Genomic DNA, 71580 nt, shown 5'->3' with positions numbered 1-71580 from the left:
CTCTCTTTTTTTTAAGCCATAAAAAGCGCATTGTTTGTCTTTGATAACTTGCATAATAGTTACGGGCACTAAAAAAAAAGAAGAAAAAAAACCAACTCCAGTTGGACAATGAAAACTACGGTTAGCGAAAGCATACCTCACAATAAAGCTCGCTCCTTATTTCTTCCAGGTAATGACGTGTTTTATCCTGCTGGTGGTGTGAAACGCTGTGGTTCTCTGTGTGGTCTTCACACACTTCAGACATTTACCCCCACAGATGTATATGTTTGATAACGGCTGGGATAACGTGGAGGTGTGTAACTGCTTTAGGCGCTAAATTGTTAGGTTCGGTTTGATCGTCGCTGGGATTGTATGACCAGATGCTCATGGAAAGGTCATGCAGAGCGGTGTTCTTCAAAAACAACAATTTCTGAGCATTAAAAAACATTTAACAAGCATGTGGAAAAAAGCGCCAGATTTTAAAATCGATGGACTATTGCTTCACAATGAAAATAATCCTTTATTAAGTAATTAAATAATATATCCCACAACTTTTGTCTGCAGAGTGCTGGTGCATATGTATGTATGTGTGTGTGTGTGTGTGTGTGTATATATATATATATATATATATACACACACACACATACATATGTATGTATGTATAGTTTTTTTCTTTTTTAATTACTGATTGGCTTGGTGAGGGATTTAAATTCAGAAATGTCTTTACTTTTTCTGTTTCTTTCTTTGCTTGTGTTTACTATACAATATTTGGCCACCTCTAAGGATAATGCATTTGCTCAATGAAAATTATGCTGGTTTCAGAAGGCAACAATGAAATGAAGTAGATCGCTGTCAGTCATTTAAGCATCCACATAAAATTTCTACAACAATTATAAAAATCATAAAACATACATACAATGCAGCATTTTATACAAATCAAAATATACAGAACGTTTCTTTTAATAATTTTTCAGTGTTTTTATGTAACCATGAGGTGAAATACTGTTACAGCAGCTTAAATTTGCATAAAAATGTAGGTTTCATTGGGGTTTAAAATGGTTTCCAGTAAGGTAAGGTAAAATAGGTCATTTTTAGTGGGTCGTGAATTCTGCCATAGAAAATAGACACAAACTCTCATTCTCCTCTGGCCGCTGCATAGTGACGGATGTCGAAATCTGTTTCTGTGGCCAACAGCACTGCAAACATGCTCTAAAAGTGCAGACATGCTTAAAAAAACCCAAAAAACGCTTTGCTCCAAGACATCATTACAATTACGATGGACTCTCAGGAAATTCAATCATTCAGCTCAATGCAGGGACAGTTTTCTCTCCACACAACACGCAAGATACTCCTCCAATCCACAGTACGCTAGTCAGGGGCTGTGGTGCAATTAAGAAAAGGTTGTTTTTGTTTGGCTTTATTTCTTTCTTTAAGTTCAGAGGTTGATTCCTGTTCGACGACTGAGCTTGTTTGGCGGAAATCAGTGCTCTGGCCGTCATCACATTTCAGGTTGCCCTTGGTGAACCGGAACCTGAACCTGTTCTCCGTCGACCTGATGGTCTTCACCCTGCTCTGGGTTCTGATGTTCCTGAGCCTGTTCTAGGTTCTGATGTTCTTGAGCTGATTCCGGTATTTCATTCTGCGACGCCTGAGCTTGTTCTTCTTCCGCCTGCTCCTCTGCTGGCTGATCCCGGTTCCCCTCCGGTTCCGTCTTGCCCTCTGACTCCAGGCGCTCCTCTGGGTCGGTGTCTGAGGCCTCCGCTCCACCATCCTGCTGGGTGGACTCCGCCTCCTGCTGCCCTCGCTCCTTCTCCTCCTGTTGCATGGGAGGAGAGAGCAGCTCAGAGGGGTCTAGCATTCCATCCTGATTCAGATCCTGAGTCTGAAGCAAATAATCCACCAAAGAGACCACCTGAAAAGAGAATCGGTTTAGTTTCACAGAACGCGGCGGTCGTACAATTTGTCGTTTTGCTCGCTGTGTGAGGATTAGGGAAGTGCTCACGGATTCTGCTGACTTCGGCGCGGTCGACTGATGGGAGAGGAAATCCGTGAGGAGCTGCATGGCTTCCAGCCCGTCCATCTGCCCGCTTTTGTCGTAGTCGTGCAACGAAAACACGAAGAAAACCTCTGCGTTTCAAAGAAAGAGAGCAACACAGTCAGCACAGTTTGAGTCTTTTGTCCCCCAAACCCCCCCCCCCCCCCCCCCCCCCCACATATCTTCACAGAGTGTTCGCCGTCTAAAATAGCAAACGGTTCTTTGGGAAGTTCCTGTTCTGTTGTTCTTCAGACATGCGAGCTGGTACGGTCTTACTGTAACACTGACTGGTGGTGATGGTGATGGTGATGTTGAGGGGTGGGGTGGGGGGGTGTAACGCTCACCTTGCTCCCATGTGTTTAGGTCTGGACTCGCTTGTCCTTTATTCAAGTTGTCTTTGATGTAACTCTGCAGTAGTCTGAGACAGGGGAGAGATATCAACACATAATCAGAAGAGAGTCTGACACAGCCATGACTGACAATTCTTTGTAAAACTTTAGGTATGCTTTTAAGGGAAAAAAAAAAATGGAAACATGATTTTGGAAATTCAACAAATTTATCTTACACAGCATATGAAGGATGTGTGTGTGTGTGTGTATGTGGAAGGATCAGTTAATTTAGGATGAGTAAGAAATATCGGAAAATAGCAAAGTGATATCTTACAAAGAGGTGAGGAAAGCTGTGTGTAGCAAGGTTAGTCAATGGGAAAAAACACAATTGTGCAAATTTTTTTGAGTTTTTTTTTCCCCACTAAGCAGCATGTGTGTCCTTGCGTTCAGCTGTTGAAATCACACCGCAGTCTCTGATGTGTCAGAGGACTTCGTACTCATAATCAGTAATAGCCAGAGGGCTGATAGCCAAAGAGAACTCAGGAGGGGTATGGGTGTTACAGTGAATAAACAGACACTCCAGGACATAAAATGTTGCAGGACCTGCAAGGACGTTTTGTCAGATTTTGTGTGTTTTGTTCTAATTACTTGCGGTTTTCTTCGCTCGACCCAAACGGATTAGCTGGCGTAAGAACTGGACTCCCCGCCATACGCTCCGCCCTGTGGGAAACACCGTGTATTGCAACTGTCAAATGTTACTATAATCCCTAACAACAGTGAGACAGAAGAGTTACATAACCTAATACCGACAGATATGTTTGTCTCTCTTGTTGAGAGATCATGTGTGTCTTCATGAAAAGTAAATAATCCAAGTCCACCGCTCCCTGATTCACGACCGTTTGAGTTCGGTCAGTATTTGTTCACTAGCGACATGTGAGAACATACATTAAACTCTTACTACAGGCAATATTCTCCTCATTGGAAGAGAAAGAGAGAGAGAGAGTGAGAGAGAGAGAGGGAGAGAGAGAGAGAGGGAGAGAGAGAGAGAAAGAGATATCTATGTGTAAACAGCACAGAACTGCTTCATGTTAACGTCTATCTATAGCTATGATACACCAAATGACATTAAACTTGGGTAATATTTAAAATGTTTAAATTCACTGAGCGTAAATTTCACACGACATTTCAATGATTACTTCACTGAGGTCTAAGATACCACAGTTTGCGCAAGCATACCATCAGTCCTCGCCCGTCCAAAGGTAAACAATTCTAACAACTATCAACTAGCCTGCACAATCATGTCATGTCATGTTTTGTTTAACGAACATAGGCGTTAAACAAAAGTGACCATAAAAAAACTAATAATTACAGTAGCCATCATGTAAGTTTCAAATGATAATGTAGGACAAGAGTTTGGCCTCATATAATGATATCCCAGCTTGTAAAATAATCCAGTAAATGGTTCTAGTTTAAAATACTGTAAATAACTCTAGTAGGAGAATACAAAACCAGCGGCGGGCTGTGACTTAGGTTATGTTCAGAGGTTTCTTTGAAATGTGAGGACTGATCCCGCCCTACTTCTCGTAGAACGGTAACGCGGCCTACCCCTCTGACTCCGGAATCTGCGGAGCACAGTGACCCCGCGGAGAAAGGACGAGTAGCAGCAGCAAACCCGCCACCATTACGTCAACGGCTTCACGGCACCGTACCAAGACACCTGGAAAACATAGGACGGGTTCATAATTGAGTATTCTAAGATTACGTGCAGATCTTTTGTCTCTGTGGAATTAACGGAGAAACGGAACTCGTTTAGTAATCGCGCTCAAGCACAGACACACACACGCACACGCACACAGCGAGGCAGTGTAATAGCATATATCTGTGTCGGTTTCTTAGAATGAAACCGAATGCTTAATACTAAGAGTCTATCGATAGATTAATCACTCAGTAGCCTCAAGGTTGGTTAGCGGAATGGTCACTAGTGATGAATGTAAGTGATACCTCATTTTTCAAGAATGCGGAAAACAGCGACCCATTTTCCAAGAAGGAACATAATGTTACAGTCCTACTGATGCTGCAATAGGGTAATCCTGAAAAGAAGCAGCGAACCCCTGGACCAAATTTTAATTTGCACAGTTAACGAGTAAAGAGTATGACGTATATTCAGCCGCTACAAAAGTGTGAAAAGGGAAAGTAACCGAACCTCGCTCGGAGGCAGCGCGCACCCGCTCCATGATGAGAATGTGGCAACTTCTGCAGTCCCACCCACGCTGCTCAACACTGCATAACGCGCTTTGTTTTCATCAATGCGAGAGTACACGTGGATTCCGCGGACGTGTCTTGTCCTATGGTCTTAATGTACTATACGATACGCTCCTCCTAGGCAAATCCAAGGTCCGCCTTGATTTCAGTGTCAACGCCACGTAGCTGACGCTGACAAAGCAACTAACGAAAAATTTGGGAGACGGTCTTCGACGTCTTGTCCTGATCTTAACCCGCCCCGGACAGTACCACTACAGTTTTTTCCGGTAGTACTGAAAAGAACTACACATAACGGTATCAGAACAGAGGCTCCCAGCCAGGTGAGAGTGAATAAGCTGTCGTCAGAATCAGCTGACAAAAAAACCCGGGATATTCAAGAGCAAATACGCATGGCTTGTAACTGTCACCTAACTGTTTCAAGGCTGCAGAAACATGCAGAATCCGTTGAAATGAGTAGAACAAGACAGTGCGCGCGAGTAGAGCTAGTGTGGCGCTGTGTTCTGCAGAAAAAAGTGTTCTGTACTACTCCAATGTTTTGCGATTGTCAACGATATATCGTCGGTTATATAACGGAGCAACGCTTAAGACTATGATTTGCTCTTACCTGAAGCCATATTTGCTGGGAGCGTACTGGAATGACTCATCTAAAAGGGTGCGACGTATATGAGATGTTGTCACTGAGTTTGGTTCAGCCCACTTTAACCACTAGGTGGCAGGCGAAGTACATTTATTGTTGCATCCGTCGATGTTGAAGGTTTCTGTTACTTGTACAATGTATTATCAGTATGCTCCACTATAAATACATGATACGGAATAATGATAGGCTACTTTTGAAACTACGAAACCAACGCTGCCCGTGCAATTTCAGGTGTCAAATTCACACATCCGTGTACCTTATTTATTGTGCCAGCAAGACCTCTATCATATTGAAAATTGATGGAAATTGTAATAAAATGAAAACTCTCAAAAGAAATCTGAGATTTCCACATTACCTGTTGCCCTGGTGTGTTCCAGAGAGATAGTGAGCGAGAGAGAGAGAGAGTGTGTTGCCAGGTTAATGTATTGATTGCACTCCCATCTGTTTTCTCTCTCAGCCAGTTAAAAGGGTCACGCAGAATGCCACTGAGCTATGTATCTGTATACAGCAGGGCTGCCAACTGACAGCTCTTTCTACGGAAACGGAATTGCAAGGAGAAACACCAGAGACATTAGTATCATAAGATTACCCTTTTCATGCAGTAAAGGACCCATGCGGTTTCTCAGTGTATTTTAATTAATTAATTAATTACTTAAATAGATAGATAGATAGATAGATAGATAGATAGATAGATAGATAGATAGATCATATTTTTTAAACAATAGCTTATGTTTTATTGTGTTTTTTTTTTTTTTTTTTTACAAAACTGCTGTTCGAAAGCAGAGCACAGGTGGTGTGATCCGAGGCACATCTCAGTCAACTCTTCGTATCATTTTCATTTTCGTATCATGTCAAGTTTCGTATCATTTTCTTATGTTTTTTAAAATGTCAAACTGCCGTGTGATAGGAACCGTTCAGTTTTTCTCCCCATACGGTTTATAGAACCTCATAAACAGCAGAGAGAACCGGCCAAAACTGTCAGCATCTCCGTGCATTAAAAATTGGCGCAAACATGGACTGTTTCCCACTTTGTTTAGATAAAAACCTGTTATCAGCATAAGCTAGATCTTTGCGTATTACAGTGCAATTACATTTTTTCCCGTTTCAAACCACTGGAGGGAAGATCATTCAAACCAGGTTAATACGGTGACTAAATTATTAACGTCATTCAGAAAGGAGAGAATTACAGTTATCCCTTATCAGAGGGCTCGAGCGGATACATTCCCCCGCGTGACGACTTTCCCGTTGTCTTCCCTCCTCAGACTCAGCAGAAAAAAAAAACAACGGCAGCCAATGACAACTGGAGCATGACAAAAGCCATAGGCAGGATGTGATGCGCTGGCAGGGCCACGTTCTCTCTGTTATGACTGGTGTGAGAACCGCGAGCTCTCGTTCTATGCCAGGGATCATCCTTTCTCTCCACCGCTACTGTCTAAGCAACGTTCGCCCGGCAGACCCGGCCCGGATATGAGCCGGATTTGGACGTGGAGGTTGAACGGGGTTCTCTACCCCGCTGTGATGTCACGGTGTCGTTTGGGGCCAGTTGATTTGGTGGCAAGAAAGATCAGGCAGGCGTAAGCCGGGCTCATTTCCGCAGATGTACCAAGCGGACGTGAGAATCCGTTCCCCAAATCTTTGTAACTGTGCGCCGTCAACACCGTTCCTCTTAAACGGTTTCTATGGAGAGCGTAATTAAATATTTAGGCTGCATTTTATCAACACTGAGGTTTATCAAACCTTATCTGACGCACACAGCACTGTTTATTGTGGATGCTACAACAGTTCTGCGTTTCATTACCATGCAAGTCCAATTCAAATTCGGAAGACTCACGTTTATGTAATCACAGGGACTGTTATTCTAAATGACAATTTCTAACCAACAGTAGAAAGAGGTGGAAACATCACATACAGCTGTTTGAGGCTGTTTTAAAGAGAGAAAAAAACACCAAGTGGAAAAGATAGAAGCCCTCACATTGAAATATTCTGCAAACATCTTTTAATGTAATAAACAAACAAGCAGAGGATGCTTCAGTCATTCTGGGTCCAGTCAAGTGTACAGCCCTCTAACCATATCACTCAAGTTGGTAACCCCTTTGCCAGCAGCGGGCCCAGTGGAATCTGTGTATGATTACCTCTGTGTCCAAAACAAAAACATCCCCCAAATCAGTGGAGTTCTCATGTGATGCAAAGATTTTAAGGCCACTGAAGCGAGTCGTGTATCTAACTGGATGATTACACTGTAGAGGTCAGTGTCAGATCAGATGTTGGATTTGCCACATGTGTCAGCTGTAACAAGGCATCCTAAGGAATGTCGTTTTTATTCTCTTTCCCACCGAATGGAACATGCCGGAGTGCATTGCCTTGTGGCCTGGCACTGCCTCTGAAGTTGCCAGGGATGCATCAGCTAAAGGGCTACCCACACACACACACACACACACACACACACACACAGGAGCAGACACGTGATAGCCTTGTCCCTCCCCAGGCCCAGAGGGAGGAGATGTCGATGTTACGTGGAGGAAATGTTTGAGGATGAGTAATTAAATTGGACTAAAGATCAGAAGCTGAGTGTTTTTCCAGCGTATAACCGCATTTTAGCTAGTCAGGCCCAGAAGCAATTACGCATCTAAAGAGCAAACCACTGGGTTCAACCCCCACCCCCCTGGCCCCCTCCAGCCCCCTTCCCCAGTCACATTTAGCCCCCTCAATGGAAGCAGCAGCGGGGTTTGTAAGCAGGGCAGTGGGGCATATCTGCCGCGGCTTCCCTCGTGTGCCCTGTAGCGTGTAAGAGCCGGTGTGTGAAAGTTTTCTTTTTCGCCAGACAGCACCTTTGGGAAAACGAGCCGCGCGCCTGCTGGCTGCCACCCAGACTGTCCCCGACAATGGAAGATTGTATTAGCATGTTAAAGCTACTGTACGGCTGTGTGTCATCATCTGCCAAACTGGCCCTGGGCCCAGCAGATCAGCCAGATCTGGCCACAGCCTCATCTCCCGTCGTGGCTCCAGTCACACCATCAGAGCCTAAGGAACTTGGGGCATAGAATATTCTGGAAGAGCTGTGGATGGTGGGGTGAGGATGGGGAGGAGGGGTTATGGGGGGGGGTACAAAATGTCCAGTCCAAACTGACTCAACTGCAAGGAGCCGTGTGGCATTGGCTGATCTCTGAAATATCAAAGATGGAGAGAGAGAAATGGAGAGAGGAGTCTCGGGCTGAAGACTTAATCTGATTTTCTACTGGAAAAAATGTTTTAAGGTGTTAAATTTCACAATTAGTGCTTATTACCAGCTCTCTATGGGCTAGGCCTTTGTAGCATGTCACTCAACAGATGTACACTCTTACAGCCATGCTTGCTCAGGCAAACACACACACACACACGCGCGCGCACACACGCACGCGCACACATGCACACGCACATGCATACACACACACACAAAAGGAGCATTACTGTGTACTGGATGATTACAGTGTCATGAGAGAGCGTCTTCCACTTGTGAAGAGCACAATGGAGATGCCTCCATTAACGTTTCTGTGAATTTTGCCTATTCAGGGTTAGTGAGAACATCCTTTGCGTTCCTCTACTGTAAAGGCTGAATGGCCATTCAGTGCTAATCCCTCCCTCCCGTTGCCCCTCTCTCTGGCCCGGGGCTCGCGGCTCAGCCGTGACCTGTAAAAGCCTGTACGTGCCTCTGTCTGTTCCCCCGGCGTGGAGCTGACTTCATCCAGCTTCGCCGGTGGCTCTTCCCTTACTGTCGGCGAGTGGACCGCCACACAAAGATCTATGAATAGAGCGACACAGCACCAGCTGAATGCTCTACTTAATGCAACTGTACCAGGGAAGGAGGGAGGGAGCGAGAGAGGGAAGGAGAGAGAGACACGATTCTCCAGAGATTCCTTCTTTGGGAGGGAATTGACGGGAATGTGAAGCACTGTCATGGGGTGCCTTAGCATGAGATGGAGGGACATCTTTCAGTCAATGTGCCCTCAGCCCCAGTATAACGGGAAAAACAGTTTTCATATCCTTGTCGTTTTGTTCCGTGTTGGACACATTCACTCACACACACACACACACACACACACACACACACACACACACACACACACACACACACACACACACAGTAAAATGTGTGTGTTTACAGTAAAATGTAAATTTTGAATTCAGACATTTAAATCCTTCATCGTGTTTAAACCCTTCATCCTCAACTTCTGGCTGTTCTGTGTACTAAACGTATTTTATGTATATTTTAATACATTCGGAGAGATATTGAAGTTCTGGAACGTCTGCAGAACACCCTAATGATTTCTGATGTTGTGTTTTTTCTTCCAGACACTTGAATTGTGTGAGTCTCCCGTACATAGGTCAGAGTCAGCGTGTGTAGACTCAGACTATGTAGAGCAGAACGTAAAGAAAACGTTTTTTTTTTTTTTTTGAATAATACATCTCGACATTCAGCGCCTCCCACTCCACTGAATTATAAATGACACGAACATGTAACCTTCAGTAGGAAATCAAAACACAAAAATGTCCCTTCAAGTCACATTCTCTTAAAAGTGAAGTATGGTGATACACACACACACACACACACGGCGACCCCCATGATGTTGTGAAACCTGAGAGATGGGTTTGGGGAAAATATACGATCATCTCCCCCGTCTTCATAGCCAGATTTGTGGATGTTAAGGGTTCATAGCCATGATGTCCACAAGCACTTTCATTTTCCGTGAACTCTTAAAAAGGTCTTATTTCCTTCCGCAAATGCAGTCACTTCAAATGTTCCCTTTAAAGTCTGTGATCATGTGAATCTCATGGATGCGTGGAGACTGATCTGTCCATCTACCTGTCTGTCTGTCTGTCTGTCTGTCTATCTGCGTGTCTATCTGTCCGATCACCCTGATGTGAAGCAGTGGGTCTACCTCCTTTTTTAATGAGCTCCCATCCATGTTAAGTGGAGTACACAGGGAGAAATGTTACAGGATGTGAGATTAGATTAAATTAGATTTGAAAAGAAAATATTAACAAAAATAGGGATATGTTTGACAATTGTTTTGTTCCCATGTGTTTATATTTATAGTTTTACAGGTAACTAATGGACAATGTTAATCTACAGCATATATTTATGGGGTCAAAATGCCATTGTACTAGTTCACCTCAACACTTAGAGAGAAAGAGCAACTATGTGACAGCTATGTTATTAGACTGTCAGAATAAACCAATATTTCTACCACACTCTCAAAACATTGAATTTATGAATGTCTGTGAAACATCTGCTGATTCACACAGATCTTGTTTATGGGTTTGAGTCCAGTTTTGGTTCTGAAAAGCACATATGCTATGGGACCCGGGAAACAGGGGGCGTGGATGAGAAGGGTGCCATGATTTGGGGATTTAATGTGTGCCTGTTTGCCTTTCACACTGTTCTCCTTGTTTACTTTGGTCACCTAGACATGCTTACATAACATCTCTTCATGCTTGAGGTGCCCAGTTCTGATTGGCTGATGGTGATGGTTAGATTCACTGTCAGATAGTGACTATAACAGAGGCCTGGTAGGAGAGCAACACATTCCCACCCAGTTCTGCAACAACTTTCAGCCTAAAACCAAGCTTTGTCCACAACCCTCTATCTCTAACTGTTGTTTACAACTTTATCTAGAAAGTCTACGACAAATTAAGTTTGTGCTTTATTTCAAGCTAATGAAAACAAACGAAATCAACTTAACTAAATCGGCTAAATGGACTAAAATCAAATTTCCTCTAATGTACATTTTGAGTTTGTGGTAATATGTAAAAATGAGGCTCACTGTTGTTTGACTGTTTTGATTTTCGATTTGATATTTAGAGCATTTTGAAAAAAACCTGAGAAAATTCTAAAATCTGCTGTCAAACCTAATGGAAAAGTGCCAGTGATATTTTGCTAATAACCAAGCTAAGGAAAAAAATGTTAATAAAAGAAGCCATTAAATTCAGGTTCCTAGATTTGTATGAATCTTTTTTTTTTGTGTGTGTTTATTTTATTTGCTGCAATCCCCAGCACTGGCTTGTACAACAGTGTAAAAACATCACAAACCAAACATTAAAAAAAAAAAAAAAAAAAAAGGAGATCTCTGTAAAAAGATTACAGGTTATTAGCATCACATAAGGGAAGCATTTCAGTTAAGCAGTTCATTTTTAGCACAGCTAAACGGAATGTTAGTTCAAATCAGTATAAAACCCCATGCTAAGAAAAAACCTCACAATGCTGTAGCTACAAAAAAAAAAAAAAAAAAAAAAAAAAAAAAAAAAAAGAAAAAAAAGGCAAAGATTCAGGAGATTTACAATGGCACTGCTGATTAGATGATCAAGTAAAACCTCGAGTTCTGACACACCCAGTGACTAATGCCCTACTGTCCTTTATACGCCTGTGATCATGTTCGCGCGCTTGCCCTCTGGAACTTCAGAATATCGCCTCTAATCTCCAGATTATTCAAAACAATATTGTTTTAATAGCTTCAATTACACTGAATATTCCTTTCACGAAAGAGATGTTAACTTTCAGTTCGACACATGAATACTTTGTACTCATAATCTGCTCTTGTACTGTGTTCTCATTTGGATAACACTGTGGTCAAAGTTATCAAAATAATCCAGATTATGTTGAATTCTCTATGTGCATTAATAGGGCAAGCAAGACTGAAGATACTTTGGGGGGGGGGGGGTTGGCAAACATACTATAAGTCATCCTGATGAAACTTTTCTTTGTGTAGGCAATAGCATTTTGTTAAGAAGAAACAAAGGCTGTTAAATAAAAGTGCATTTTATGGCAGGTGTGAAGGCATCGCTGCTGTTTCTGTCAGTTGTGTATCGGTTAGCATTGGTTATCTAACACATTTATCCTGTGTCCGTAAGTCTGTCAGTTTTGTAACTTTTAACGCTACCGCAACGTTCAAGTAACATTCAAAGTCACTGCTCCTTCGCCTCTCGCTGCACTTTACATTACTTGTTAAAAGGCTCCTCTTATCTATAAGATAAGTGGAAAAACCACAAGTGTCTTTTGGAGATTACAAAGGTTTGATATGCAATAATTTCATGAGACTGCATAAATATGAAAAAAGAAAGAAAAAAAAAACAGGTGCATACGATTAAAAAATAGAAAGGCTGTCTGAGAGGCTGTAACAAATGCATACCACATTTGTCATTCTATATGATATCACTCCACCATACCATATGACACTTCTCTACGATACCATATGATATCGCTCCACCATACCATATGATACTTCTCCACAATACCATATGATATCGCTCCACCATACCATATGACTCTTCTCCACAATACCATATGACATCGCTCCACCATACCATATGACACTTCTCCACAATACCATATGATATTACTCCACCATACCATGTGACGCTTCTCTACAATACCATATGACATCGCTCCACCATACCATATGATATCACTCCACCATACCATATGACACTTCTGTACAATACCATACGACATGGCTCTGACAATCATCCGTCCTGCCAAACTCAAACAATAACGCACAAGTTTACCAGCCCTGGACAACACTGATGTCATAACAATCCCTGCCAGGGGGCTGAAAACAAACAAAGTTAAAAACATTAGGCTCTGATCAAACATACATTGCTGTTGTCATATTGCTAAAAAGGAAAACGGTGTCCACCCGTCTTTATTCAGACAAAGCTCGTATCAGCACACAGACATGCTGATGTCGCAGTATAAAACCCTGTGTGCTGCGAGATGACACAGAACACACTTAGAGATGCTGGCATAACATCCTGGGAAAAAAAAAAAACAAAAAAAAAAACAAATCTCCACCAGCACAGAGATGTGTCAGGTCCACTGGACTCCATCCAACGGCTAAACAAGACAGATTGGACACGTGCAACCGCTCTGTACTCTTTCAACAGCCATAACCAAGCAAATACACGTTTTCTGTCATGATGTATCGACATGCAGTAAAAAAAAACAAACCATTCGCAGAAACGATTCCTCTTGATGTTTTAAGGCACACACATGATTGGCTGGATAAGAAGAACCGCGGTGTCTGCATCCTGGTGCGAGACTAAACCACGCTGAAATTCTCCGTCAGGATGCAGACTGTGTCATTTGGCTAATACAAGGCAGAACGCGACCCATCAGTTCTTCTGATTTAGTGGTAATCAAAACAATACGTCTATTCATGTCTGTGATTCTTCAAAAGTGTCAATCAATACGGTAACAGTTTTTGTCTCTTTTTTTTTTTTTTTTAAATTTTTTTTTTATTGAGGTTTCCTTTGAAACTCGCGCAAGTGGCTGTTCCAGGGAGAGAGCTCTGTCGCATCTTTCGGGAGAGTTTAAAAAGTGACGTCCGCAGGTTGTCGGATCTGACCCTCTGACCCTCACTTGAAGTGCTCGATGATGGCGATCTCCCCACGCTCGGGGCAGTCCGCGTTAAGGCCGTTCAGGTACAGGCTGCCGTTTTTGGTCAGCGTGGGAACGGGTTCTTTGTCCCGTTCGTCGGAGAAGTTGACGGACAGGGTCCGTTTCCCCGGGGTCATCTCCTGTCCCGGGCTGAGGCCCAGGTCCGACGACAGCTTGCGCTTGATGGAGGCCGCTCGCTGGAACTTGTCGTAAATCTCCACGCTCAGGCGCCGCCGTGTCTCTTTGAACTCCGCCGACACGTTGGCCGTCCACTCGGCCGCGTGAGCCCGAAACTCCCCCACCTGGAAAACGAGCAGGAGAGAACGAGACATGTTTACCGGATCGAAAATGAACAAACAGAACTGTATCCTCACGGAAAGGTCCGGTCTTTAGACTAGACAACTCAGCGCATCCTCAGCAGCGCTCACATTCCTTCTTGTCTTTGTCTTGTCGTTCCTGGTATCGTCAGTTGTGGCCTGTTTTTGTTATTGTAAGTTACTTCTCGTCATCTACTTACCACTGACTTCTTTTAAGCGCAGACATTTAAAGCACTTACGTATGTGGGCATAAGAATTTAACACAAAGACACTGAAATCTCTTTTCATCATTAACGATTTAGTCATTCCATCCCTTTAATCAATCTTTAAATTATTTTTGAAAAATGTGCACCACAGACTTCTGAATGTAAGCTTCCAAATGTGCCCAACTCAGCTTCATCCGCTGTAAAGGTGATGAGGTTTTTTTTTTTTTTTTTTGCTCTGATACAGAATTACTGAACTAATAAATATTTGCGATTCTAAAGGTGAGGTCTTCAGATAGGCGTCGTTTTTTACGCCAGCCTGGATATCTAGCACGGCTCCGGCTTTCCCGGCGACATTTACTTTTCGCCGCCTGAATCCTGTTTCCAGGAACTCATTTGAGGCGCACGCGTGCACTTGCAAGGAGACCACGTGTTCGCCTAAATTTATCCGTGTTGGAAAAATCTTATCTATCAGCCCAAAAGAACTCAGTGCTGTTTACGCTTAGTCACCGAAATGAGATGGGGGGGGGGGGGGGGGAGGGGTGAAAATTTCCGTGGAACGTGATGTATCATACACGAGATGGATATTTTAAGAACTGCTGATTGTATAAACAGCCTGGAGCAGCTGATAATGTAATAACTGCCGGATAATGTAACAGATATGTGTTTGATTTGGCTCCTTAATCTTTTTCTGACACTACCGCTTTATTGTTAATGAGTTCACAAGGCAGATAAGACCTTACAAATGAGAGAAGAAGAGGAAAACAAAGGTAAAAGGTATTAATGTCCAAATCTTGAGATATCTGGCTTCTTCCTCAGCACTGTAATGACTATGATCTTTAGTGTGTTCCACTCTGTTTGAAAGGAGATTGATATAAGTAGACAAAATCTAATTGTGGTTTAGTGCAAACAAGCAAGTCATGAAAACACACACACACATGGACACACAGACACAGACACGCATAGAGACTGTGGTATGTAGTTCAATGCCTTTGCTACATTAAACCCACCCTGCAGAGGATCCATAATGAATGAACATCACAACTGGGTCACCTGGGCCTTCCACTTCCATAAACCCTACACTTTCTTCTCCCTGCTTCCTTTAATGGGTCAGAGAGAGAAACTCACTTCAGTAGGAACTCTTTTTCTTTTTTTTTTTCCCATGCTGCATTTATACACAAGCTCTGATCTCAGAGGGGGAAGTCAATTAAAATAGTTAGGAGAGAGAAAAAGTTCACTGTCTAATTGAGAGAAAAAGATTACTATCTAATTGCAGTGTGTGGGCAAAAAGTGACGTCAGATCGCTCTTTAGGGAGAGACTGGGTGTGGCAATTACATCTTTTCCCTGTCTTAACAACAAAGCCAGATGCACTGCTCAGCGGCACTGATCTTTGATCGTTACATAATAGCCACCTCAACAGGCATCAGTGCAATTTTGAATGTATTTCTCTTGTGCTCTCGATGGAAAACACGAAAACTGGACCAGCTCTGCTGTCTCACATGAAACCAGTTATTGACATGTAGCTGATGAAACAGAGAGGAAGTGCAGGAGAGTAAGACCTCGGAGGCTGTGACTCTTTTGTGGTCAGCACATTACTTCAGCTTTCCTGACAGAGCCGTTGGGATGGATAGAGAGTTCTCTGGATGACCGTGAATAAGCCTGTGACCGCAAGTGGTCAAACACACCACGTTTCCGATTTTGCTTTGGCAACGTTTACGTAATACTCGTTAAATTCATACTTCAATGTCGCAGCATTGTACAAAGCACACTGTGACGCTAAAACCGAACTTTACTCAAACATGTAACGACCGAACCTTTTTTGATATGAGGCCAAACTCTGCGGCTACGTCACATCTTAGACGTTTCCTGTGCGAACGTGAGCTGTGGAGGTGTGATCCCTCATTAAGTACAGGGCCAGCGATTCCAAAGACTTTTAATGGGTTTCGTGACAGTTTGAAACCCATTAACCTTTTAATGCAATTACCTTTTACAAGCAGGGGATCTTTTTTTCCCCCTTGTATTCTGGTGTAACGTTTTTTTTCACCAGATCAAATGAGAGGAGGATAAAAACAGACAAATGTTGTAACTGAGTTCTGCTCGGCTAAAGAAGACCATTAGGCAGTGTGTAATAAGTGTTACTGCCCAGATGATGTCATAAACTGTTTGGGAATTCTATTTCAGTGCTTGAGCCTCACTTATGCTAAATTAAGATTCTATGATAGATTAGGATTAAATTAAGATTTTATCTTAATCACCGCAAGTGCTGCTCTCCTCTCCTTGCTATTAAAACAACAACAACCCTGGTGTGATGTTAACTCTACTCCTCAATTATAAGATATCACATTTAGTGCAGTTGAATTGAGCTGAAGAGTTTAAGTCTTTGTACTGTCTATTTATTTATTTGATTCAAATCTCTTTCTTCTCGAATGATCTGTAGCCAGTAGCCAGGCTGAATTTTTCGGATACCAGATTTTTCTTCTGTGGCAGATATCAGGGTCAAATGGCAAACTTGTGTAAACAGGACCATGTAAACCAAGTGGGCTTTTGTGAGAAAAGGAGGTAACAAGAGTCCAGAATGTTCTGACCAAAAAACAGAAAAACAAAGAAAATGAAAACTATTCTGGTCCAAATCCTTGTCCAGAGGGAGCTCTCTGAAGGAGAAACATGAATGAAATCATAGAGCTATCAAAGCCTTAACCCAGAACTGAGAACAAGAGAAATTTCTGCATGAACTCAGAGAGCAGAGGCCGATATGGCGTTAGAGAGAGTGGCCACACAGTTGCAAACCCGGTTCTTTATGTACCAACATTTAGAGATTTGGCCTACATCAGCCTTTTTTCCCCTCTCAGATTTACTGCCGCAGATTCAAGATCAAACCAAAGCACTTCTTAAAAGACTGACTACACTTCAGGTGTGTGTTCTTGTCCATAGCAGAAAATTCACAGCAAACACTTTCAAAAGAAAAAAGAGAGAGAGAGAGAGGGAGAGAGAATACGTTGGAATACACACTGCATTGTCTCAGGGGACAGCCTTGTGACTGTGATACTTGCCACTGGAGCAGGAAACTGATGACAGCTGATTATATGAGAGATTAGAGCTGGGCACCACACTGCTTTTCATCATAAAGATGAGGAGACTCTCATTTTCCTCAATCAAAGTTCTTCTTTTTCCCTCTTTTACCAAAGAAAGCAGGATCCAGATAGCAAGTTATTTTAGCAAATGCTAATTGTCTGTCTAGTGCGGTCAGTGATGGGTCAAAGAGCTATGAATAAAGGTGAGAGAATGAGACAGGAAAATCTTTGGGAACGTAGATGCCACGTGCACACACGTTGTTTTAAAACGTGCACTACTTCAGATAAGTAACGATGGGAATGGGATCATTTGCAAGTTTTTTTCACTTCTCATTTCATGCTAATCAGCTCATCCACAACAAGGTGACACACGGCAGCGTTCAAGCAAAGCAGCTTCTGCTAGGCTTCTGTTCTCATTTAGATCAAGCTCGTATTGTGTAAACAGAAGTAACTGCTATGAGGTACCCCAAGGAACAGGGGGCAGCAGAGAGGGGTTCTCACAGTGGACACCAAAGAAGAAGTTTGCCCCACACCTGAGCCTCATTTCGGAACTTCATATCTAGAGTATTCAGAATTTTACTTGGTCTTGAACTTTCATAAATAGTTAGTCATTTTCAGATGCTGTTGAACCTTGTGTGTTGGGAGATTAATTGTTTTATAAGCACTGGTTCTGTTTTTTTTGTGTTGTTGCTGTTGTTCTTCTAAGTATAACCTGAGTTCTGCTGACTCTGGTTGTCGGACTCTTTGGTTTTTGGTCCAGTCTCACTTTAAACAGTATGCCCTACGCGTGGTCCTCTCCAGGTGGGTCCCGAAAAGATCTTTGTCTCGTTTGGGTGCAACATCACAGTAACGTTGTCAAGAACTTTATGTCAAATGACAAGCAGTAATCAAAGACGAGCGCCTACGAACGATCGAGTCGATGCCGCGGCCATCGTGCTGTGCTATTCTAACGCGGTTCCTCTGAGCAGATAAGACGCGGCATCGAGGACATCCCAACGGAGCGGAGCTCTTACTCATTATGATCACGGCCAGATAAAGCCAGAGTTAATGAAAAGTAAATAGAGAGATGAAAACAAGACCAAAGGCAGAGGCTGTTTTTATAACAGTTTTATGTTTTCTCTGTCAATACTGCCGCGTGGCCGACTGCCGACGATGCAGAGTTTCCATTATCAACACCTATAAATGTTCTTCACAGCTAGACAGTCGTTAAAAAAAAAACCCACACACACACGCACACACAAGAGTAGCTTTCGCAGAAACTACCTCCCTTTGGTTAATTCATAAGGGTGTGGAGGTTGAATCTGTATGATAAATCAGCCAAAGACAAAACCCAACTCTGTTTCATCCGACAGGACAAACAACTCCCCCAGCAGTCCTGACAATGGGTTTGTCCAGTCCTAGGGTCTTACAAAAAGGACATCTTAATTAAAAAAAAAACAAAAACAACAAAAAAAAAAACAGGCAGTAGCTGTAATGGTACCTTGCATTGGAACATTTCATTCTACTGAAAATGATGGAAGTTTTTGTTCCAAGTGAAGTGGTTTCCTCTCTTTGGGATGTTCATCAGGTATCCTCCCTATCTGTGGTTTGGCTCTGAGCTTATACAGTGGAACAATGTGTTCTAGAACACTCTGACATGTATGTAATGGAACATTCTGCTCCACTGTTCCGTGCTGTCGGGAAACGGTGTTCTGTCACAGGTGAGTACAGTGAATAGATTTTCACATCTTAAAGCAATGGACCCCAGGAAAAGACAAGACATCTAATTCAGAGTCATGTTAAAGAATACAGCTGACGTGGGTTTAAAGGAGCTAACATGTCTCTGTTTCACTTGTGGTGTACCATGAGCAAGAGCGTTTTTTGTCAGCCTGTTGTTTCTATGCTGATAATGATGCATCACTCTTAAGCGTCTAAAAGAACTCATCTGTGTAGCAATACCTGTGAGTTTTGTTTAACACATGTCAAAAGTCCTGTCCATTCAAATACCATGTGTCAGTAGTTTGATGATCTGATTTAGTGGAGATCGAACATACGCCTGTTTCCCAGGTCAGACACAGGATGTGTGTCATGAACCCCAACTCTAAGCCCAAGCCAAGAGGGAGCAGTGCCTACCTCTTCTTTTGTCTTCTTGGATATGACTCTTAGCCAGTCTCCGATCATGCTGAGGACCGCAGCGAAGTAGGCCAGACCGACCAGGATCCAGAACCACACCACTGGCTTATAGTAGTCCAGATATTCGATCTCAGAACCGCCTGCAATGTCACGGGAGCTTTTATTTCCATTTAGTCCGACACAACACAGGGCATCAGCGCGAAGAGTTTAAAAAAAACGTTTTGTTTATATCGCGCGAGAGTTTACAGTCTGCGTAGCTAGCAGTCTGATCATTTAGCCTCTAAATGATATATATATATATATATATATATATATGTGTGTGTGTGTGTGTGTGTGTGTGTGTGTGTGTGTATATATATGTGTGTGTGTATGTATACATATATATATGTGTGTGTGTGTGTATGTATGTATATATGTATGTATGTATATATGTGTGTGTGTGTGTGTGTGTGTGTATGCACTTTTACTATATTTACTATATACTTTTCCCATGACTTTCGTAATGAGAAAAATCCAAAATCCTTACCTGCGACAAAGTCCCCAAATCCGATGGTGGTTAAGGTGATGACGACAAAGTAGACGGACTCGAGGGCGCTCCAGCCTTCGATGTGCTTGAATATGCTGGCGGGCAGGGCCACAAAGAGGAGACAGCCGAACAGGATAAAAGAGCACGGTGGACGTCACTCTGATTTTAGTCTGGCTCACGTTCCACCTCTAAAAAAACACAGAAACACGCAAATGAAGAAATCGACCCGCCAGTGAAAACTTTACGTGGAATCGATTGATAAAAGACAAACGCAACCCAATCTTCGGAGGCCTGGCAGTTAAAGTGTTGAAAAAAAAAAAAAAAACAAGAAAAGATTTGGCCAGTGTTGAGACCTTATTCAATCTTTCCGCTGAGGTCTTAGTGGAAATTGCATTGGTTTGGCTGGGTGACAAGAACACCAGCACATTGCTCCCTCAGTGTATTTCCACAGTATTACACTGGTGTTTCAGACAGAATGACAAATGTTCTTCAGACGATCCTGGTGCAGGGTGGAACCATGAGTACGATATTCCTGCCTCTAGGACGGGGGCTCCCTACTCACCTATGCAATCATTACCATATGTACTATTATAAATATATTAACGACAGGTAAAATAATATCACGGCTCCACGGCTAGCAGACTAAGGCTCTGACAGACCAGGACCAAATAAGTATCTAAAGTATTTGAATGACCAGGCCGTGTTCCAATAGCGTTCAGTGCTCCGTTCCCTTGTGTCCTTGCCCTCTTGATTAAGCAGATTACTGGCAGTTATGATGCAGACTCAGTAAGGCATTCGTGTGACGTCTGTTTAAGGTTTGGTTCAGCACACTCCATTCTGTCTCAGTGTTACTAACTTTAGAGGAAAAGGAGGCAAGGTACTGAGGACACGTAAGAGAACTGGGACAGGGCCTCGTCACTCAAAAATTTCAGGTTTTTTTTTGCCCAGGTCTGCAGTCTAGTATGGATCGTTCTGTGTCCTGGTGAATACAAACATTCTCAAATACACTACAGGGAGCCGGAATAAATTCAGAGCAGTTTGGTGCAGATCCTTCTGTAACATTCAGTTCCTTCTCGTTTGTTTGGGGGTTTTTTTTTCGCGCTTTGTTTTAATGAGTTTGTTTATCTTCTTTCTTCTTCTTCATCTCCTTTTTTTTTTTTTTTGGTGGTGGTGGTGGCTGCTGATACCTGAGAGCTGTATTCGTTGGAGTCTAATTAGAACAGACGTCCAGACAACTCCCAGAGGACGCGGAAAACAATTAAGCATTGACATTCATTCACTGCAACTGCTTCCTCGAACACACAGTCAAACAATCACACTATCACCAGCTCTCAGAACTGTGATTACAACCTGACAAGTCTCGATTGGTGTATATATAGATATATATTTATAGCTTTGAGTGTATTTACATAATCTGTCATGGTATAATGCTATTCGCTCATTACTGCAAGGTAAGCTATTCTAGCGATGAGGTGTTTCAAGGTCATTTAAGGATGTATTGGATCTTCTTCTTCAAATTTGTTTAAAAGACTTAAAGATTGTGATGTTTAGGATTGGACGTATTAATAAATGATTCAGCAGCCTCCTGAGAGACAGACTGTGTATTCAGCATTCCACAGTCAAACACATGCTGTTTTCCTCACTTTCTGCATTTTGTAATGCGTATAATCTTTTTTTTTTTTTTTTTTTTTATGACAATTCATCAAAACTGTGAATACGCTGGTGCAGACTGAGCGATAAGTATCTTTCAGAAAGAGACATTCCTAAAACAGTCACGGATCATTCAGCTCCTCTCTCCAGTCAGACCTCAGGAGAAGACTGAGGCTGGAACTCTTACATAACAACTCTTTACGGTTAGGCCAGGGTCTGAAGATTTAAATAATCGTTATAGTAATAATAATAATAATCGTATCCTCACAACCAAGTTTGTCAGGTGCACTCATGAGAACCGCAATGTGCACTTACGACAAACATCTTCTCCACTTTGGCGATTGCTTTGCCAAAGATGGTTCCCAGCTGGTCCCCGACTCCGGCCAGCAGGAAGCCAAAAAGGGGGATTCCCAAGAGGGCGTAGATGATGCAGAAGATCCTGCCCCCCTCTGTGTGTGGAGAGATATTCCCAAAACCTGAGGAGGAGAGAGAGTGATCTGTGAGAAACCCCATGTGAGCTGTGCGGCAGAGGTCAAAGGGCCAGAGGACAACGATCGGTCAGATAATGATATGTGTAACACAGTCCCAGTGACGGACAGAGAACATTATGTCTGAATGAAGGTCTGGCTTGTCAACACATTGTCTGTGACAATCTTGCTTGTTCAGATCTCATATCAGTCAGGGACACTGAAGGTTTTCCCCATTATCAGACGTCTGAATGCCAAAAAAAGACCGTTAAACACAATAACAAAACAGAATATTCTGGATAAGAACTGACTTTACGAGGGTTAAGAGAATTACTGTGACGAAAGCTTTCAAACTATTTCATAAACAGGGAAAAAGGCTCATACGATAATGATGTTGTTGCTTGTTGCTTGTGCATCTCTTGTTTTCAAATCTGTAGTTTACTATGATAATGTTACTACGCCTGTAAATATTACGATACTAGATGTAGTTATGCAGAGCTATTTTCAGTGATCATGGTGTCATTGTTCAGCTTTGACAGAAAACAGTGTTTTCATACAACACACACACACACACACACACACACACCAATCCAAGGACAGAGGCTGCACTGAGGACTTTCAAATGAGAGTTTATGTTTGGATTCCTAATTTATTTGCTCAGTGCTGTCTCAAGGCTTTCAAAGGGGGACTGCGCTGTCTATCTCGCACATTCCCCTGGGTCCACTCAGGACCGCTGAGACATCTCAGCATCTCCATGTGACAAGTCACCGAGGACACTGGAGCAGAGAAAACTGTTTACCATATGCAAACGACACAGGAGTTTAGCGGAGTGGAAATATACTTTTTTTTTTGGATTCTTTTCCCTTCCAAATTAGAATTGGAAAAAAAGTTCATGTGTTTTGCCTGACGGAGGTGGAAGTTTGCATAGACAAAAGAGTGACACCACATGACACTGCAGAAGACTGCTAGGTCATACAGTATTACTCCTCTACAATGACACCGAACGCATTGCTGAAGGCTGTTACGTCATGTTCTTTGAGACGGATGCCGCAAGACATTCCGGAAGGCTGCTTTGTCATGTGGTATCATTCTAGAATGCTATCCAGTGATCCTGCTGAAGACTGCTATGTCATTTGGTGTCATTATAGAGGAAGTTCAGGAAGGCAACGCTTCTGGGCAAGAATCTTCATCTAATTAGCCGGAGTCCTTATCCAGCTCATTAACGATGCCAATTGCTCTTCAAGAAATCTGTTGCCTTCGAGGGCCAATTAAATCAAAAGGCCTTGAAAGAGTCGTAAAAATTGATTTTGCGGCGACACGACTTGAACAGTGAAGGCCCACGGAATGAAGGGGCTGGAATACATTTACACTCTTCCCGTGACAAAGAGTGTTCTCTGGGCACGGCTCAGGCACGAGAGCGATCTGTAACGATGATCTCCCGTTCGCGCTGCACCTGGACAACGGCATATGAGAAAACCTGGATGACATTTATACGGTTCCATACAGGTCCCTGACCTTTTGAGTATGGAGTGACCGCCTCGTTTACAAAGATTTTCGATAACAAGGCTTCTTTCACTTCATTCTTGATTAAATTACAATGCTGTGTTTTTTCCAGCGTGAATGTGGTTCTCCCCATGTGCTTGCCATATGAGTTAAGCACCCCCTGTGGGGACAAATCGTTTCATCACACATCTGGGCTTCATCGCTAAAAATCAAGGCACATGTAACAACAAAATTCAAAATTGTTTTGAGCCGGAGATCAATTCGCTCGCTTGCTGAAGAGCTTGGCAATTCCCGGGAATGCTGGGTAAAACATTAAAAACTGGTCTGCGTTGAACGCTGGCTGTGTGAGATGAGCTGTTTGGCCCTATTGTGATTGCTCAGTGGAGCGTGAATGAACACAGAGCAAGTCTTTCTCAATCAGCATATCTCCATCTAATAGTTCTGATCCCACAGAACAAATACAGTTGAACGTTTCAAGTGCAGAGAAGGTGCATTAAAACCGGAGGGGGCACGACTGCAGAGACTACTGCTGCTGCAAGAGGTGGTATGTAAATGTACATCTTCAAGACACGCTTTTTTTCCCCCCTGTGTGCGTTATGGTCGTGTGAGAAGACACAAAGGGTTTATTTGCAATCGCCTGCCTTGCCCAGCACTGCTCCAGACCCTCACATGCAGCCTCGTACGGAGCAGCGGCGTGAGGGCTCTTTGGGGCATGGGGACCACATGGGGCCTGCTCAAGCACACCTGACAGTCCAGAGAGGAGAGCCGAGGGAACGGATACTGGATTGGGCTGGGTTGGGGTGGGATAAAGTGGGATGGGATGTGTGGTGTGTGTGTGTGTCCTGGGGGGGGGGGTTTAGCTCTTCTGTCGCCATGGCAGGCTTGCCATTGGCGTTGACAGTGATTTATCCAGTAAGCAGTGCATTGGGATCATTACGTGTTTTATTAATGAGATGATGAGTATTTATTAAGAGATGATGAGTATTTATTAAGAGATGTGAGTATTTATTAAGAGATGACTGTCAGACGTGTGGGAGGTCACTGGGCTGAATGAAGTACACGTGTGACCTCAGTATGGTTTGTGTTTAATTAAGGCTGTCTTAGCTCATTGCATGACTGTGTCTGATGAATGTGGTTAGACGGACATGGGGAACAGAGCTGAACGGCCCTGTGGGAATTCTTGACACCGCTGGTTTTTTTTTTTTTTTGTGAGGACAGATGGTAATCTAAGCCATCGTTTGGTTTGAATTTAGGCATTCTGCTGAAAGCCAACTCAAGCATATTTTTTCTCATCAACTGCGTGCACAGTATTGATTAAATGAGGTATGTGTCCTGAAATGAAAATCATGTTGAACACACCATGCCCTCTCTGAGTCGATGGGGTAGACTGGTAACTGAAGATGATACAAATGTGTAACAGAAGCTAAGACATGATGCTACAGCACCTAAGAGAAAGGTCCTGTAAAACCACATGTTTGTTTGTTTGTGTGTTTGTTTGTGTGTTTGTTTGTTTTGTAAACAGCCTTTGCGCGTACAGATGCTGTCCATGTGATAACATTAGACCTGAGAACTCAAAACACACACACTTTGGATCATCTCCCTGTCTGTCCTCCGCAAAGAAAAATGGCATCTGATGCGTTGAAAGGAAATGCAGAATAAAAGACCTTTTTTTTTCCGAGGGCTAAACAGAAAAGGAAAAAGAAAAAGAAAAAAAGACAGTAGTGCGCACGGAGGCGGGGAGGGCTTACCTATGGTGGTGATGACGGTCCCAGCGAAGAAGAAGGAGCTGCTTAAGTCCCACAGGCTGGTGTCGTTAGAGGGACTGCCCGAGGGGTTGACCCCTGCTCTGACCGCCGACACCACTCGCTGTGGAGGAGAGCGTGTGAGACCGTTAGCCGACAGTCGCTTTCACGGGGCGTAGCCGGGTTTTTGTGAACGGTTCAGTGTTTCAGCCACGACGTGGCGACACGTGAAGACTGAAGTTAGGTTGACGTAAAAGAAAGCATGCGGTAAGTCACTGTGTGTAACGGCAGTCTAACTTCATATACTCTCTGTGGCTTTTGGTAGACATATTCTCTGTCTCTCTCCCCCTCTTTCTCTCTCTCTCTCTGTCTCTCTAACATACACACATTTATTTTTCTGTCTTAGGACCAAAGATAAATCACCTACTCCAACGTAGTTTTTCCAAAGCGGGGACCAGTAAATGTCCCCACAAGGACACTGAAGATGTTTATGTCCTCATGGGAATATTCCATCCACAAAATGCCATAAACACCCACAACACACACACACACACAGATACAGGTAGCAGATGAGTGCTGTCTCTCACACTCAATTCTCTTTGAGACCCTTTACTGATGAAAACCAAAGAGGATCAGAGATGGCATCTTGAAACCAAACCAAACTAACAATTTTTACATTAATACATGTGGAAGATACAGTTAAACAGCACAACTGTAGCAATAATAATAATAACAGTGATGATAAAATGTTTGGCTTTTGCCCTCGTTTCCTTATAATGGAGGAAACCTGGGGGAAACATCAGGCTTTGTGGTGGAGAATGGTAAATGTCTCCACATTCAGAAAAAGCCATGGTGAAGTCTCCACATTCAGAAAAAGCCATGGTGAAGTCTCCACATTCAGAAAAAGCCATGGTGAAGTCTCCACATTCAGAAAAAGCCATGGTGAAGTCTCCACACGTAATTTCTAACATTCAGTTTGTCCTCTGGTTTTAGATGCGGTCAGAAAAAAATTTCTCTGCCAGCGTTGTTCTTTCTTTTAACAAGAATGATTTTAAAGAAAAAAAAGGTTTCAACACAAACAATATGTCATGCTGAGCTGCTAACATATGAGGAATTAACCAGTCCCACAGACTGACATAACTGCCAACACATACTCCGCAAACTTTTAAAACTTTCAAGTATTTAGCCTTCAGTTTAGGCAGCTGCGTTTTCCACTGACAGGGCAGAGCTGACCTCAGGTGCTAAACGGCGTCACTCCTGAGTCATGATTTCCCGAGCTAACGCTCAGACAGAAGACCCTGCGACACGTACTGTCCTTCACAGAATTTCGATTTCGACGGACACGGCGGCAGAGGCTGGAGGCAGAGGCAGTGTTCCAGGAAAGTCGCTAGCCTTAATTTCATTCATTCCTTAAATCACTCAGGATTAACTGGTCCTCGCCTTTTCCACACCCCGCTCTCCTCTTAATGAGGTGGACAGAATCAAGAGTGTTTAACAGATCAATGGTCCAATGACCAAGCTCCACACAAGGTGCCAAATGTGAGTCTCAGGATGTTCAGCTCTCGTAAAGGTGAGCTGGAAATCCTCCTTTCCCTGAGAGATGTTATGTAACTCATTTCAATCCCGCGTGATGAGAACGTTTGATGCGCGATGCCTTTCGTCGGTTTCAGCCTTTGTCTCAGATGAAGTTGACCTCTTTTCTAAACACGTGTCAGTGACTAGTCCTCACTCTTTTCACTCAGACTGATACGGGTTCTAAGACGGCAGACGGAACCGGTCCGAGAAGTCAACAATCATTCCTTTTCGTTTTTCTCCGTCCCAGATTTGTGATGTCCGACAACTCGTGAACTCTCGCCAGCCTCCCCCTCAGCCAGCTTTGATCATGATGCATGAGGCTAACACACACTTCCTCTGACATGTGCGAAGACAAGCTCTGCAGGAAGCTTCACGTCAGCGTCAGAACACATTAAAGCAGATACGGAAACATGCTATTCACGTAACGAGACCAGAAACTGTGCGACCTTTGACCATCGGTGACGACTGACGAGCACTGAGCAGAGAGAGCAACTCTGATAGACAGAAACGCTCAACTCGGGCACCGGCCAATTGCATTCCCCCTGGAACCCTGCGTACAGCTGTCAAGTATGGTGCCGCCGCGAGTCACAGAAGTTCTGAATTTTTGTCGATTTCCAATTTAAACCTCTCAGCGTTTCATCAAAAATATAGTGGAATGAGATCCAGTCAGTGCAATCATGCGTACTGTCCTTGAGCTGAGGCAGAGAGTTCACGGTGCTGTCCGTGGTGCTGAAAGTCAAGTCATCTTCAGGTGAGTAAGCCCAAGTCCTGTGCTTCAGTATGTACAAAATAAACCTTGCCCATTCCTTACACAGCGCTGTGTGTCAAGCAGAAATGACCAGCATCAGGTTTTAATGGGACAGCGGAAAATGGGCTAGTGGTCACGACTGCAGTTCCATCACCTGACCTCTAGTGGGCACTGTGGTGCTTGTTTACATCACCATAAAATACGAGCACATGACAAGGCACTTGGGTACAATGTGCTTGCCTGGGCTGTCCTGACCTACATTGGACTGCTGGAAGACTCCCCAACCTTTTTTTTTTTTCACAGCTGCACAAAGGCACCAGCACACAGCTGCAGGGAGTCCCAGCCAGGAAGGGGAAAATCATTAAGCATTGTTTCAACAACAAACGCCTCGAACTCAACTCACACCTTCACCGTGTCCAAACTCAGCCACCCAAAACCTGTTCTGGTGGAAGATTCCAGAGCGGAACCCTCAACATCACCTCTGCTTGAATAACGTACTTGTTTCCTGCAAGCGCTCTTAGCTTCATAAAATGCAAGCAGGAAAAGAATAAAATCTGGAAAGTGATATTCATTTTATGTGCCAACTTTTACTTATCTAGGTCTATGACAGGATTGATTTGCAAAACCTCCTGGGAAGCAGGTATTAACTGAAGTGCAACATTTAGATCGGTTACCCCTTGTGTTTGAAAGGATGATTCAGAACAATGCAACTACTACACATTGAAACATTCAGCGTTATGATATAGAAACGCATCCAATCTCCCACTGCTGGTCTGAAGAGAGTATTACAAAAATGGGATTCTACGGTTATCACATCAATTTTTGTTTCATCCCAGGGTTCTTCATGCATGAAGGTGGCTCCCTTTTTAACTGAGTACCACTGCCCTGTTCTGGGATCAGCACAGTACAGTAGTAAGGATTCCTTGAGGGCTGTGATCGTGTTATTCATTTCAATCCAGTAATGCAAAAGGCATGACAAACAACATGTACAATATTGGTTATTTAACCATAACGCGATTTTCACGTAATAACATTTACTCCGCAGTCCACAACACTCATGTGATTTTGGCCAGGAATTGCCAAAGACCTAAGGAGAAGAAACCGTACGTTCGAACTAAGGCGTTCCAAAGCTGAGTGTCTGCACCGTAACGATAATAACATCCCTTTAGTAAAAGGCAGTAACCTCTGTTTTGTGTGAATGAAAAAAAGGAATTATGATAAACGCTTGAAAGCTCCTGGTGTCACTGTTTAAGCTCTGGGGCTGTGTGGCAGGCAGTGGGGGGGGGGGGGGGGGGGGGGGGGGGGGGGGGGGGGGGGGGGGGGGGGGGGGGGGGGGGGGGGGGGGGGGGTGAGTGAGTGATGTAAAGTCAGAGACTCCTCTAATTAAACCCAACACGCAGCTCTGTCCCTCCTCTGCCTGCATCAAGGGCCAGAGAGAGAGAGAGAGACAAAAAGAGAGAAAAAGAGAAAGAGAGAGAGAGGGGGACAGAGAGAGAGGGAGAGAGAGAGAGAGAGAGAGGGAGAGAAAGAGATAGAGAGAGGAGTCTTCCTTTCCGTACCCTGTATATTCATTTTAATACACTGAAAAGTCCTTGTACATACTCAGCCCAGGACTAGTACCAAGGCAAGAGAGGGATGTTCTGCACATTCTCTACACGCTGAGTGCAAAGCAAGCAGATTCTCTCCGGCTCTCACATCTGAGAGTTCGTAAGTCGCAGGTCTCATCTGGATTTGTCACATAAGAACAAGTAGTGTTGTTCTATTCATTATATTATATTCATAGTGTTGTGATGTTCTCTTGCTGTTTTATCCCTTTCCTTTTTTTCTTTCATTTTCAAGTTTCAAGTTTATTTAGAGCCCAATATCACTGTTTACAGTCTCAAAGGGCTTTACAGGCCACAACAGTCAAAATCAAAACAGGACGGCACCCCCTGACTTAATCCTCATTTTCAACTGTTTTATTCTGAGATCACCCCTGGTCATCCCATCAAAAGCCCATTCCTGCACTGTGAGTTATCTCTTGTTCTTTTTCTCCTTCATTTTTCAAAGCCCAGCGGCAAACACTGTTCCTTTCACATGCACCATCCACCCGTGTAACACCAACTGACGACAAGTCCCTGAGACAGATCTGTTTTGATTTACAACATTTAAGATTAATGAGAAGGATACGCCAACTGATGGTGGCTGTTAGAATGAATTTGCAGCTCAGTTTGAAACCCCGCAAAGATAAGCATTTTGTTGGTTTTGGATGTTCTTACTTTAAAAAGGAAAAAAGGAAGTATATTCTGGACCATGCCATAATTTGTCTAAAAAATGCATCTTTAAAATGTGTGTTGGATTTTTCCACATTTCAGTTGAGGTGACCAGCATTTTTTTTAATGTTTCCAAACTCTCATCTTTCAAAGTTTTTAAATCAACGTTTTAAGTGATGTAACACACACACAAAAAAAAAATACACAAGGAGACCTCGTGCATGTTACTACCTTTACCAGGTCTTCCAGTTCGGAGGAGTTGACACAGGTGTGTCGCAGGAGAAACTCCAGCTTCTCTCTGACAATGATATACTTCTGGGCGCTCTCTTGTGGCTGCTCCAGAACCTTGAACACCGTGGCTCCGATGACCAGGTACAGCACCACCAGCAGAAAGAGAGCACACACAGTCTTCCACTTCATCACCGTGGTGATGGGGTCACAGTCATCGCTAGAGTTCAGCACAATGGGCTTGGTGGAGAAGGACAGGCGGGGCTTGGAGTTGTGTGTAGCTGATTTAGGATCCAAGAGATCAGGTGCAGCCACTGCGCACAGAGAGAGAGAGAGAGAGAGAGAGAGAGAGAGAGAGAGAGAGAGAGAGGAGGGAGAAAGCAAGAGTAATGAAGAACTAAGACAAGGCTGGGGAATCAAACACCTTGTCAAAGCACTGGTTTGGTTGAAACTGTGCACTTTTTCTTTTTTATTTTTTTTTAAATGCTACACTGAGTGTTTTCCTGATGAAAAGTGTCGGGGCAAGCACAAATTTGTTGGACCTTGTGTCTGTAATAAAGAAAAACACATTTGTAGTTAAATTTAGATCTCTATCAATAAATAATGGTTGCTAAGAAAAGACTGAATGGCTTTGGGAGCTTTTAAAACTGTGACACAGAGAGAAGATAAACCGAACAATCTTAGTGTTAATTTTCAGAGTGTTTAGCTAATTACCATAAAATTCTGTTGCGGTGCATTTTGTTAATCGGTGCATCATTCTTTTGAGATGGTGGAAGTCAGCGTCACTCTTCAACCAGACTAACGGTCATTTACTTTCTGACAAAGACTGCAACGTTATTCAGTTTACCAATTATATGTACTTCTGAGGTAGTATGTTAGAACAGTACTTCGCTATCGGTTATTGTGGTTGCATTCACTCAGTTAATTCGAGTCTCTGCTGACATCTGGCTCTGGACGTGGGTTATTTAATTAGCTATTTATTTACCGGGAATTCAAGAATACGCTCCTTGTCAAAATGTGAACCGTCATGTCAGTGAGACAAAATGTCCTATTAAGTAATAACAACGACGAACATTCCTCAGAACTTTTAAGCTACCAATGAAAGAGTCGCTTCACTTCCAAATGATTTAAAATTATTTCTGTGACAAAAACACAGTTAAGGACACTTCAGTCTCACAAACAATACATTTTCAAAACATTCGAACAACATAAACTGGTATGACCGGAGCATATACGAACGTCTTTCACGAGTCGCTGACAAATAACTGACTGCAAGTAACATATGAGCGACTATTCGAACTCAATCACTTATCACGAAGCCACTCAAATCAGTTTGTGTAGTGCATTGCCAACTATCATCACACTGTTAAACTGTTTCATAATGGCGATGAAATGATCGTTCTCCTTCAAACATTTGAAATGCATTGTAATATCGATCTAACTCTACTACTTAGTTGTATTATTAAGACAATTAAGATCGGAATGAGAACGGTGATAACAGTCAAATGTAATAACCAGCTGACTGCGTTATCTTTTTTTCTGAAGCGAATCAAGTTAGAACTCCTTTCTTCACACATCGCGCGATCAGTTATGATTAATCACGAACCAAAACATGTTGAGAAACCAAAGAATTTTATAGCTTACTTACTTCTCTGTCAGATGCCTCTTCTGATTTGCTCCTCATCAGCAATTTTGTTCAGTTTACCTCATGTCTTTTTTTTTTTCTTCTCATGAACAGTTGAGCTTCGCTGGATAGCTACGCAGGGTATTTAGTGACCTTCAGCCTCAGTCAGTGACCACCACTGTCCGCACATGCCGCTTTGTCGAGGTTTAAATCTCCCATTGAAGTCATTCTTAACCCACCACATTCGAATCTGAGGCTCAGTAAACAGTGAAGGAGGAATGGGAGGGTCTAGGAGGGCGGGGTACCGGGAACGGGGAAAGGGGGGGGGGGTGTTTCCATCTAATTGGAATGCTTCCTCATCAACGCTGTTACACCGAGAAGGTTCCCATCCGCTCGGCACCCCGTGCGTCTGAAGGCACATGGATTTTCTAATGCACTCATCTCCTGCTGTGCGCCATCATCTTTTCCATCAGTGGACAGTACTCACTCACAGTTTATTAAGATAGTGTCACTCATATAAAGTTCGTTTTCTTCCACCACAGTCACAATATCGCTCTCCATCGACCGTTGGCAACCTAATATGCTTTATTGATGATTTATTTTTCATTTTTAATGAGCATTGCTGATGTTGGAAGGATGCAGAGATACAGTGGAGTCCAATTAGATGTTTTAAAAAAAAACTGATTTAATGAGCAAAGTGAGGGCTTGTATTATAGTATTATAGTTGGGAAAATCTCTCTCTTTTTTTTTTATCAGATTATAAAACTAGTAAATTGTGTAACTGAAGCTGATTGGCTAATATGCTGTGGAGTTATATGATGGGTTATGCCTTCATATAGGGACAAGCAATGGCAAGTTGGTGATGCTGAATGTGATGTTACAGCTGTTGAATACATGTTAGAACATAAAACCTTTTTTTCCCCTCCAGGTATACTTTTTGACCTGTACATACATTAGTGTCATAGTACACAACAGTCTACCTAAAACACAGAATTGATTTGCATCCTTAGCAGGTGGAGGAGAGTACTTCATGAAACCTGACTGTATGCAGGCTTACCAATAGGTAGAGCTAGACGAGTCCGCTGAGCCATATCTGATCAGCAACACACAAAAAAGGGGTGTTTCAGATGAACTGATTCCCTTCCGGGGTAGAAAGCTCACAAGGGTTTTTTTTTTTTTTTTTTTTCGAAATAATAACTGATCAGATTTTGCAAGGACTCCCAGGTGTGATGTATTATTGAGATGACATATTAATTACGGGACAGACTGGAGCAGAACATCGGAGCAATGTCGGGAGAGTGTAACAGCGCTTACGAGAGAGAGAAAGACATAAAGGTAAATCAAGACAAATGCGTTTTTCTCCTGTCCAGTGTAACATGCCCGGGGCATCACACTGATGGAGAGGAACTACATCTTGTGATGGGAAAGGTTGAAACCATAGCCAAGGCCTCCATTCCACTGAATGTTTCTGAATGGATAGCTTTCTTAGCACCTTTTTTTTTTTACCATCATGCAAAAATGAAATAAAGAACCTACAATCTACAACAGTTAATCCTTTAGCAGAGCTATTGAAAAAAAGGACAAACCTCAGCATTGGTCAGCCACCTGCCAGGCAGCCTTTGAGAGGACAAAGTCACTGTTGTCCTTAGAGACTTGACTGATACCTCCATCTTATAGGTTACAGCACTAGCATGTGGTGCTTGTGCATATGGAGTAGGGGCTGTAATCAGATGGTTCTGAGAATGACTCCTCAAACAAGGCAGAGTAAAACTAATCAAAGACTGAGAAAGAGGTTTTGGGGCATCATTTTTGGTGTGCAACAATTCAGAGGATACCTTTACAGGACGAAATTCCCGTGATCACTGACCGCAAACCTCCGGTGAAGATTTTAGGCCCAAGGACAGGTGAACTGGCATCAGCAGCTGCCCGATTCCAAAGATGTGCATTACTGCTTTCGGTGTGATGATATGACACTGAGTGTTGGCCATGACAAAAACATTTGCAAATGCAGATGGGTTGTCCAAACTTTCCATACAAAAGGAAGCAGCACCTAGCATTCCAGGACAGAAAGTCTTATGGTTAGATACTATTGCACTCACAGCAAACAACAACATCAAAAGAGAATCGGAGAAAGATGCCATCAGTGACAACAGTAAGACAAAAAAATTCACCCTGTTAGGGTGGCCAAAGCAAGCAGTGGATAATCAGCCAAAAAGCCTTGTCGGGTTAGACAGAGGGAACTCATAACTGAGGTGGATTGTCTCCTGTGAGGTGTGAGAGTACTTGGTCCAAAATTGTTGAGGAGCTGTCTGTCGAAAGACTTGTGTGAGCAACGTTTAGGCGTTGCGAGGAAAGCTCTGGAGAGAAGCCACTTTTTGGTGGCCAATCTTCAATAAGGACATAAAAAACATGATAGACAGCTGTTTTTGTTTTTGTGTGCCAGATGAACTGAACGCTCCCAAATAAAGCACCAGTGCATCTGTGAAGGATGCCTGAACATCCCTGGCAAAGAACACACATTGGTTTTGCTGAAATGTCGTTGGGTTTTGTTTTGTTTTGGTTTGGTTTGGTTTGGGTTTTTTTAGCTGGTGGTGGATGCATATTAACAGTGGACTGAGGTCAAAATAAGGCAAAACATAACAGCTGGGTTGACTGTGGAGACACTGAGTGGCATGTTTGTGACTCAGGCCGTCAGAAACAGTGGGGTCAGATAATGGTCCCTCAGTAGTGTCTTGAGAAGTTATAATCCTTCCTTTAGGCAAATGGGGTAATGCACATAAACTTCACTCCGTCCGGCCCGGCAACGAATGGCTTAGTAGAAAGGCTGGTTCAAAAGTTCAAACAATCCTTGGAAAAAAGAGAGAGAGAGTTCAGATATCCATTGCAGCGTTGTGTTCACAAGTATCTCTTCAGTTATAGAAATACACCACGGAACACATCTGGTAAAACTCCGGCTGAGCTGTTTCTGGAAAGACAAGTGCATACAAGCTTACAAGCGTAGTGGGAAAAAAAATGAAATTTCATCACAAGTGTTTTCTTGTCCTACAGAAATGCCGAATGTATTATATGCAGCGGAGAGAAGAAGAAAAAGGAAGCAATGTGCTGTGCTGTGATTAAGCATATCTATCATATGATTGGTAAATTGTGTAATCAAAGCTGATTGGCTGAAATGCTTTGAAGTTAGAAGAGGGCGTTAGGCCTTTTGGAAGAAGAGCGGTGCTTGGAAGGGCAAGTGATGACAAGTCGGTGGTGTATGTGATGTTCCGGTTAGTGAATAAAAGTTTTTCCTCTTTTTTTCTCCAGGACATGTTTTCCACTCGGACATACGCTGCCATCTTCGTACACAATGCTCTACCTAAAAACGCAAAATGCACTTGCATCCTTAGTGGGTGGCAAGTACTTTATGAAAACTTGACCACATGCGAGCTTACCAGCAGGCAGAGCTGGAGGAGTTTGCCAAGCCACATCTAGTCATCAACGCACAAAAATGGGTCGTTTAAGATGAACTGATATAGATTAAATCTTAGTACGCGCTGCTTTTTGGCAGAGGCGACCATTATGGAAAAGTGAGTTGAAGAACAGGAGCGGCCGTTGACCCAAATCGGCTTGTTTTTAACCGATTTCCCGTCATTGCCGAGAACTTTCATCCTCGTTCTGAAATCAGACAGATTTTGGAACGGGCTTCCCCGTAAATGAGGACTAATAACCTCGCTGTCATGCTGGGACCCCTCCAAACCACAATGCACCAAACCCATAGTTCTCATTATGAGGGATGTTTGAGTCAGTTACAGTAAAGATTTCCATCTGGCCGTATTATGTCACGATCGCAGATGTTTCAAAATCATGTCCCTGTTTTTATTTCTTTTAATTCTGAGTTATAAATATCCACCTGATATCTGTATGTTTGGGAAGTTGAGGCAGCTCAGTCTGTAATTTCCACACACGCATGAGTAGTGGGCGTTACAGGAATCCAGCTCTACCTAAGATTGTAAAACTCCATGTATGTTGCAATCTATGAAAATATTTTGTGTCCTCTGGTTTAATGTCTATTAAAAATCTTCTTCCACCTGTTTGATCTTGTATATGATAACTGTACAAGACCATACTTCTGAGAAGAGGTTGGTGAGCTAACGACCGCGTAAAATGAGGCTCGTTAGCTTCTTGTTCCGTTGCTTTTTTCTCCTTTAAGCACGAGAGGTAGAGGTTGCACCTTCTCATTTGTGCCGTATAAATCAGATGCTGGGATATTTTAGCTTCATGTCTGAATAATGTTGATTTATGAGAAGTACGTGCAAGGCACAGTAGAGAAGTTGCGTTTGTTGTGTTTGTTTGTTGTGTTGCGTTTGTTGTGTTTGTTGGTAGTTCTAGCCTTTGAGTCAAAAGACTAGCCTGTGTGATGAACACAGCGACACAGCTATTTTCTAAAACTGCTTTACCGCTGAGGTTCATCTTAAAGATGACACTATAGTCAGTCGGTGTACCAATCTGTATTTTCATTCATCGATCTTTGAAACAGAATCAGTTCATTACATACAATGTGCAGTCTACAGAAATCTTGTTCTGGCTGACTGGGGATTTTTCTGGCAGATAATTGCTAGCACACACACACCCACACACACACACACACACACACAGATGTGTTTGTGTCAACCAGTAAAGGTTCTGCCCCCTGCTTCCCTGTCATTTCACCAGAACCCAACACAGTTTGGAGCCACTGGATGCCACATGCTGGTATTTATATATTTTCATATTTTGTCCCCTGGTGTGAACAGGACATATGGGGAAGACCAGCTGTGAGGACATTAGTGTTAGCGGTGATCGAAAGGGCCGCGTGTCCTCATTAGTGAACTGGATAGCTTTTTCTGAGCTTTAACACAACTCCAGGTCAACAGGATTAACAGATGCATTCAAACTACTCTACCGAGAAGTTCCATAATCAATCAAAATTCCAGCGTGCCTGCACATTTATGAGCAAGTGATTTGTACAACAACAACAACAAAAAAAGGTCACTAAAATTATGACCTGTCAAGTCAGTCAGTGTAACTGGCAAGTAATGTAACTGGGGAAAAAAATGTAATTGGTCAGTATTACTGAAGAGGCTGACACTGAGTAAGTGGTATAATCAGTAAATCACAAACATACTGGAAACCATGACCTCCTCCACCCCCACCCCTACCCCCACCCCCGAGTCAAAATAGGAAAGTATTTTTAAAAAGGTTGGCAGCGGACTCCGTAAACAGTCACACATTAAGCGAAGCTGCATGCTATTTATAATGTAAAGAGTCAAAAATAACCCAAACTATGCTCAAATGTTCTCTTTGAAAGAAGCCATATTTTATTTAACAGTCGCCCTGAACCTTTCGTTTCCTTTTCCTGCCTCTCGATGTGTTTGGAGATTGGCACGCACTCGCTCCGCAGGAGGCCATGGACCGAACGAGTCTTCGGGGATGGCAAACGGGCGTATCAAAGAAAGGGGCGATGCGCTGGATGTTGACCTCTGCCGTGGGCAGCCGTCATTCGGTCACACGGCCTTAACCAGCGGTGACTTCCTGTTTGGGTATGCGTTTTCTGGGTCTGCAGCCCAAATATCTCATCTTTTTTGCCTTTGTTTTCACTGATGGCAGTAGTCGCGCAATCGTTTATTGGGGGTGGGGGGGGGGGGGGCGGTGTTCTGTATTAATTGGTAACACAAGTTGTCTTGTGTTTATTCGGTAGAATCTAGAATCTTTCATTCAGATGATGTTTATTTTAGAATAGTTGCGGTCCAATGCAGAAGGCGATGCGCAGGATTGTTGCTTCAAAACAAAAAGTCTTGGTAGAACAAAGCTGTTTGGTTGAGCAGATGTCACCTTTGCAAAGGCAAAGTGCCAAAAATAATCCTCTACTCTTGTCTCCATAGCAAATCAATGGAACTATGGATCTATTTTGGGCCTTGACATATAAATAGGGGATTTGTTTCCCCCCAGAAATGGCTGCAGTATCACAACCATGTATTAGGATGTTACGGAAGAATCACTAACTCTAATGATGAATAATTTCATGCTCCATCAGACATATCTATATTTAATCTACCCCGTTTAACACTAATTGACCTTCTGTGAAATTTTTCCAATAGTGTCTGTTCTCAGAAAGCATTATACAGAAGAGAAATAACACAAATCACATACCCTGCCATCATTTCATTTTCTCAGTTCGCCCGGTCCAACTTTGAAATGTTTTCATTCCATGGTGGTCTTATTCCTAGAGCTGCTGATTAAAAATGAGCTTAATTACAATATCGTGTTGCTCCTGGCAACGGCAGGATCAGCTCGCTCTGATTAAAAGAAACATGCTCGTCTCGGAAAAAAAGCATTGTGGGTAATTACGAGAGTGATAAGGGTTTCGGCGTGCTTTTAATTCAGTGGAACTTCTGGCAAAATCTGGCTCCGTTACAAGACACTTTCTTCACATCATATTCCATTCCATTCAGATCAAAGTATTAAAATGTTCCCAAACTGTCTCAAGCATGGGCTTGTTCACTGTACTATTTCACTGCGTAAACAGATCACATGTTCCACGCTTGCCTCTCGCCCCCCTTGCTTTGACCTTGCTTTGACCTTGCTTTGACCTTGCTTTGACATATGCCAGGGCCTGCGTACCGACAAGGTTGCTCTGACGGAAGGTGGCTCGACGCCCCAGAGTGACAGGGGGCCTGCAGACTGAACGATGCCCCTCGGTGATGCCAGCGGCTGATCACGGGAACCGTACTCCCCGAAATTCACGAAGACTTTTGGAGCCGTCTGCGATTGCCGTCCGTGTCAGTTGAACTAACTACATTACAGCGTTATAGATCTGTACATAGAGAGTTTTTCAGTCATAACAGAAATAGATCAGTGTCGTCGACAGAGAGAGGGTGGAGGAAGAATTTGCACTGTTATGACATTGCATTTACATTTAACATTTACATTTATTCATTTAGCAGACGCTTTTATCCGAAGTGACTTCCAAGACAGGCAGAGTACAAACCAGGCGCGTAGTCATTAAAGTGCTGTCCGCGACATAAGTGTGACAGTTCGGTGTTAGACCGAACAAAATTCAAGACAAAAGGAAGAGAGAGAGGGAATTACAGACAGAGCTGCATCTCTCGCCCCATCATCTAAAGCTATGATGTACATTCTGACAAAAAAAAATCACAAAATGAGTGCTAGACAGTACCTGTCAGAGAGGACAGGAAATATATATCATAAGAGTAAGTGCACACAGGATAGTATAAACATTAAAGTTTATGACATTAGTCAGGACAAGTCAAAGGGACTCAGTGCCGCCAAAGGCCCGTTTCCTATATGTAGAGTATTGGACAAAGGCATCGGAGGGATGGTGGAAAGCCTCCTCTGATTTATGTGAACCCAAACATTTAGCCTCTGGACCCCAAACGCCCTAATTGCCCAAAGCAGGAGGTGCCTGCTGAGAGTGATTCCGGAGTTACAGTGATGGCCAGATAATTAGACAACAGGAAAACTGACTGACCCCTGACCTCTCGCTGCGTAAATCTACTGGAACAAATGAGCCCGAAATGGAATGCCACCGAAGGCTTTAGCCGTTAACTTTAGGGTTTTGAGGAGAATCAATGTTGCATGCGTGTCTGTAAGTCGTTAAGAAAAGAGGGCAATGAATGGGACAGTTTATGATTTTTACCTGACTACATGCAAATAGAAAGTCATTCTACCTGTGAACCAAATTCAGTTTGTTGGATAAGTCCATGACTTTCCCAGTGGCACAAACTCTTTCCAGCCTACTTTACTTTGTGCATTAGCCCTGCTCTGAGTGAATACCTGTTTAGACAAAAGCATCTGGTGTCATTTTTGCCTGCTGTGCTCAGAGAATTGCCCGCAACCACATCACTGGTTTCTTGCAATTAATTGTATACACATTTCAGATTAGAAACAAAAACAAACAGAAGTCAGAATTTAGAGAGGATTTTCCTAGATAACAGCTCGCAGGTAGGGAGGGCAACAAAACTGGAAATTTAAACGACATTCCAAACCACAGTTTGCATCAAACTCATCCACCGCTGTGTCCTCCCAAGACTGTGACCACTGCCTTTTTAAATGTGAGAATGCAGAGTCAGTTTATCATTACTCATTTTATAAAATTAGTCATTTTTAGGAACTGTCTGGCAGAAACCAATAATTCTGTTGTCTCTGTGTTTCTGTGAGTTTGTTTGACATTTTTGTTGCTAAATGAAGTGAATACAGTAAAGACTGACTAACCTCACATCTGTTCCCCTCTCTCTCTCTCTCTTTGTGTGTGTGTGTGTGTGTGTGTGTGTATGTGTAGTGAGCTTGCAGTGCTGGAGTTTTAACAGCTATGATTCCACATCTCAGTGCTTTTACTCCACAGTAATAAGAAAGACTTTTACCTGAGAGGGGGTGTGGCCTGAGTACAGAGGGGAGAACCTGCAGGGAGGTTTTTTTTATACAAAACACCGACCTTTCTCACTAATGTATGTGCATTCTAATGTACAGGTATTCTAATGTAAGGGCATTCTTGAGTCACTGAGTTAAAACCAACTGACCGACTTCTTATTGCAATTTGTGTGGTTTTGTAAAACAGAAAAGGGAGTGCTCTTCACTGGTCCAAATGAAAACGATTAAAACATTAATTTCATGCTTTCTTTGAGAGGGAGTGGTGACTAAATGTATTTACACGTCTCATCTTTAAATGCAGTTACTGCTTTGTTAGTTTGTTTTTATTGTGAGAAAGAACAACTCGACGGCACTAGTTAGCCAGTTGTGTTTCAGTAAAAAGGGGACTACCTTCACCCTGTCAGGCAAGTCTGGTTCTTGTACACTCACTATGTCCGGGAGCCAACGTAATCACTGACGGGATGGGGTCAAAATGCTAACGCGCTGACCGAATGAACGGCAAAAAGAACATCTCTGAGTATCAGGCATTCAGACAAGATCCATTCTTTTTTGGGGGCGCTGGAAATCTATAAATAGAGAAGAGTTTTCTTATCCCAGTCAGGACAACTGCGCGCTAATCCCCGCGTTACATAACACATTGTGCGGTAGGCTTTTGGGGCCAGTGTGAAAGTATTTCGTTAGTGTCCACAAATCACGTGAATGCATTTACGCTATGCCGAAGGAAAACATTGCCTTGCGTGACACGGTCACCAAACAGCGTGGCTTCGGGGAATGTTCTGTGAACAGATGTGGAGTACACGTTCTCACTCACTGTATCTGCCCCGCGTTTATTTCAAAACGACCTCGAAGGGCAGCATACCAGAACTGCAAAATCCAGCGGTAGCAATGTGAAATATACAGAAGGACAGAGATTGTCTTCAACAGAGAAGCATTCATCACGGACAGAAGCCGACACACTCTCTGTGTTTGTTCATCGTATAATTTGTCTCAGCGACTGCACTGGTCTCCACGTCATTAGCTCTGTGCTAGTATATTTAGGTTGTTATCAAAGTACACACCAAAACTTTACTTGTAGTTATTTGTTGTGAATAATTAGGTTCAAAATAATTTTGTAGAAGATTATGGTTTGGACACAGACCACACAGTTAACATTCACTTCCTCTGATTTAACACCGCCTGCATTTATGATGGCTGTCATTTCTCCAACTGTGATAACAACACATTCAAATACAAACAGACTACAAGGAGGATAAAGGCATTGCATCTTTTTTTAAGCATATTCTAAGACATCTCATTCACCCTCTCTCTCTCTCTCTTTCTCTCTCTCTCTCTCTCTCTCTCTCTCTCTCTCTCTCTCTCTCTGTTTGTGTGAGGGAATCCTTCCCAGAGAAAACACAGAGGTGATTCCCATAAGCCTGCTCTCCTGCCTGGGGAGGAAACTCAGCCCTGTAGAAAGAAGCAGAAATCTGGGCTAAAGAGAGAAAAAAAAATCACGGCATTGCCATCTGCAGCAGGAGAAATGAGATTAAAATAGACCTGAAATATACAGCAACTGATAAAACCATCTCTGCTTTAGATCCATCACAGACGGAGAGCACTCTATCAAAACTGACCCTGGAAGCAGCCATTGTACAAACACACTTATTAAGAAACATTTTTTAAGAATCACACTATCAAGAATCATTTATTAAGAATCGCTAATAAGAATCACTTATTAAGAATCAAACTAATAAGAATCACCTATTAAGAATCACACTAATAAGAATCATTTATTAAGAATCACTTATAAGAATCACATTAATAAGAATCACTTATTAAGAATCACTTATAAGAATCACATTAATAAGAATCACTTATTAAGAATCACACTAATAAGAATCATTTATTAAGAATCACACTAATAAGAATCGCACTATTACTAATATGAAACCTTAGCTCATATTTATTGCGCTGTGTTATCAGAAAATGCGGAATCATTTTCCGTTCAACGAGGCCATGCCAAATTTGTGATTGAGACAACAGCGGTTTTGGTATAGCTCATCTGGACTAGAGCTGAACTAGAGGAATTAAAACTATCAAGACAATCACAATAAAAATCCAGCTAAAAAAAAAAAAAAGAAGAAGAAGATGTTTTTCTGAAATGAAACGGCTTTGAACAAATCACTTTTACGCTTTTGAAAGCTGGTACGTGTTCATTCCCCCCCCCCCCCCCCCCCCCCCCCCCCCCCCCCCCCACCCCGTCTCTCTCATTAATTGAGTGCGATGTTTGCTTAAAACAGACGTTGCTGAAAAACAATATTTGACAAAACAGATTTGATTAAACTGATGACAAGTGTTGACAAATATTGAGGCAACCAGTTTATGAGCCGTCAGAGAAGACGGGAGGCAGGTTTTTGCTAATCATTACGGTGAAATTCATTGACACTGACAGGAAGTGCACACTAGCAGAAGTCCATCATCAGGCTCCTGTCTGTCATCAAACACTGTCTGACAGGAACGATATTGAAAATGATTTGGTAGCGTTTTGGTAGCTGTGACTCGGGGGGGGGGGGTCCTTTCATTGTAATGCCTCTTCCTAAATCTCACTGAAAAGTACCACGAGATCCTGGGCCGTGATATTCATAAAACCTAAGACTCCCTGTCCTATGGGTTTAAACCACAGGATCCCAACAGGTGCAACTGACAATAGTTACGACTGACAACAGTAAAGGTAGCTTTACGAGGAAGAGAGAAAGTCGGTTGCGTAAGAGAATGTGTAAATTTGAATCGAACTTTTGCTAGCATAGGTATAAACACATATTCTTAATTCAGTACAGTTTCATCATGAACACGCCCAGATGACTCCGGGGTAAGATTACCTGCTCTGACATACACTCATCACAAGAAAAAGTGGAACTGCGCATTTAACATGTTCTGTTTACGTCCATAAGCTCCTACTATTTGACCCAGGTCTGGCCACTGTCTACTTACTTCATCCAAGTATTCGAGGTATTTGAATGACTGGCCCCTGCTCTGGTTCTCTTACACACTTTGCTTTGTAAAGTCCTTTTTGCACTTAAATTATTAGGCTTGTAACAAGACCGAGCGTTCAATTAAGTTACACCGACGCTTTACAAAAGTCTTTGTCAAACCTCCGTTCATGCTGTTAATGAAGGAAACAAGAGTACAAGGGTAGAAGGACAGGGAACACTGAGGAGGATGTGCAAGGACAGGGAACACTGAGGAGGACATGGGACAGGGGCCCGTTTTTGGCCTTGAGCCTGGCAAGGAGATGCAGCAACTGTGGAGGGATGCTAGAGCTATAATTCCGATCTGTGTCCTCTTTGTCGTGCCAGGTTGTCATGCAAATTCAAACAGTTATTAGACGCAGGTCTGACGCTGGTGACGCAGGTTCGTTCAACACTCACTCGGCTTGCTGCGGATGTGTGAGTGGAAAAATCGAAATGTAGTGTCTGAAAAGTTAAAACCGAGGCCGTGGAAACACCTACTCTCGGCCTCTTGTGAACGAAAAAGTCTTCCAGATGTTTCACAGGCCATTCCAGATGTTTCAAAGACTATTCTGGTATGTCCAGGGAAGGAGACACATGGGGAAAAGAAAGGCCTAAAATACTCGGGAATTTTAGTAAATCACCGTCTCTAAAAACTAGTGCTTCCACACGTGCGCGTGCGCACACACACACACACACACACACACACACACACACACACACACACACACACACACACATGCTCCATGACTTCTTTAAAATGTGCATTAGTCACGGATGGCATTGGAATAAACACTGCAGGTCCTTGAAAGGAGTCTGTGTTGAAATATTGTCGATCAGTACTGCTCATCATCACGCACTAAAAAAGCAACAACAAAAAAAAAAAAAAAAAGAGAGAGGGAGAGAGAGAGAGAGCAGATTTTTCTAGGAATTCCATTCCGTATTTGTACCGACAAAAGCCGAGACGGTCATGTTAACAATTACAGTCTGATACGTGTTCCTGTAAACGAAGAATAACAAAACACGAGGCTGTTTATTCGTCGGCGATCTGTGAAATTGGAGAATAATTGTGCCTGGTAGTACCTCAGTGGTGTAGTCACGGAATGACGGTCCACGGGGTCGTACTGCGCAGACGGTCTACACAGGATCAGCAGACGGACCTCCTGTGTTTACTACGACACGTGATGCGTTTCAGGGGCAAATCGAGCCCGTACGTCCCGACGACCCGACCCTGACCTTTTTGGGTTGGGCTCTATGCATCACCATGTCATCTCTCATGCACTCTTAAAGGCAGCACAGTGTAAAGCACTGCATGAAAACACTGCTCAGTGAAGATGCAGCATCCACTTTTGAGGTTAAAAAGTGGAGTTTTTTTAAAAAAATTAATTAATTCATTCATTTATTTATTCCTTTTTTTCCACAAAAAGCATGATGTATAGTGTTGGTTCACCAAGACTCAACCGTATGAAAACTGGTAGAAGTTATTCTACATCAACTCAGACTCAAACCTGTGATTCAGCAGAACACTTAAGTATCTTGCAACTTAATTAATTTAAATGATTTAATTCTTGATTAGATGCCCGTGGCTAAAAAGTCAATTGTAATGATTGATTTGATAAGAATTCTATTTTGTTTGGAACTGTAATTAGAGTGAGTAGTTAGCTTGCGTAACACCATCAGTAGGCCTATTGTAGGCCCACTGCTATCTGATCTTAAGGACATGTCGTGACTGTTCACCTGACTGACCTTTTGTCACTCTGAAATATGCCTCTATATGCCAGTAATTCAGCTGGCAACACTGAAGAACCTCCGAAAACAAAAAGAAAACAAACAAAAATTTGAGTTTGCTTTTTATATATTGTCTTTAAATGAGGCGTTAACAGTGAACGGTGGGAAATAATGTCCATACACGTCAAACGTTCAAGCGGTCACATCGTTGAGAGCAGTTGACCTTTAAACGGGGTCTCGCGCTTTGGAATAGAGGGTAAAATTCCGTGTAGTTTAGACACCGCCGTCACGTCCGTTCTGTCCTCTCTGCCTTCGGTAATTGCCATCCCATCAGGCCGACGGGAAACCGACTGACTGGAACTGCGTTTTTCCCCCGGGACAAGTGACGACTTATTAAAAAAAACTCCAGGCAACTGTCGGGCATTCGTTATCTCTCAAAACTGCTGTTGGAGATGAAGCCTGGGCTAAGAGACGGGAGCCGCTGCTTGAGTCCCGAGGGGCCGGTAACGGTGATTGTTGGCACAGTTTGTTTGCAGTCCGGCTCACAGGATGATCTGCTAATACCACAAATCAGCGGGACTGTCTCAGGTGTACAGCTGAACAGTATTAACCCATGAGGCTTCGGGTAAATAAACCGGAACTGCACAGTATCGTAGGGTGTTACGTTGGCTAGTGTTTGTCAGGACAACGTGTAAAACAGGAGTGAGTGTGCAGCATGTTAAGGGCGAAAGTCAAGCTTACACCTCATACGTGAGTGTCCTTTATGGCCGTAGTTGTTTTGTTAGTGCGAGCTACAATAAAATGATATCATCCCTCTAAATACTTGCCACTAGATTTCGTTTCCACTCTGTGCCTGTACTTGTGGCAACATTTAATTTTATTTACTCATAAACACACTGGATTTGCGTCTTGTGTGTGTGTGTGTGTGTCTTTATTTCTCTGTGCCTGCCATGTATGAAACCTGCATTCTGAGAAATGTTCTCATTTTTTGAGTAGCCGCTGGCTTGAATCCCAGTCACAGGTAAGAGGCAGCAAAATGTTTAAATTAATGGAATATTTCTCTGCTCCGTTTCTATGGCAAGATGTTTCTATATTTAGCAGGGATTGATGTCTTGGCTCAGCATCAGTCAGCGCCTCAGGATCTTGCTGACTGTGAGTGGGGCAAAGGGGGGCAGAAAAACACAGGCTGAAATAAAATATCAATGAGAAGGTCTCTCTCTCTCTCTCTCTCTCTCTCTGACTCTCTCACTCTCTCTCTCTCGCTCTCTCTCACTCTCTCTTTCTCTCTCTCTCTCTCTCTCTCTCTCACTTACTCACTCTCTCTCACTCTCTCTCTCTCTCTCTCTCTCTCTCTCTCTCTCTCCCTCCCCCTGACTCTCTCTCTCTCTCTCTCTCCCTGACTCTCTCTTTCTCTGCTTTCTCTGTTGCTCTGGCTATATGTGAAAAGAATGCAAATTGATGCCCCAGTGGATATAATCATCTAAAATCAGTTTGCTCTGAGCAACCGAATGAACAAAGCAACAAAACAAGTAGATTACCTGCAGTATTTGCTAGATGTATATGTTTTAATATCTAACTAAATTCAGGTTCACACCCAGTGTGACGTTTAAAAGGGCGCTCCGTCAAAAATTTCAGATGTATAAGTGTTTTGACATGATTCAAAAACAGAACATCGCCCCAGACAGTTTCAAAGAGCATAGCTATGTTGGGTTTTTTTTTTTTCTTTTTAAAAATAGTTTCTTCTGAATTTGGCTAGCTAGGAAACTTCATTCTCTACCACTTAGTTCAGTCCAAGATCCTCAGAGAGCCTTCAAAGCACTCACTAAGAGAATTGTCTCATTTATTTCAGTGCCAGGGGTCTAAAGTTTTCCACAGTTTCAAAGTGTTCTTCATTCTCTTTCCATTGGCCTCTCTGGCAGGTTAAAATGACACTGGATGCTCTGATTAACTCTGAAAGTATAACCACTTTGTTTATTTTGGTCTAGGATGTTGTTGGAAAGGCCAAGAGACTGCTTTTAGAAAAGACTGTATGTGTTACGAGAAGAATTCTTTCACCAGTCCTCCAGTTTGTGCGGTTTCGGCTTGATCCAGCTCTTTGCATACGCCAAACTTCGCTATGGTGTCATGAAGCCTTCATGAGAAAAACGTGAAGCGTGAGGTGCAGTGCTTTCCCTAAAATATGACTGTGAGCGACAGTTTGTCTCCAGAATAGCTTCTTTAAACATCTAGAAAAACGGTCCTGTGTGCATTTGAAAATGGCTCAGACCTGGAGTGTTAATGGTTATTACTGACACTCCGGCGATGTCATAGAATAATGAAATTCTTTGACATTCTCATTTCAGCTGTCTGACACAGCTACCACAGTGTGATAAAACAAAACACTTCTTATTACTCCTGGCTCTGTGTGGCAGTACACGTTGAGAAACACATTACCCAATCAAAATGAATTTGTCAGACTTTGTTACTGTGAGAAAAGGACCTGTCAATTGGTCACTCACTGGAATATTTGACATGTAAATGATGTTTGCATTTCTGAAAATTCTAACTTATAGACACATCCTCCTGGTTCCTGACAAGTGAAAATACCACAGAAAAAAAAAACAAAAAAAAAAACAAGACCAAACTAAGTCAACATCAACAAAAACGACAACCTGGAACAACACACACATTAAATATTGAACACATCTCTTCTTAAGCAAGTCATTGTCATGTTTCCAATGCTACTTTTTATTCATTTTTTCACCATGAGCTTACAGGACACACAAGCTTCTACGTGTCCTGCCAAACGGTGGCTCCAAATCTGTGCCGTGTACGTTCTCTGGGAGATGAAGGTGGCAGCACAGGGTCTCGCTCTGTTCAAATGTTGCTTACTCATCAGTTTGAGACCTGTTTAGTATTGATCTGTCACCGTGGACATTTAAAGAATCAAAATGTTTTAAGCACTCACACCTCTGGGGTTCGTTCAGATGGTCAGGGTGTTCTACAACGAAGAGCTCACGGAGGCTACGCATGTGACGCGTTCCCAAATCGACGTGTTTTATTTATTTATTTTTTTTCCTTTTTTCTTTCTTTTTTCCCCCCTTACACATCAGGTTAAAGCGCGTTTAGTCCATGCATTGTCACTCCACGTAGGTGCTGTGAAATCTCTTTTCAGATTTGTCATGTCTGAATTGAAGAACCATACTGGGAAGGCTGGGTTTGTTCTGTGAAAAGCTGCATCTGGTGCATGTGGTATAGTGAAAGAGCCAGCACGGTTTTCAAAACGTTATAATAAGCATTTCGAATCTTCAAGTCCACAGATGAATCATGTCCTTCACTTAATGACTGCCGTCAAGTAGGGTCCTTGAGCACACACCCACTTAGTAATCAGATCTGGTCCAAAACATAACCTGAAACATTCGAATGACTGGGCACAGTTCTCTTCAGTGCCTCCTTTCCTTGTGACCTTCTTCTCAATTAACAGAGTAATAAACAGTTTGGATGAAGGCTCTCTTAGGCATTCATGTGATGTTTGTTTGGGATTGCTTCAGCATACTCAATCCGGGTTTTAATTTCATTAGCTCCAGTATAGACGAGAGCAGGTAAAGGGGGTCATGTAAGAGTACTGGGAACAGAACCAGTTGTTCAGATACTCCCTTGACCCAGCTCTGTTAGTAATTTATATAAAAGCAATTACATTTCTGGGTTAAGAGCTGGAAGAGTGAAGTTAACTTAATTCTTTCTGACTCAGAGACGTGGTCAGGAAAAGGGTAAAAGAAAAAACAACAAGAAAAAACAACAACAAATAGTCTCCTTTCACATCATCCGTGGTTTGATGAGTCAGAAACGAATCACAGTGTAGTCCCACGGTACGAATGGGGGCAAAAAAAATACAAATGTGCTGTAAAGGTCTATTAGGAGATAGACTTTCATCACATGGAGAAAGAGAGAGAAACATCTGAGCTCTGCTGTTCGAAGCATTTGGGTACAGCACTACACGCAGCTGAAGAGTGATTCTGTTACAGCCGACACTCGTATAGAGACACGAATACAGCCAGCTCACAATAGTGTCCCGTAGATGGAGTGAGAAACAAGGTGGATGAGTCGTAATAATCCTGCCATTATGGAGCCGGGTAATTTAAATTGTGTGACTGCAGTCGTAATGTAGCTTTACGGTACTTTCCAAATGACGTTCGGTGTTCTTACCGTCTGAATGACAGAGATGTTGAGGCATTAAAGTCACATCAGAAAATCGTTTAGTGTTAAATGAACTCTGGAGGGTGTTTATACAGTCTTTAGTCTGGTCCGGACTGGACCAGTATAAACACTCGCAGAGTTAATGTAACAGTGGCACGTTTGCTTTGCGGTAAGACATAAGAATGAACTGACGTGGCAGAGGAACATTCTGTCCTGTCAATGAATAAATGAAAACTCAGTGTTTTTCCGGTAATGTTTCTTTAAGAAATGGTTCCAAAAGGAATTCAGGTGCATTCTTGATTCCATTTCATATCGTAATGGAAATAGGCTCTCAAATATTTTTCTTTAGGAATTTTATCGCGCTGGTTATTGTTTCGCCCATGTTTATGTGCTGTAGATTTACTGGATGCGTTGGGACTGATCAATGCGTTTAGGAGCGTTCAGAAAGGCCAGGTAGATAAATGGCCAAGGTAAGCATTTGTACTGCTGGAAAAAGACTGGAAATCACTTCAGTCAGTCACGTTAAACTTGTTTTCACTTCGGGACGCACTCGTGTTGTTCGCTCCCATCGCTTGGGAAGTAGTGCACGCGTGTATGCTCTGTATTGGTACTGGATTTCTTTTCAGCGGGAGAACATTGAAAGCGGCAGCTGTGCGCGTCATGCTATTGTGAATGGCGCTCCAGTAGAAATGAGTTACCAAGAAAGACTGCGGTTGAGGGAAAAATAAGAATCCCTTCGTGGTTTCTGGAACGACATGTCGTAAAGTAAGACAAATGACCTGCATCCCGAAAAGAGTTCTTTGGCCTTTCCGTTATTGCTGAAGACAACGAACGATGCGTTTTTACAGTATCCCCAACATGTTTTCCACCTCCTCAGAAATTACAATTCCAATGCATTAGGACGACCCAAGTGTCCAAACGACTCTTTTTGTTTATTTGTTTGTTTTATTTTGGGAGTACTATGTGTGTTTTGAGCCTCTCAGTGCTTTTCCTGGCAAAACTCGGCTTCCTAGAAGTTCGTGGGGTTTTCTTTTTTTTTTTTGGAATCTGTTTTTCCCACAAAACAGAAAGCATTTATTTAAATATAAGCCAATGAGTAAAGATCCCCTGGAGAAACTTCAGTGCAGCCGTTTTAGAGAGGATCATAGCCCCTACATCGTCAGTCATACATATCACCCACACATCTAGGCTAGAAGGCTAGATAGATAGATAGATAGATTGCCTGGCCAAAAAAAAGCCCCTATTTGGATTTGGAGCCTCTGGAGGCAGTGTTATGATCTGGGGTTGCTTCAGTTGGTAAGGTCTAAACTCAGCAAAATTATGTGGCAATAAAATGAAGTCAGCTGTGTACATGAATATACTGATTGACCAGGTAATCCCATCGATGGATTTTTCTCTCCCTGATTCCACGGGCATATTTCAGGATGACAATGCCAAGATTCATCGAGCTAGAATTGTGAAAAAGTGGTTCAGGGAGCATGAGGTATCCTTTTCACACGTGAGCTGGCCACCACAGAGTCCTCACCTTAACCCCACTGAAAGTTTTTGGGATGTGCCGGAGAAGACTTTACAGAGTGGTTTGACTCTCCAGTCGAAAACGAGATTCCGGCCGAAAATTAATGTAACTCTGGGTGGACATAAATGTTGTGACGTTGCATAAAGTTGTCTAAACAATGTCACAGCGAAAGCACGCCGTAATCAAAGCTAAAGGTGGTCCAATGAAACATTAGAGTGTGCGACTTTTTTGGTCGCTGTATGTAAGAAAGGGGGGCGCAGGTCACCACGAAACCGATGCAGACATGGCAAACTTATCAACTTAAAACTATGCTATTGTTGCGTTCTTCCATTACTGTGAACAATAAAAGATAATGTCTTTGAATAAACAGAGAAGTTCCCTCCTTTAGGTATATGGGCTCATTAAAACCTGTAACGTCTTTTTCACATGTACGTTTTGTATTTACATGACCTAAAAGACGATGGAAACGTTGATTTAGTGCACCATTAACGGTCGTAGCCGTACTGACAAATACGTAAGTAAGTATTTAAAGACCTGTCACTTACCAGTGCACAGATCTGTAATGTGTAAAGCGATCGTGTTGCGTAATCGCGTCGATAACAAAAGAGGGGTTCCTTTACTACTGATCTGAAGGCCCGGAAGCTGTCTTCGCTTCTTCAATCATGCAGTAACTTAATAGATATATAAAACATGTAAACAACAGAAAACATTAGTAAAAATTGGTCTACTGGTACAACCTTTAAGGAAAAATCCACTGACGAGTTAAAAATCCAACTGGAAAATGGGCCCGTGTCATCAGGGTCTTGATGGACTCGGTTGGCCTTTTTTTAAAACTTCAGTTAGGATGAGACGTCTTTTTAATGCCGTCCTCGTCATCACAAAGACATTTTATAAGTGTACTAGCGGTACCGGAGCCGTTCAGCAGAAGCGGGATCGATTCTCGAGAACGCGGCGTGGAATCAACGTTCAAGTGGAAGCGAACCCAGAATACACTGATAACAATCTGGTCCAAACAGGACAAATAAGAGATGCCCAATTCCCACCACGCGTTCTCTGCGCCACCCGACCAGACACGGCCCAGTGGATGGAACAGAGCGGTTGCCTGAGAATCCTCCGACCGTACTGTAATAACCACGAAGAAAACAACCCAACGGTACATCCGTGGAGGACTGACAAACCTACGTAAACACAGCTGGTTCCACAAGTCTAGTCCGGTTAAAAAGAATTTAGAATAAGTCAGAGGAGAAATAAGGAGACAGAATTGTTGTTTCAGGAGTGTAAAACTATTTTAGTAAAAAGAACAGAAAAATACAGTGAAAACAGTAGAATTGAGACTGAAGAGCAGTGTTACATATATGTACAACCTGACCCACACTGTGGTCTACAAAAAAAAAAGGTCAAAATTTAAGACTCAGAAGGAACATTCAGTAATGAAACTGATGATGATAATAATAATAATAATAATATGACTAACATACAATGATACAGAAAAGTAGGAAACGAAAAGGGTGATATAAAAACTGTACAGCTGCCATTTGAAGTGAATTCTCATTGGCTCACATCATCACATGACATTACAGAGCAGTGCGTCCATCATGAATGAAAGATGAACCCTGTGGACGCGAGGGTCGGTTACTGAACTTGGCAGTTGTCGTCCTGTTTAGCAGAGGCTGTAACGTGCCGACGTTTCTCCCTCTGCTCTGGTGTTTTCTTGGTGCTGAGGGAACGTCTGGTCTTGTCTTCTGTGCCGGGGCTTTGCAATGCCTTTCCCCTGGGGCTGTTTGTCAGGGCCACCAGTGGACTGCCTGCGCTCTGGGCGCCCTTAGCCACCTAGATATTCAAACACAGACACGAGAACTCAATACAGAGACTGCACAAGTCTCCAGGAATGCAATTATGAAAACAAGAGAATCAATTGAAATCAATAAACCAGTAAAACAAACGGAAAAAGCACCAACACAGTGCAGGGCATATTAGCATGCTAACAGCTGACGCTACGCTAGACTACACACACTGCACTATACTACACTGCGCTACACTCAGGTCCGGCCTGAACCCAGCCAACTTGAGTCTAATTTGGCTTTATGCTAGTTCTGACCGGATAACAAAGCCGGTTCATCTAAGCTGTCCGGTGTCCTATTGAGCGAAGTTTTCCCTGAAAGACCATTAATCCGTGGAGATCACGATAATTGTCTGTGTCCACATATGTGAAACAAGAAACTCACACTGATTGACTTTTCTTTGTCCGAACACAATACAGGACCACATGGGTTCTTCTGCCGTCAATGCTCTTTAACATAAAGACTAGTGGGAAAAAAAAAAATCCAATAGTGCATTTGGAACTTTCTAGAATGTTAGTATTTTTGGACCCTGTTGCTATTGTTGTACAATTACACTTTGATTTGATTCCGACTCATCAATCCGCGGACCGCATAAACCTCCTGCCATTCCTAACCACAATTCGGAGCCTAAATAAATAAATAAATAAACAAACAAATAAATTATTCTGACTCTTGACCCAGAAACGTAACTGATTTTTAAAAAAATAATTTATGAACAGAGCTGGATCGAGCAATCAAGCAAGCATTTGAACGACTGAGCCCCCTTCCAACACTCTTGTGTTTCACCTTTGCCCCGTGTCCTTTTCTACTGCAGTTACTTAAACTCTAACAGGATTCACTATGTCAGAGCACACAGAGTTTTCATTTATCTGACAAACTGAGAGTGCAAGGTCACAGGGAAAGGAAGCAGTGCAGAGAATTGGGACAGGGCCCATTCATTCAGATCACATTCATTTGACCACAGCCTGCCACCAGGGAAATCACGTTAGTTACTCTGTAAAGCGCAGTAACACGCTGTGACATTGTGAACAGAAGACCAAGTATTGAACCTACATGTAGAGTCCATTTGAAAAAGGTCAGCAGCGCCCTCTTCTGGAAGAGCTAAGAACCTGAATTTACTGTATCTATCCAATAGAGAGTAAACTTACCTTTTGATTGAAAACAGCTCTGATCACAAACATTTATTTGAGCTACTGTCCTGAAGGTCTACACTAACAGCCTGAGTGGATATGTGAGGTTTGGAGTAGGAAACACTCACTTTGTGTAGGCTGCTGCCCTCTGCTGGTGTCTTGGGGCAGTGCTCCAGGGGTGAGGAGTTCTGTGAGGCTGCAGGGGACCTGCGGGCAGCCAGACGAGGGCTACAGCGCTGGACGGTTCTTCGCAGGATGTACGGACTGGCCTCGCCAAGGGGGATGTCAGCAAACCCTGAGGATGGAGCACAGAATTGATCCAATCAGATTCGTGAGGGACAACAGGGCAGAGAACAATGCTGAGGTCAGAGGTCAGACTGTCTGTGTGACTTAAAATCCAGTGAAACCTAATTTGAATTTTGGCCGACAACTGAATACATTACAGTATTGTGTATGCGTGCGTGTGTGCTTTTTAAAGTAAATTAAATTAAATACTTTACTTAGCTTTTTAAATTAAATACTTTAATTAAATACTTTAATCAGTTCACTCAAACGGTCACGTGATTTTCCTCCAAATCCAGAATTCCCAGAATTCCACATCTTTTTTTGTGCGTGTGTGAAATGTAACGTTTGGGAATGACGTCAGTCAGTGGTACTGTAAACTAGAGCAAATGTCCCGACTGTGTCTGACTAATACGTTCCACTCCCCCAGCCCTACTGTGGTTTTACTGGTTTCTAGTCTAGCTTTGCGGATAACCGCATCCTCAGCGGTTATAAAAAAAAATAAAATAACATTCCCTCGAGGTGAAACTCACCCTTCTTCACTCTCTCGGGCAGGCCCTCGGGTCTGAACTCCTCTTCGTCCTGGTCCGGGCGAGACCGGCCCGCGTTGGGCGTGGCCGTCGCGCGGATCCTCTTAGCGGCGTTCCGGAGGGCCTCCTGAGCTTGGAGCGCCGAGGGGTCCTCTCCCCTCTGCCTCTTGCTGGAGGGCGGAGTCTCCTTGCTGGGGCTTTTCGCGTCCTCCGTCGCGTCGCCGGGCGGCGAGCTCCGGTCGCTCCTGCGCCGTGCGGTCGCCGCCCGGCCGCTCAGCTGCCTCACCTTGTTCTCCAGACTCTCCTTCGTCTCCTCCAGTTTGTGCACTCTGACCATGAGGCCACAGTACCTGTCCATCCCCTCGTCCGCCTCGCGAGACTTCTCCTCCAGAGCCTCCTTCAGCTCCTTCACCTCCGCCAGCAACTCCTCAGCGCTGGGAACACCGTCACCTATACGTAACAGGAGGGGCGGGGGGGGGGAAGAGAGATTTAGACTTATGAGGGAAGACAAGGTACCGTCCCTAAATGAACAGGCGGTTTTGTCTGCACGTCAAAACCCAGCACCAGGCAACTGCATAGAGAACGACTTAAAACAATGTTAGTTTCTCGTATTCTTAAAGGGCAACGAGATCATTTCACACGTTAAAACCCGAAGGCGTGTATTCTGTGAAAATGCATGTTGACGGGGTTTTAAAACCTTTGATCGCGTCCAGGGCTGGAGCCTGTGATGCTGCCTTAAGCGCTGTAATCTGTTCTGCCTGCCGCTGGCTTTGCTCCTCAAGGCTCTGCTTCTCGCCCTCCAGCTGTTTGCACGACTTCATCCACAGGGTCATCTGACTCACAGCGCGGTCTCTCTCTTTCATCAGACGCGTAATCTTAGAGTTTAACTCCTCCTACAGGCAGAGACGGGACACAAACCTGAGTATCGTAATACTTCACCGTGACGTCTCAACCTCATCGAGAGCTTTGGAAATATACAGATCGTTTTAAATCGAAATGGACTTCTTCTGTGTCTCTGTGTGTGAGATAAGACGTAATATGCATTACCTTAACTTTTTCATAATCTTGCAGTTTGCTTTGTAACTCGGTAAGGGCAGCGTTCCCCTCGTCCTTGTGGGACTTGAGGCCGTCGAGTTCAGACAAATACTGTGCGGCTTTTTCCTCCGCCGACATCATTTTATCCTTCAAAGCGTTTAACTCCTTTTCATACTGCAAACAAAAAGACGCCCGGGATAATCAGTTTCAACAACTAATGAATGTTTAGTTCTCCTCACTTCAGTTCTCTGAGCTATACAGGCTTTTCATAAACATCACTGATTATGTGACTTAACCATTTACACTAGGGACAGACAGGAGAACTGACCAGTTGTCATACTGGTATAGAAAAATACTGAAGTCGACATCTTGCTTGAGGGTTTTAAAAAATAAAGCCTTAATTTGCAGTAAAGGATTATTTCCATACCTAAAAATATAGACTACCACATCAGATCTCTGGAAGTGAGTCGCCTTTGATACTTAGAAAGACCTAGTCTACGCATAACATAAAGAGGAGGGCAGAAATGTCAACAGAAACCTTTATGTTAACAAAAGTTTTCAAAACTACAAAAAATGGAAAAAAGAAGTGCAGTGAGAGAGAGACAGAGAGAGAGAGAGCGTGAGAGAGAGAAAGAGAAAGAGAGAGAGAGAGAAAGAGAGCGAGAGAGAGAGAGAAAGAGAGAAAGAGAGAGAGAGAGAGAGAGAAAGAGAGAGAGAAAGAGAGAGAGAGAGAGAGAGAGAGAAAGAGAGAGAGAGAGAGAGAGAGAGAAAGAAAGAGAGAGAGAGAGAGAGAGGTGACTGCAGTTTACCAAAACAAATAACCAGACAAAAGAAACAAAAACACCCTACTGCGATAGGCTCTATCAGTCTCCAAAATTATACCAAGATACCAATTTGAGCTGCACAGTGTAACCAAAACAAATCATACGCGACGCTGTGAAGAATTTATAAAAACGTATCCTATTCATACAGCACTGTCACTCACACGCTGCTCCGCCTGCTTCACGGCTTCTTCGTGTTGTCTCTGTCTCTCACTCATCTCCTCTGTAAGACTCTCTTCCACGCTTGTCAGACGCCTTTTCAACTCGTCCCTCTCTGACGTCAACGCTTCTAGTGACAGCTGAACGGAAACAGCAACGTATTATCATCAAAGCCCCCCCGAGGCAGTCTCGAAACCCAAAAGACGGGGACGTACGTCATGACAAAAAATATAACACCTTGATAAGCATAGGTCTGAAGTCTTCTATTTTTACCTCGTGCGTCTCCGCAAGCTGTGCGGATTTTTGCAGTTGATCTGTCAGCGAGTTTCGATCTTGCTCCCAAGCGTTCTGTCTCTCCTTCGCCTTATTCAGTTCTTCCTGAAGTTGATTCTGGATTTTCAGATTACTTTCATGAAGCGCTTGAACCTGGAAAATATAACGCGGTCAAAATGAATATACATTTGGTCAAAGTCAACTAAGACCAAGCCACACAAGCATGTTTGTCGTACCGTACCTTTTCAGAAAGTTCGGTGCTCGTGTGTTTTGCGGCCTCTAGCTGAGTTTCCAGGTTCTTGATGCTGGTTTCCAGAGAGGTGATGGTGAGCTGCATGACCTCTGTCTTAGACTGCAGGCAGACCTTCTCCCTCTGTAACTCGTCTCTCTCCACCGTGACGGACGACAGGCCCTGCAGCTCGGCGACCCGCTGCTGAAGCTCTTCATTCTCCCTCCTGACACCCTGCAGCCTGGACTCCAGGTCTGTCAGCAGCGACTGGTTCGACGACTGCATCTCCGCGTGGAGCGTCTCGGATTCGTGCAGTCTCTGAGCGAACTGCTCCTTCTCAGACCGAAGGCTCGACAGCTGACTCGTCAGATCCTGCTCTTTCAGCTGCGCCGTTTCCAGCTTAGATCGAAGATCCTCCACCGCTTTCTTCTGATTTATTTCGGCCTCTTTCATCGCCTTTTCCACGTTCTCAAACTTTTCGGCAACCTCCTGATTGGACACCTGAAGCTGCTGGATCAATTCGTTCTTTTGAGCGAGCGCCTCTTCGAGCTTGCTTTTTTCGTCTCTTAGAGCGTTCAGCTCGCTGGTCAACTCGTCGATTCTCTTCGTAAGCTCTCCTTTTTCCACCTGCAGCTCCTCCAGCTCAGCTTTCGCGGTCTCAGCCTGAAGGACGGCGTCTTCGAGACTCTGGTCGGAAACCTCTCTCTCTCTCTCAAGGCTTTCGATTTTGTCCTGGAGAGCGTCCGCCTTTCTCTGCGCTTCTTTGAGCAGCTGGCTCGTGTGTTTTTTCTTCCTCTCGTCGGATTCGATTCGGACCTTCAGTTTCTCAATACCCTCTCTCATCTGACTCACCTCCTTCTGGGTAGAGATCAGCCTGGAAGCAATCTCCCCTTTTTCCAAGAGAGAAGACTCCAAGGACTGAGAAAGCTTTAAGTTCTCCTCCTCTAACGACTGGATTTTAGAAGCCACTGTTTCGGAGTCTCGAGATGCTGCGCTGTCTGCGTTCTTGAGCTGATCAACTTCTGTCATCAAGTCTTTGTTCTGCGCGGTTAGCAGTGCCAGCGTATTTTCGAGAGCCTGAGACTCTACCAAAAGCTGCTCCTTTTCCTTCAGAAGCGCATCAATTTGACAAGAGGCCGCATCAGACTGCCTTTTTCCAATTGTAATATCCTCTTCAAGCACTTTAATCAGCTCTCTTGTGTCTGCTTCTTTCTTCTCCAGGAGCTGAGCCTTTTCCTTCCACTTCAGAAGAGACTGATTTTCACTTTCCCTCTCCTCGGCACACAAAAGAAGCTCTTGTTTCAGATGTCCACCTTCCGCGATCGTAGCGCTCAGCCGCTCTTCCAGGTTGGCATTTGTCCTCCGGACGGTTTCGATCTCAACCTCCAAGCTCCGTTTCTGTTCCTGCAGCGCATCCATGTCGGCTTCCATGGACAGGATGTGATTCTCTAGATTAGCCTTTTCCGATCGCACTCTCTTCAGATCGCTCTCGATCTGGAAGAATTTCTCGTCCCAGCTCCCCTTGGCCACCTCTAGGTTTTCCAACATCTCCATCACGTCGGACAGTTGACATTTGGTCGTCTGCAACTGAAGCTTCAAAGAATCGATTTCTTCCGTCAGTTCCGAGGCCTCGACGCTTAGCCTTTGTTTGTCGAGAGCGAGCGCGCCGATCCTGTCAGCCGAATCGGAGTTTGCTGTTTCCATCTCACGGATCTTGTTCTCCAGCTCCGTACACAGGCCCTTCCTGATTGACATCTCAGAGGTCAGGACTTCTAACTGGGACTGCAAACGTTGAATTTCCTCCTCCTGCCTTCTGAGCGTTTCCTTATTGAAGTCCAGTTCAGAAAACAGGCGTTCTTCTTCAGGAGACGCGTCAGGAGCGGATCTATGAACTGCAGCAGTTGAAGGGGACTCTGAATACACACTTGATTCACACTGCACAATTGGACTGGTCTGTGAATCACTGTGTTCTGACTCCTCATTCTGGGCCCCTGCCTCCTCAGCTTTCAAGGTCCCTTCTTTGATATCCTGAAAGACACAATTCAGTTAAATTAATTTAGTAAAATAAAAACATCCAAAGAACAGGCATTCCTGGTACATCCGCAAAATCTCCAGAAATCACAACGTTGTCTTATAAAAGATATTGAATCAAGTCACTGCATGTCAAAACTCACACAAAACATTTAAAGCAAAAACTCATCTATATCACTTTGGCTCACCTGTGTATTATGTGTTGTTTCGGCAGAAACAAGGGACCGTGAGGCGAGGTCCAGTTCCTGTAACTGTTGCCTTGCCGTCTCCAGCTGTGACAACAATATCTCTGAGTGTTGCCGCTCGACAAAGAGTTTGGCTTCCATCTCTTCCTTTAGGCTGACCATTTGCTGCTGCATGTTCTCCAGCTCCGATGCGTGCCGCAATCTGACCTGTTCCATTTCGGTTTGTTTTTGGTCCTCAAGGGATCTGACTGCATCCTCAAAAGCATGAGAGAGATCGGCAAGCTCACTGGACCTGAGTCGCAGCTGCTCTTCCAGAGATAAACAAACGTCCTCGTCGGACCGTAGAGATGTCTCGTGGCTGCGGGTTTTGGCTCGTTCGTTCGGTTCCACTGTGACTGGACTGTTCACAGAAAGGGCCTCTTCTTCAAAAGGCAATATGGAAATATCTGAAAATGGAAGCTCAGCGATTGCACCGTTAGACAGATCCGAAACATTTTCGCATGTCTGTGCTTTCTCTGAGTCTTTCTGAACGGGTAAAGTCGCGTCAATGAATGAACTTGATCTAGGCCTGAAACAGTCGGTGTCAGAATTCATTTCCAGATCTTTCTCGGACTGAAGCTGCTCGATACGAGACTGCTGCTCCGTCACTTGGGACAACAGGCTGGAATACTGATCCTTTAGCTGGGAATGTTCGTTTTGCAAGAGGGAGAGCTGATGGTGAAGCTCCTTTTGCTTCTCCTCAAGCTCTTTGTCTTTTACATTAGCAACATCCTTCTGTGCTGTTGCTTGTTCCAGTGCTGACTGAAGCGTTTCAGCCTGATTTGTTAGACTTTGTATGACCTCCCGAAGACGATCATTTTCTTGTTTTAATTCATCGATGGCCTTCCGAGCAGTTTGAGATTCCTTCTGTAATTTGTTAATCTCTGAATCCAACTTGAGCTTTTGTTCAGTTAGGCCGCTGTGCATTCTCTCAACGTTTGCACGTTTACAAATCTCTTCCTCCAGAGTCACTTTAAATTTCTCATTGGCTGCCTGGAGAGACCCCAGGTCAGAGGCTAGAGCGGCAGTGGACTGGTGTTGCTTCTGAGCATCTTCCAAACAAGTACTCAGTCGTGAGATTTCATGGTCCTTCCCAACGAGTTCCTCTTTGACGGATTCTAGTTCGCCTTGCAAGGAACCCCTCTGGGCCTCGCTCTCACCTAGCTTCTCCTCCAGTGAGCTTATGGTGCTTCGCAGTTCCTCCATTTGTGAATCACAGGAACTCATATAGGCCTCATTGTCCTCGAGGTCCATCTGAAGCATCTCTAGCTGCACTTTGATCTTGTTCATGCTGATGGCTTTTTCCTTCAGAGCGTCAGAGGTTTTGGACTGTTCGAATTCAGCTTCATGTAGTCTCTCTTTCAGTGTTTGGATCTCGCATGTCTTTGCATCCTCGCTGCTCTTCACTGCAGCTAGAGCGGCTCTCAGGGATTCCAAGGCTGGTTCATGTCCAGCAGCAGTTTGTTTCAAAATCTCCATTTCTTTTAAGCTATTCTGGAAGGAGTCAGTGACTTCTGTAAGCTTGTCATTACTTGAAATAAGACTTTGCCTTAGCCCAGATGTTTCAGCCAAGGCGTTCTCCAACTTCTCTGTTGTCTCTGTGACCTCAAGACATTTAATTTCCAATTGTTCACGCAATGTATCGACCTGCTCTTTCAAACATTTTTGCTTTTGAAGTTGGATCTCCATTTCCTTCACGTTGTCTTCAGATACTTTGTTATATTTATCTGATAATTCTTTGACGCTTATCTCCAGTGATGAAATTTTATCTGATTTCTCTTTCACCATATTCTCCAAGTTGGAATTCTGCTCCAAAACACTGGCATGCATCTTCTGAACAGCTTCTAATGAACTTTTCAGCTCTGTACACAACTGATTTGAGGAGTCAAGTTCGCTCTTTATAGCCACTGACATTTCCACAGCAGCCTCTTTCTCAGCAATTACCTCTGACAAACCAGAAAGTTGTCTGGTCAGGTTGTCCTTTTCTTCACACAGTTCGATGTGGGTCTTTTGGAGGCTTTCATATTTCAAACAAAACTCCTCGCTTTCAATAACAGTTTTCTGCAGTTTCTCCTCCAATGCAGCATTTGCCTTTGCTAAATCAGAAATCTTAACCTCCGAGTCTTTCAACTGCATTTCAAGCTTCTCAGCTCTCGCTCTCTGGCTTTCCAGCTCGTTGGAGGTTTGATTTTGGCATTCTTTCATATTTTCTAAAGCCACTTTGCTCTCCTCTGCTGCGGCTGTTAAACTTTGCAACTGCTCTTGAAGAGCACAAAAAGACTTGGACTGCTCAGAAAGAGTATCGACCTCCTTCAATAAACCGTCCTCCCTCTTCTCCGCCTCAGAGATCTTCTCCAGAAGCTCTTCTTTGACTTTACACAGATCATCATATTTGACCTGCACCTCTTTGCTAATCCCTTTTTGCAATTTCAAAGCAGACTGCAAGGAAGAAATCTCATCTTTTGACAAAAGCAGTTCTTGCTGACACTTCTCCAAGCTTATTTTCGCTTGCTCTGCCTCGTCGGTTTTCTGAGACATGCCCTCCTCACACTCTTTCAGCAGACTGGATTTCTCCTCCGTAAATTTATCCAACTGCTGCTCCTGTAAGGCCACAGCCTGGGCCGCCTGCTCCTGGAGGTGTGTGATCTCGTTCCTGTTCAGCTCAATGATCGAGTCCTTGGACTTGGCCAAATCGCACGCGCTTTCATATTGAGCTAGAAGCTCGACGTGAGACTGCTCCAGTCTCTCCAACTTGGATTTCTCTTGTTGCAATCTCATTTCCAGCTCCTGCACTTTCCCCTGCAGGACGCTAATTTGCGTCACGGAATTCTCGAGGTCCTTGCCGTGCTTTTCACCGGCTTCTCGATACTGTTGCTGAAGCTCTTCAAGCGCTCTGCCTTTTTCCTCCAGTTCCATGCATTTGTTCAGAAGTTCACCTTTGATTGAGTCAATCTGAGCAGACAGGCATTGTTTCTCTTTCTCTAAATCTTGCATCTTCTCCTTAAGTCCATTTCGTTCATCATCAAACACTGCTGCACTTTTTTCCAAGTCCGCGATTTTCCTCAGCATGCCGTCACGTTCCAACTCTGTGTCCTTTATCATTTGCTCCTTTTCATTCTTCCAGTTTAAGAGAGTGTTGTAGACCTTGTTCATTTCAGCAACTTCATCTTGACTGGTTTTTGCTGTTGACCTGAGGTCTTCATTGTCCTTCTCCAAAGAACAAATCTTATTTGCCAACTGTTCCATCTCCTCTGCCTGCTTTCGCAGCTCGTTTCGTGATTTCTCGTTTTTGGCTTCGAGTTCAGTCACGTTTTTCTTAATGTTCTCCAGTTCACTTGCCGACGACTTGCTTTGACTGTCCAATTTCATGCGGAGTGTGCTTAGTTCTTCATTCTGAGCTTGAGTTTTGGCTGTTGAATGTGAAAAAAACGCTGTTAGCTAACATTAAAGATGAATTACTGAAAGAACAACGTGTCCTGTTTTACAGAGGCATCTTGCTACGTTACTAAAGGCTTAAAATCCAGTAGGCATTCATATTTTTGGCAAACATATTTTATTAAAGCGGGCCTCATTTCTAACCCTTTAAATCGTCCACTTGGGCACGGCTTTGCTTCAAGTTCTGCGTCACTGTTTTATGCTCTTCTTCCAGCTGGTTCAGTTTCTTCATCCCTTGGTCTAGCTGAAGGCTCAGACTGTTTTTCTCTCTTTGCATCTCCTGTAAGTAGCAGATACAGATTATATTGAGAATCATTCAAACTTAGCGCAGAAAATAAATAAATAAATGGGAAGAAAAAAGGATATGCAATTAAATGATGAAAAAAAAAAAAAGCTTTCAATGCAACTGCTGAACATAAAAAAAAAAAAAAGACAGAGAACACCACACACATCAAATTTCCTCTTCAGTTCTGTCTCCTTCGCTTGACTGGCCTGGAGTCCTTGTTCAGACCTGAAAAGCTTTTGTTTCTGCTCCTCCAGTTCTTTCTCCAATACTTTCTTTTGAGAAGTCACCTTGAAAAGATGAAACAAAACACCTTGCAGAACATGCTGTGTATTAAGAGGACGCGTTAAGCCGTCAGCTTGGATTCTCACAAAGGACTGTTTATTGCAGTTAAAGTTTTCATTACAAACATCGTTCGAGCCTTATACAGAGACTAATGAGTTACCTTGTCTGCCTCAGACTGTAAAACGTTGCAGTCTTTTTTGGCCTGCTGTATCTCCTGACTCATTTTGTTTTTCACTTGGTTTAACTGTTGATCGAGTGCTCGAAGGGAATTCTGAAGCTGTGCAACCTCCTAAAATGCAGGAGAAAAACTCGAAATGGTTAAAGGTTTCAGCTTGTTCAGAAACACTTTAACATTTTACAAAAACAGGTACAAATGCCTCAAGTTCTAAAATAAAATCAGAAAACAGAATGAAACGTGGGATATTATCGTGGTATAAAGAGCGTGTTACTGTGGGTGTTGGAAAAGATCATTGGCCAGATCTGAGTTTTGAAGACAGACCTTCTGACTGTCCCTCTCCTGATCCTTGATCTTCTGTTCCAGTGAGCGGCGCGTGCTCTCTGCATTGTGCCTTTGACAGCTCATCTCCTCCGTCACTTGTTTTAGCCTCTGTTCCACTGACGAGCACTGAAAAAGTTTACACAAACCTTGTTTTCAAGCTCTTAAGAGGACAGTTCAGCAACATGACAAGGCATGAAGGTAAAACGAAGTAGAGGGGACCACAACCTCGTGGCGGATGGGGAAAGACTCTGTAAAGCCAATATCAGCCTAAATGACAAACCTGTATGAGCTATAACTGACTGACCACCAATTTTCAAATATCATGTTCAATCTTAATTCTGCTGCGTCGTCCCAACGTTTCAGTGAGTGACAGCTGAGCTAATCATCTGAGGGGCGACATAAGCTACATGATCACATTATACAACGGAGAAATAAACTATGACAAACGGCCGCCGATCACCTTGGAAACGGCTTGTTCGTGCTGCCCTGTGACTTTCGCCAGCTCGTCTCTCGATCTGCCCAGGAGCCTGTCCTTCTCGGCCAGCTCAGTCCTGGCCTTGTCCAGCTGGCTCTGGATCTCACTCAGCTTGTTCATCTGATTCTTCGTGTCTTTCTCTTGCGCCTGGAGACGCATCTCCAGCTCGGACACCTTACTCTTCAGATCTGCAGGAGGTTAAAAAAAAAAAAAAAAGAACTCAGGAGAACTTGACAGACTCACATAAGCTAAGCATTACGAAGACAACATTTTCATTAAGTTGTGGTCTTTCTTCAGTTAAATTAGTGAATGCTAACTCTGCATTGAAAAACAAACAAACAAACACAGGCTGATATCTAACTGATGAGAAGGTCTGTCCGAGTCCAAACCTTGATTTAAAGTCCTCAGCTGATCCATCTGCTGAGAAGAGGCTGTGTCAGTCGGCAACACATGTGACGTGTTCTGTTGGTGCGGTTTGATGGGAGTGTCATCAAAACTCCACGCGAAACCCGACGGCCCGTTTCTTCTTCTTGATGGCGTCTCCATGGCGTTCAGTGACTGACGACCATGTGTTTGGTCCTGTTGCCATGGAAATATAGAGGAGCCTGTCTGTTGCCTGGCGATGTCCTTATGACTCATTGAAGACTGGTTCAACAGCTGGATGAAAAGGTAAAGAAACAGAAGTACAATCAGCTTATAATCAATAATGTTTCACACTGGAACTGAGGTCAGTTTGCCTGGAAAGAAATACAGAAACTATTGTATGCTCTTGGGCATCTCCATATTAAGAAGTCTTCATTGCAAGGGCATGTCCAAATAGGAAAGTGAAAACTCAAGGTTAAAACCCACGCGAAATGGCTTGATTTGCTTTAATCAGAGCTTGCAAACCAGGCAGCTATGCTTGAGTTGTAATTTTCAGTTTTTACTTTCCTCTCTGGATATGCCCTTGTAATAAAGGCTTTTCCTTTTCTGTGAAGCACCTTACTGAACTCATGTCTTTAAAAAATCCAAACAGAACTCATCGCCCAATCCTCTCCTGTATGAGTCAAACATTAAGTATGTAAAGTAAAGCTTTCACTGTTTATCTTACCTTCACTTGCAAGACCTTGATTTCTGCCTCCAGTCTTTTTCTCTCTTCAACTTCTTGATTATACTTTTCTTGTAATTCTTCCATCTTTGAATCTATAAACACACAGCCCATCTGATTATTTATAAGGAAGGAAGGAAGTGTTCAAACGTCTACTGTAGCGACGCTGTTTCGAACATTCAATATTCGAAGTCTTCTTTACCAGTCTGTCTGAAGCTTGGCGTGTTCGGGGCGACAAACGTCTTCTGTGGAGTGCTGTAAGACGGGATGTCTGTTGTGTGTGACGTCTGAGACCGTTCCAACTCATTTTTATATCTTTTTGGAGAAAAACACGATGATGAAGCAAGTTATGGCACATATTCTCTCTCACAAAGAGGATGACGGGTAAAAACAGCACAAGTCTGAAAGGGTGACGACTCACTTTTTGAGTTCTTGCTCCAGCCTCTCAACCTGCTTCTTGGACGCGTTTAGCTGTCCCTCCAAATAATTGACCTGCTGCTCTTTCACCTGTAGGTCATGGCTTATTTTCTGTCTAGTTTTCTCCAGGCTCTCACAAGACTCTACCAGAGACTGATTCTCCCTCTTCAAAGCGGTTGCTTCACTCTTCTCTGAATCAACCTGCAGAAAAAAAAAGGTTAATTCACAGGACTTTCAACACCAACTATTACTGAAACAGCCATGCCATTCAATGTAGGTAGAGCTGAAAAGACTGCCTGAAATGCACAGATATCTTTTATTAATAGGGACAAACCTTCTGTTTTTGTTTCTGAAGAGCAGCCTCCAGGGATTCCAACTGAAACTGTTTCTGCTGTCTCTCTTTCTTTAATTTGTCCAGTTGACCCTCAATTTCCTGGATCTTCTGCAGAGCCTTGCTTGGAAGGCCATCCTTCCACTCTTCCACTGCCCAACTCATGTTTGTTCAAAACTACACTAGCATGTCCTGAAATCAGACAGATAAGCAACAGAATATCCTCGCTGATGAGATCGGTAACCGGCCAGCTTCTGTCAGATTTAAACTTAACACTATCGTAGCTACGTTTAGAACAAGCACTATGCAGTTGATTTGAACGGTCATCTCATCGTTGTGTCCATTCAACAGTCAGAACGGGAAAACGCACATTATTCAGGAACACAATAATGACTTCACTAAAGCGCCCTGTAATCACAGTGATCTATATACAAAGAAACACAACGTGGAAAACCTGATAAAACAGAACCATGCTAGGCAAAGCACTGGCTAGAAAACACACTGTCCAAAACTTTCAGCGGTTGTCAGTGTGCGCCCTAACTTGCAATTCAAATGAAATGGGGTCGCTTAGCATAACGGGTATCAGCAGTTACCCAGTATTTTCATTCGTTTAACATACAACTCTGAAGATTTAATATAAACATTTTAACTCTTTAGCGAGTTAACCAGCGAAAAAGCATCCTCCGCATGCAGCATTCTCAGGAGGATAGCGTAACATGAGCCTCTTGTATCGCAGGACAAGCACGAGAACTGCAATTTACACTTTTTAAGCTCTTAAACAAACACCCAAGGAGCTCTTAAACGAACTACCCATATCTGTAAATATTCGTCTATTCGACCGCCTGATATTTTACCCGACCAGTACGCATAATTTGGTCACTTATGATCGGGCTATCTAGCCAGCCAAAAATATGCATAACCATCCTACACGTTATGAGGAACTACGCTGCATTTTTCAAGTGAATATATGTTAACGTTTGTTAATTAAGTTAATCATTAAAATATCACACAATCGCAAATATTTTCATAGCTTGTCAGTAACTTACATGTACACGGGGTCACGGGCAGACACGTTAAGTAACGCGGGACAGATCTACTAACTCGATTATCTCTCCGGTAGCAACTCCCAGCTCCGTTCTGCTAAATTCAAAAAATGTTTAACTTTGTTGCTATACACAAAGCGGCGTGATCATTGGTGTGTTGCTTAATGACGTTTGGCAGACCACCATTTTGATTGGATACAGATTACAAATTTGAATCGGTATCCACCCCTCTGTGCGGTTTCCGACTCAGTTAACCAATGACGTGTTGTACAGGCGTTTGTTTCTGTTCCATGGCAGCATCGTAAATCCGAACAAAAATAATAATGCTCTTAATATATAATACTGAAGGTCAATTTTTCAAGTGACAAACTAGTATTCATTTAGTTTGATATATATATATATATATATATATATATATATATATATATATATATATATATACACGCACAGACTTCCGAGCCTTTTCCCACCGCTCTCCCCTCCTCTGGAATGGTTTACCTAAAGAAGTTAGAGAAGCAAACTCTCCCAATACCTTTAAAACAAAACTAAAGACTTATCTATTTTCTCGAACTCATGCATGATATAAGTTTGATTTGACTTTGTTATAGACGTGTAAAGCCCTTTGAGACTATGAATAGTGATATTGGACTCTAAATAAATATTATTATTATTATTATTATTATTATTATTATTATTATTATTATTATTAAGAAATGACTTCTGGTGATTATTTAGCAATGTGCATTGAGCATTGTGCGTCAAAGTGTTTCAGCTGCTCATAACCTGTTTCTAATTTAGAGAACAATAAAGAACATAGTACCTCTTCTGGGTGAAACGTAAGCTATCAAACCATTATCGCTGGTCCGTAATGTGGTTAGGATTACTGATACTGTCTTTTTAGAGGCAGACAACAGTAGGCACGATGTACGAGGACGATTGTGATGTTCACGCATTGATCATTTGATACACCAAGTTAAATAATATACCAGTAACCAGAGAGAAAGAAACAGACCATTTATAGGTTTAGAGGAATGTGTTGAATAAATAGACACACGTCCGCGATGCAGTAAAACATTATAAAATGTTCAAACGTGATGTTGTAAACTAGCCTGGAATTTCTTTTACTCTGTGATTATTTCCCAACACCTGAGGGAATTATGCTGTCTCGTAGTGCCATGTGTGATTTACGGATTATCAGAAATCACGCTTATTCCTCTCTGCCTCAAATTCGTTATAAAAAATGACGCAAAATACGTCACATTTTATCGCTATTTTGATGTCACGATCATTTATTGTCAGATTCAGCGTGGCTTTTTGGGCTGAGTTCTGCTTCTGTGACGATGATGCTTAGTGTCTATATTTTTCTACGAAAGGACAAATCCTAGTGAGAGGAATCAAAGCGGATAACAGACAGAAACAAACACAAGCAAATAAAGATAACAGAATGGATTTAGGGTTGACTTATTCCTCAAATGATGATATCTGTTGACATGAAAACTTTCACAAATTTGTTGTAGCAGTGTGCGATTGACAGTAGGTGGCGCAATAGCCACATTGAGGTGGCTTTTTGTTCTGGCATGAAAGGTCAGGGTGGACACTGAAGTGCTATGGCATGCAGAGATTTATTGTCACTGCCTTGTTTCCTGGCTTTGGAAATATGCCAAGAGAAACAGGCATGAAGGGGAGGAGAGTACAACAGCTACAATGTGTGGCCTCCATTTGCAGACCTGCAATCACAAAATGATGATAAACCACTGTATTGGGAACATTCTTATGAAAGCGTTGATCAAAGAAGACTCTAAGGGATGCCTGTCTCAGAATGCAGGCTCTCATCAAAATGATGATTTGGAAATACTTCTGTGTGTTGCATGTTTGTTGTAAATTTGTTCCTAATGATGAATTGAAAGTAATATAACAACGTAATATTCTGAAGCTGTTCATTATTTATTTATTCACAAAGTTGCAGGTAGCAGAAATGCTGCAGGGGGTGTTCCAGAGAGTGGGTTTAGTGAAAGTAGTAAACCTCCTATTAGAAGAGCCTTGTGGCTTTGTTTTGCCTAGGAGGATGAAGCCATAGGACTCTTCTATTAAGAGGTTTACTACTTCTTCTGAGTTAACTAACTCACAGTTTTCAATAAATCCGCTTTCTGGAATACCCCCCCAGGTATTGTTTTTTTGCTTGTTTATTTGTTTGTTTGTTTTTGGATTCTCATTATGGTTTTAATTTTATGCACCCTCTACTCTCGTACATTCTGTGTATTGTGAGGAGAGTGTATCCAAGCCGGTCTGATCCACTAAGAAAATCCGTTCTATTAATTGTGTACCAAGGACACATTAAAAGGCCCTGCAAAAAGGCACTTTTTCCAGGCAGAGAACAGTTCAGTCTTGACAATATTTACGACCAGCAGTCTTCAGTGCAAAGCAGACAGACTGGGTCAGACCTGAGTGCTGCAATCATCAAATGGTATACAATAGTCTCCCATTAATCACAGCTTTAGAGGGTAAAACTCAAATGTATTTACTATTTAATATATCATTCCTTTATCTAACCCGTATTCATAAATGCGAGTTTGATGATTTCACTGATATGACTTGGAATGCACTGAGACTTCTTTCTAAGATTGGGGGTGGGGGTGGGGGGGGGGGGCATGGAATGGTAGAGGTTCCAGAGGAGCTAACTGGGACCCTCTGGCACAGCGCGTCTAAGAAACGAGCATGTGCTGTTGCTGAGGGGATATTTCTGAGTTTGCTGAGCACAGGGATCTGTCTCTTCCTGGGAGAACTGTCAACTCATGCGTAACCAGCGCTGCAAAAAACCAGCGGTTGCTTCACTGAAGCACAGGCTGAAAGCTACCCCTCACTTCAGCCTGCAGGAGAATACTAATTAGCTTGACTTCATGTGTGTGACTCAACTTTGCATTCAACAGACTGTAGAAACTGATTTAGAGACAAATGGAGGTATGATTCTGCTGCAGCACCCAGGCTGTGTGATGTATTATTGGTCACAGATGGTAAATGGTCCAATCCTAGAACTCGAATCATGACATATGTACTTAGACACACCTCTATACCACAAAGCTGTGTTTTCACTGCATACATCATTCAAGAGAGGCTACTGACTTAATGTAGAGTGAATCAAAAACGCGCTCACCGACTTTTTATAATTCAGTGGTTCCAGTTTTTCTTTTAAGTCAGGTCTTTTTAGAGGACACATTACACTGTGTGAACTGGTTTCATTACAACAGAACATCATTCGAGCTGGCAACCTTAAATAAATAATAAAAAAGAAAATGTGGTTTCTCTGTGAACTTTTAGCTCCTGCATAGGTTAGGAGCAAAAATAACACACGTTGTCATATGAAAAGACATGGCATTATTGACATTTGCTCAATAAAGTTTGTGGATAATTGGGTATAGCCTAGTGTTCATCTTTCCAGACAAAAACAAAGTTCATGCTTCTTTGAATGTAATGGTTCCATGTAACTGTATAGTGTGTTACATATAAAGGTCATTTTAAGGGGTTGTCTTGGCTCATTTTAAGCATATGAATAATTTAGGAGAGAAGTGTATGTTCACTGATGGATACTAATGGGAGTGGTTTCTGACAGCAGCAGCTAGCGATGGGCAAGTACTACTTTCATGACTGGGTAAGAAACTAGGCTACTTCCCCTGTAACATTAACCCACTGCACCGTTACCGTTGACTGACATTTCTGTCTTGGAAGTCTTCAGAGGGCATGTAATCAGAACTGAGTTTATTTTTCACTCAAATTCAACTTGGGACAGCATTTACGCCACACTTATATGTCCTGATGTAGTCATATAGGTTTAACGCTGCACTATCTCTACAACAAACTAAATATTTTCAGATTGATGTATCAAAATATAACTTGTACATGTCAGACCATGTTCCAACATGACTCCAAAACACCAGTAGGACTGGGGGAGAACTTTTTGGAATGGGAATTCTGGACCATGTGGGATGAACTTGGCATTATCTCTAGTGAAGTCTATGCATTGGCTTTAGTATAGTTTGGTGAAGTTTAGTATAGTCTTTAATTAGATCTGTTAAACACACAACAAGCTGTCCTCATAATAGCTACAGGAAGGGAGGTGACGTTCAGGCCTTTAATTGCTGTTATCTGCAAGTTCATGTTCAGCATCTAAAGTTCTGAGAACATGCGCTTTCATAACTCTTATCAAGTAATACCGCATGTAGAACATTCAGGCAACCTGATACGGCTCAAACTACACGGCTGTGGCATATTGAACACAGAGGGCAAGAGAAAAGCCGAGCAACCGATCTGTAGTTGTGAGATAACGTAGTTTGATGTGTGTGTTTGAGCCACGTTTTAAGCAACAGAAAACGAAAAATACCCAAACGTAAAATGACAATGAGGAAGTGCACCTGTTGAAGGTCCGGACTGGTTAAATTACGGCTAACGCTCTTCATGAGAATTTCAAATACTCCACGCAGAATTGACAAGTTCGTAGATCACAGTGTTATGAAATCTATGGCACTCCAGGGAAGAGTGGAGGTAATTATACAGCATAAAAAACCTCATTAACTCCTCAGATAACAGCTGCCGTAATGGTAGCCCCTGACAAACTATTGACGTTTGTAGTAGAAGACAGTAGAGTATCGTGTCGTTCTTCGGGGTGGTATACAATCAAATCCATTTTTGGCC

At 43.0% G+C, this 71580-nt stretch overlaps 3 protein-coding genes across 5 annotated transcripts; all 3 read right to left on the bottom strand.

Moving 5' to 3' along the window:
• Positions 1-621: 621 nt before the first annotated feature.
• Positions 622-5271, bottom strand: cgref1 (cell growth regulator with EF-hand domain 1). Of its 3 annotated transcripts, none has more exons than XM_030778136.1 (6): positions 5210-5271; positions 3949-4060; positions 2992-3063; positions 2359-2432; positions 1982-2106; positions 622-1891 (listed from the first exon to the last, which is right to left on the bottom strand). In XM_030778136.1, the coding sequence occupies exons 1-6, from the start codon at positions 5247-5249 to the stop codon at positions 1478-1480; spliced, it is 837 nt and encodes a 278-aa protein (XP_030633996.1). In that variant the 5' UTR covers positions 5250-5271; the 3' UTR covers positions 622-1477. The 3 variants fall into 3 exon arrangements, with proteins under 3 accessions (XP_030633996.1, XP_030634003.1, XP_030634010.1); XM_030778143.1 differs by lacking the exon at positions 5210-5271 and adding an exon at positions 4547-4669; XM_030778150.1 differs by lacking the exon at positions 5210-5271 and adding an exon at positions 4345-4477.
• Positions 5272-13630: 8359 nt separating this feature from the next.
• On the bottom strand, positions 13631-30356 carry LOC115822011 (potassium channel subfamily K member 2). Its single transcript, XM_075353610.1, is given in 7 exon segments — positions 13631-13954; positions 19357-19513; positions 19852-20021; positions 20023-20070; positions 21848-22008; positions 25251-25368; positions 30051-30356. Coding segments are annotated over 7 exon segments (1167 nt in total). The 5' UTR covers positions 30240-30356.
• Positions 30357-52116: 21760 nt separating this feature from the next.
• cenpf (centromere protein F) lies at positions 52117-66016 on the bottom strand. Its single transcript, XM_030785010.1, has 21 exons — positions 65855-66016; positions 65525-65721; positions 65306-65418; positions 65107-65198; positions 64406-64673; positions 64002-64204; positions 63542-63667; positions 63203-63331; positions 62925-63047; positions 62619-62754; positions 59841-62449; positions 59576-59669; positions 59004-59509; positions 56797-58812; positions 56556-56708; positions 56288-56422; positions 55315-55476; positions 54965-55160; positions 54271-54717; positions 53584-53750; positions 52117-52314 (listed from the first exon to the last, which is right to left on the bottom strand). Exons 1-21 carry the CDS (start codon positions 66014-66016, stop codon positions 52117-52119), a joined length of 8232 nt encoding a protein of 2743 aa, XP_030640870.1.
• Between the last annotated feature and the right edge of the window lie 5564 nt (positions 66017-71580).

This window comes from Chanos chanos, chromosome 1 (assembly GCF_902362185.1).
Source record: "Chanos chanos chromosome 1, fChaCha1.1, whole genome shotgun sequence".
Taxonomy (NCBI): domain Eukaryota; kingdom Metazoa; phylum Chordata; class Actinopteri; order Gonorynchiformes; family Chanidae; genus Chanos; species Chanos chanos.
Note: the sequence above shows the minus strand (reverse complement) of the source record. Positions and strands in the feature narration are given on the sequence as shown.

What these genes read in the sequence shown, in the direction of transcription:
- cgref1 (XM_030778136.1), bottom strand. Translation starts at nt 5,249, where the DNA reads ATGAGTCATTCCAGTACGCTCCCAGCAAATATGGCTTCAG. An exon ending in CAGATTCCGGAGTCAGAGGG is followed by an intron (nt 3,064 to 3,948) that starts GTAGGCCGCGTT and finishes TGTTTCCCACAG; the next exon opens with GGCGGAGCGTATGGCGGGGA. An exon ending in TCGAGCGAAGAAAACCGCAA is followed by an intron (nt 2,433 to 2,991) that starts GTAATTAGAACA and finishes CCCCTGTCTCAG; the next exon opens with ACTACTGCAGAGTTACATCA.
- cenpf (XM_030785010.1), bottom strand. Translation starts at nt 66,016, where the DNA reads ATGAGTTGGGCAGTGGAAGAGTGGAAGGATGGCCTTCCAAGCAAGGCT. An exon ending in CTGGAGCAAGAACTCAAAAA is followed by an intron (nt 65,419 to 65,524) that starts GTGAGTCGTCAC and finishes TTCTCCAAAAAG; the next exon opens with ATATAAAAATGAGTTGGAAC. An exon ending in AGCCCTGGACGCGATCAAAG is followed by an intron (nt 54,718 to 54,964) that starts GTTTTAAAACCC and finishes TGTTACGTATAG; the next exon opens with GTGACGGTGTTCCCAGCGCT.